At 38.3% G+C, this 72,089-nt stretch overlaps 1 protein-coding gene across 1 annotated transcript; it reads left to right on the plus strand.

Moving 5' to 3' along the window:
* Positions 1-24,865: 24,865 nt before the first annotated feature.
* On the plus strand, positions 24,866-59,305 carry RBBP8 (RB binding protein 8, endonuclease). The gene is made up of 18 exons (XM_009978641.2): positions 24,866-24,977; positions 29,588-29,630; positions 34,256-34,351; positions 36,338-36,450; positions 38,174-38,249; positions 41,088-41,257; positions 42,713-42,814; positions 43,916-44,013; positions 44,668-44,795; positions 45,735-46,620; positions 46,705-46,831; positions 47,920-48,020; positions 48,827-48,941; positions 49,852-50,022; positions 51,029-51,098; positions 52,077-52,173; positions 56,580-56,721; positions 59,208-59,305. The coding sequence occupies exons 1-18, from the start codon at positions 24,866-24,868 to the stop codon at positions 59,303-59,305; spliced, it is 2,745 nt and encodes a 914-aa protein (XP_009976943.2).
* Positions 59,306-72,089: the final 12,784 nt, after the last annotated feature.

Consider the following 72,089-nt stretch of genomic DNA (forward strand, 5'->3'; position numbering starts at 1 on the left):
TCTCAAATCCAATATTCTTCTTTACATTTTATAGGCAGCACTTTTTCTACTTTATTCGGTGAAAGCTCCTTAACAACACATTCCTTTTGCCTGTACTATTCTTTTTATGCTGAAAATAAGACCACGAATACAAAACATCTCTGTAGAAGCCCCTTAGAAGATCTGTATTTTTGTAGGGTAAGTGTATGCTTTAGTTGGTGGATCTGCCAATTACTTAAATATTGTTCTATTTTCTAGCCAGCTGCAAACGTATAGTATGTTTATGGTCTGAAAAATAACTCCAAAAATAGTAACACAGGGCTTGGTGTTTATGATCACTTAGTGACTTAATAACAAACATTCTTGGTTTAAGTTTTCTTTAAAAGCTGTTTTTCTAACCTCATGTAATACAAATTCAGCATAGGGTATAAAGGCCAAGCTATATTATCCCAGTATTTTACTGGTGACACCATAAATGAACAAAAGCAGAAGGTCACATCATGATGCCCCTATGCGGATTCAGTAATAGGACTTTGCACTCTAGTCTGCATGGGTATGGATACCACCATGACTTCTTCTAGACTGCGTTTCAAGCTTGGGTCCCAGCATATGCTTAAGCTCAAATTAGTTTCATGTCCAAATAATTTCAATGCTAACACCCAAAACGCAGGAGCTTCAAACAAGCAGAGATTTGGAGCCACACTATTCTTTAGCCCAGATTCAAGCATGTGCCAACCTACAGGCTACGTTAACTCATGTCAAACTATCTGCTTTTATCATCATGCAGCGAAATTACATGGTCAGTACAAGGCAGACAAGTCAGCCTAGGAGTCTTCTAAAAAGGCTGGTGTCTGCGGCAAGACACTATAGGATGTGTAGGCTGCTGAACTGTACTTTAGGGCCAGAACTGTAGACATGCAGATGAGAAAGTACATTTAGTTTCAGACAGCTTTCTGGCTTGTGCTCCACTAAGTAAGGGAGATGCAGCCTATCTGGCCCAGAATTTCCTGATTCTTCTTAGCACAAATGCAATCTCTGCCTCTTGTCTTTGGTTACACATAGCAAAAATGTACTTCAGGCAGAACACTGACATGTAAATCTTCCTGACTGTGGCACAGGGAGCAGATTTGTTAAATAAGTTCCATTTTTACCCAATGGCTAATTCCACCTCTGCATGACAGTCCCTATTCTAAGATCACACTTTTCATAAGACAGAAAAGACAGTCAGGGTGTCAGAAGGGCTTTCCAGCCTGCTTTTGTTCATTATTTCTTTGTAGCTCTTGAAGATGCTGAGCAAAATGGCAACACTTGTTCTAAGAAGGGAAAGTGCATCAACAGCAGACAGACAGTGTGAACTCCTCTTCCTACCAATCAGAACTTAACTATCTATGTTGCACCATCTTGCAGTTATATTGTTCAGACATTGTACTGCTACCAAGGGCTTGGGATTGTTTTCATCTAATTATCTTCAAGGCTTTCTGTATAGAGCGACTTCATATTGAGCAACTTCATGACCCACCCAGTTGGAAGAGGTGTATGAGTAAAATTGGCACTGCACTATACATTGGAAAAATGAAGGGAAAGGTTAGAGGTCAGACCACACGTACTCATACTGTACAGAGCTCTTGTTCATGTAGGTAAAGTCACTGATGTAGACTGGGCTTTAAATGGCTTGCTAAGAAGAAAATTCATCTCAGAAAAGTAAACAGAATTACAAAGTTCTTGACTCTCCAGCTTTGCTGAGACCTACAACCTCTTTCTCATGCCCTCCTCCAAACATAAAAGGCACTTCAACTTTCTTTGGCATGCAGAAATTCTCATCTGTATGAAACTCCAGTGACTTGTCTCACTGGCCTTTTAGGGCATAAATAGCTCTTCAAAGAAGACAAATGTCAGATTCATTAAAGACTTCACAACTCTACTCATGACTACCAGGCTGTTGCAATGTAATGACTCCAGGAGATAGGTCTACAGTCCTAGTGTTAAGGAATGCAATTTGAGCCTTTGCCGGCACAGACATGTCACTGATGCTACTAAAACAAAACTTGAGCTAAAATTTGTTTCAAGTCTTTACTTGCTTGCAATGGAAAGTTTGCTGGCAGCTGTTGTCATCATTAGCCTTGTGGCGATGTTTTTTTTCTGAAGTGTCTTGTGTCTTATTGAAGCTTAACGCTTGTTAAGTTGGGAGGGGACTTTGGGTGATCTGCCAACAGCAGACAATAAAGTGTTCTTTTCTCCTGTTGTAACAGAGTCGTAAGTTTTGGGTTATGGATAATGGCAGCTAAGCACAGTAAATTAAAACACACACAAAAAAGAGGAAAACATGAGGGCTTTTCTCTAAGTAGTCCATTTAGCCCATTACAGGCTCCCCTAGGGTTTTAAATGCAATTGTAAAAACATCCTAATATTTCACCATTAACTATTTTATTTTTCTAGTAGGCTGAGTGGGCATTTTTATAGCAACATCTCTCCCCAGGGACCCCAGCTTTATAAGCTTTGAGCGGGATTCCTACCACCCTACTTTGCCATGGCTCCCAGACCAAGCAGGGAAAGCTGTGATCTGGAGAACATCCCCTTCTCTCTGCTCGGCTCTCTGGGAAGGAGCCGAAATTCATCACCTGCTTCTACACTGTCCTCTGGTTTTGCCTACTCACTATGGATTGCTGAGATGGACGGTGGTCTAGCTATTAAAGATGATTCAGATACATCATCTTTATCCTGTAAACTGACACACAGCTGTATCTCAAAGCACACCAGGAAGCCCAGGAAAGAACCACTGAAGCAAATCGTGCAGCCCAAAGTAGGTTCAAGCACATTGGCTCCATGCAGTGAAGCCGGCACACATGGCTTAGGGAGCTCTGTCAGGGCCGTGCGACCCATTGCAGGACATCTGGTAATTCATTAGCACAAAACACTAGAACCACTTAAGTCTACCAGCTTCGGTACAGAGGCAAACATGTCCTGCGAGCAGATTGGGGGGTACTGTATCACCCCACAGAGTCACACAGCAGCTTCAGACTCTCAGGTTTAAGTGTAGGTTCATTATCATACGATAGGTCTGGTGTAGACTAATCAGATAAAGATAATTAAAAAACAACCAGGCATCTTCAGCAGAAAGAAAAAGACTAGAAGTCCAAGCAAGGAGTAGCATGTTTTGCCCTTTGATTGTGTTTTTCCTCATTTGTTCCAGTTGCCAGAGCCTTTGAAGTAACATGGAGCGAGCATGGCCAGGGACTGGCATTGTTTTAGCAGCATGAGGAAATAAAACTGTAAAAATTGTGTGATTTAACACGGAGCTCTGCGGGTAGGTCTTGGGATGGAGATATAGGTTCAGCGGGGGATTCAGCTCCTTACAGCGACTCCGGCTCCTCAGGGCGACCTTGGGGCTGCCACTTCATCGCTCTCTGTATTTCCTCGTCCTCCATATAACAGTCATGATGATGGCACACAGGCGCCTTACCCTGTGCTGCCTCATCTCCTGGAATGGGAGCTCCTCAGGCAGTGAGGTGCTGGCAGCTGCGTGCGTGCAGCCCGGCACCGTGGGCCACCGGCACGGCTCCTCGCGGCTCCGACAGCGGTCAGGTGTCACGGCCCCAGCAAACACGCAGCCAGGTTCGCTGCCCCTGCCGCGGCGCAGGTAGAAGGACAGCAGGTAGTAACCACTTTCTGCACACCTAATAGTTTAAAGGAGATAATTGCCATACATAACTTAAACCTTATGGGTAATTCAGGGAAGCAGAATTAGTTAACTGTCTTGGCACTTGGCCTTGATTCTCTTGCTCATGTATTATAAAACATATAAACATCATGGAAGCATTGTTCTGTTTGTCAGGCTGTGTAACAAACCAGGGAAGGTACTACAGAAGAGGAAGCCAACACCTGTCCTCAGGCATGCCCTGCCTTGAGCTATCATCTCCTCTGGTAGAGACCTGAGGCAACGGCATTCCTGCTATTAGCTGTCTTCCAGTTACAGGGAGACAAGAAGCAGAGAAGTAAAATTCTACTTGTGTATCTGCCTTTCCTCAGTGGCGAGTGCAAGTAACTCGCTCGATTTAACCCTGTAATCTCAGACCCAGTCAGCTCAGCCACCCCAAGGTCACTTACTTGGTAGTCTTTCCCCAGATTTCCTGCACTTGTATCTTTTCCAAGCTTTCTTTCATGGTGCTTGTATGTCTTTGTCTTTTCATCTTCCTGCATGATAAAACTAGATAACCTAGTACAAAAAAAAAAAAAGAAATGAAACAGAAATGACCATTTAGCATTTGTGAAAATAATCTCATTGGAATTTCTCTGAAAGGCTTATAGTCTGACTCTGCAGAGGCAAACTCCTCAGGCTACCAACAGAGTCCTTCCTCCTGTTCTGACCCAAACATTTCACATAAAAATGGGCAGTTTTATCTCTTTTTTTCTCCTACCATCAGGATTTTTTAAAAGTATTTCACACAGCAATTTGTATTTAGGTATCGAGGTGGCTCACTCCCCTGATGGAAGTGCAGAGATCCCAGCTGAGCTGAGTGATCCCTCAAAATAAAGGTAAGGTAGTGGCTGCTCAAAATTAAGCAACTGCCATGTTCTCAGGGGCAAAACTTTACAAAAAGACCAGCCCAGATGTCTGTCCCAAGATAGATATTATGTCCTTTTGCTTTTGAAGTGCCTCTAAAGCTCAGGTTGCTTTCCTCTGGTGCTAGAGCTCTGTAAGCAGCAGTAGCATATGGATTTCAAACATCAGTCACTGCTTAAAGACAATGAACAAAGGGCCATGCAAAAGGGAGGAAAGAACTCAGAGCCAAATTCTCTCAGGTCATATGCCATGTGAGATGACACTAGTTCAGGCTGTTCACTTGTCCAAACGAGGCCCTACTGCCATCTGCCCACATATTTCTATCTTTCCGGTGGTGTTGTCACAGCAAGTTCTTCATTCTTTTGACAAAAAACCACCTGAACTATTATATGTGTATTGATTTGGTTGGTTTGCTGCCTGTGTAACCCAGAGCATCATTAATCTGATACAGAGAGCACTGCTTGAAAGGCTTTGACTAAGTACAATATCAAGTGTCACCCTGGACTTTAGAGTACAAAAAGTACAGATAGCACAAACAAAAGGGCCATATTCACTCACTCTGGTTTAACTCTTCCAACCTTCCTAACAATTGCCATAAGGTGATTATTCTGGAGTTGAATCAGGGGAAAATCTGAACCAGAACAGAAACAGGAAAAAGTTGCTTGGATAAAGATATTTTCCTGATTTCTTAGGTATGCTGCTTGATTGATACCACTGAAAACTCTGATGATTGGAAACATTCATGTTACTTTTTTTCAGATGTTGGAATTGTCTGGTCTCTGAGGATTGCAATTTGTTTAGCAAAGGTGCTAATCACTTCCTCCACACAAATAAGATTAATTTCTCTTCAGAAAACGAGTATGTGGGTTGCTTCTGACCAGTACTGGTGAACTGCTTTATAAGCAGTTGGGTAACAGGTTGAGCTTTCACTTTCTTTCACAGCCCAGGAATGGGCCAAACGTGGTCTAGAAACTTCCAAAAAGGAGAGAGGGGGAAACTAAAGTGATTTTTCACTTTTTAAACCTATTTCAGTACCAGTTGAAATCAACCTCATTGTGCCATGAAATTCACTGAGACCAGAATGTGGTTTTTTTTTTTTTTTGTGCTATTCCTCTGGCCTAGCATTGCAAAAAAAGAAAAAAAAAAAAAATTATTTTCTGAAGAAAATACACCTGATATTGCTGGTGACCCAGGTAGAGCACCTATGGCAAAAAAACAACTTCTCTCTGTCACTGAATTATTGTTTCTTACTGACGTTAAGAAAACAATCTGGAGATTAGCCATCGATAAATGGTTTATATTTCCTCAAAGGTAAGTTTCCCGTTTTACGCTGCAATTCAGACAATCGAGCCTATGTCAGATTGTCAGTAACGCGTGACAATAGTTTCCTGTAACAAACAGGCCATATTCCTGTATGCGCATTCCACTTGCATTAATCCTTGTACTGCTTTGTGTTTAAAATATAAGAGGCTGACATGACTGAAAAAACAACAAAGATATCATCTGAGCAGTAAGTATATAAGTGTGCAGAATTCTTAGAAACCAGCATTGCTGACACTGGGCTGTCCCAGGGCTTCTCAGCATGTAGGGAAGATTGGATCTTGACACCCTAAAAAAGAAGATAAATTAACTCATATGTGTGGACAAAACTCATGAGCTGAGATCTTAACGCCCCGCTGCTGCTGCAGTGAAGAAAGTGGAAGTAGTAGATTGCTCCTGCAAGGAGATATAACCCCTCCCTCTCCTCTGCTCTCACCTCAAAATAGTCACCATTTATTTATTTCGTTGGCCGTTTACTGAGGAGCAGCTAGGTATCTGGCTGCACAGGGGAAGCACTCCCTGTCCCTTCCAGCACAGACATTTAGGCAGCAGGATCCTTGCCACTCCAGTTTATAAAACAGAGGAACCTGTTTCATCCCTTGGTTCTGTGTGCCCCCAGAGAATAAATAGAGACAATTCTTCAAAGAAGCCTAAAACACAAAACCTAAAGAGCAACAAACTAATGAAAGGAGAAAGCACAACAGGACAAATTCTTCCCTCACCTACACTGAGATTATCCATTTCAGGCTGGAAGATATTTTTATGCACCTCATTAGTGAAATATTTAGTACCATAATGTATAACGAGGAAGTCTGCTTAAACGGTAGCAGAGCCTAGACCAATACCTCAGATGTGGTTTAACACTTCACGCTTTTGTTTCAGTGCCTTTTAAAGCATAACTCAAATATGAGTCCCTGATATTTGTTCTTAGAACTAATTGTGTTCCTATATTTGCTTGAGTATGAGCCAGGAGTGAACTACAGACATGAGTGTCAGAAAAAATATATGACCAGAGGTACATGTACACTGTTTGTTCACTATTCCACATGTATTTTAAATTGCCTGGGGTGAGGGAAGGTGTTCCTTCAGATTTTCATTTAGCTCACACATTTTTATCTGCTGAATTTGAAGGGGGTTTGTTAGACGGTCTGTTAGATGCTGTCTTTTAGGTTCCTATTTGTCATCATTTTACAGAGCATGCTGTCTGGTCCTGACCATTTATGAGTCAGCCCAGTTATAAGAAAGTAGGTGGAAAATCTATGTTTAGGCCAGGTAAGGAGAGTAACTGTTACTCAGTTAATTTTGGCTAGAAATAGATTGTCAGGGGTTTTTTTTCCTTCTAAATGTGGTTTTGTTAATTCTGTGGAGTGCATCAGAGTTATTTTTCTCAGTGTTGGGCCAAAGAAAGAATGGCTTCACCAGCGTGTTCTGATTTTGCATTTCTAAATGCTTACATAAGAAGAAAACCACATTGCTATCTGCAAATAGAAACACTCAAGGCCTCCGCACTGTATAAGCAGATCCATTTTCATTACTCTAGATCAAATTCCAATTATTTTACTTTTTAAAAAGTATCTGTTAAAATATTGTTTCCTAAACAAGAAAATACTGGGAGAACTTGCACAAGGGATGGTAGGAAAGTCCCTTTTAGATACCTGAATTCCATAGCGCCCAATTCATTTACACACTTTCTCTGTACAAGCACCAGTTTTAGAGGAGATGCTCCAGGTCAGGCTTGCTGACATTTCTGCCCACTTTGTGTTAACCATGGAAAAATAGAAATGAATCTCGCACATGGGATATGAGCAAATTTCAATAGATTAACTTGGGTCTCAGCTGCACAAGGTAACCACTGCCAAGTGGACTAGGGAATGCCATCAAAGCTCACTAGTTAGTCCACTTTGAAAGTAGGATACACTTGCACTTAATACAAGTGCTAGTTCAGAAGGGACTAGGGCACAGTAGCTAGAGTGCTGTAATTTCATGCCTTAGCTTACTTCTCTCTAATCTTCCTATGTCAGACACATTGATTAAAGGTAAGATTTTAAACTGAGGCACTGAGTAAATCCAAAAAGTTGCCTGATCGCTGAAGTTCACATTCAAACTAGACTTCCTGGCTTAGCTTAGCCGATTAGGGATGGAAATTGATGTAAGTGGCTGCAGATGAGTTTGGTCTAGCCTAACTGAATCATCTAAAAAGCCCTTCTACACTGAAATCCTGTCGTATCTGTCTTCTCAGACAGCATGACTCAGAATCTTGATGAGCTATCAGCCGCATTCTAGTCTTGCCTCTGGTGAAGGCTCGGATAAAGGTGACCTGAGCCATCAGTCCTGACACAACTGCCTTCTGGCAGGAGCTTTTGGAAGTACCAGAAAACATACGCTTTCCTTAAGGGAAATTCCCACTTCCTTTGGAATTTTCAGAAGCTCATAACTACTTACGGAAACAACAATACTTACATTGTATTTCTTTTTTTTTGATCACTAGAGCATTGAAAATACTGCGGTGTTATGCACAGCACAGTAAGCACAGTGCTAAAAGAAATTTGACCAGCATCATGTAACGAAGAATCACTTCAAAGTTGAAATCTTTCCTGTGCAGGTGAAGAGTTTATGTTTTAGCTATTGAGCTTTCCTGAGGGAGGAAAATAAACCTAACACAAAAGACATTGTTAAACCATAATTACCTCTTCCGTGTTTGGTTTTTTTTTTTTTTTTTAGTTGATCCCATCTCTTCAGTGATAAACAAGTTGGGAAGGAGGAAAATGTATTGTGTCATTTCGAGAATTAGTCCAGTAATGCACTTACATTGTGGCTGTAAGTCCATTATACAGTTTCCTCATGAAATTAAGGCGTGGACAGCATTCATATCCATATTAAATAAGGTTTTAGTTACTGTGCATGTGCTAGTTTCCCAAAAGTTTGATCCCTTTCATATATTGAAAAGATCTAAGCATGCGCCCCCTCAGACACGCTACTACTGATGGCTTTGTTTTAAAATGAAACATAGGTTTTGATTAAAAAATAATCCTGTGGCGCCATCACTTTTGCCTGTCCTGCCAAGGTTTGCCAGTACTTCAGCTACCCTACTACAGGGTTTGTGGGCTGTGCTTTTATATTAATTAATATTATATTCATTTCACAATTTTGATTTAAAAGTTCCTTTTTCTTAAGTACAGAATTTTTAAACCATATTATTTCACTGATGCCCTCCACCAAGAAGACCCACAAATGCTTTCATTGGCACAACTGGGAGACAATGGTAAACTTGGCTTCTGGCTAAATCAAGAAGGGGAATGACAGCCTCTATGTCATTCATGAGAGTCAGGGCTCTAGCTGTGTGTCTCAGAGGAGGGGGGTCAGAAGCCCTGGAGAGAGCTGTGCTGGGAAAGGCACTATCACACCTTCTCCCACCTCCCACTGCTCTTCCCCTCCCTCTGCCAGAAGCCTCCTCCTGGGATTGCCCTGAAAGTAGTTAATCTATATTTTAAACAAGATAAAGAAGGAATACTGGAAGAGGCATAAAACCAAGCTCCTCTGTTCATTCCATTTCAATAATGCTGCCATACCAGTGTGATCTTTTTCCTTTTACAGTCCTGAGAGAGCTGAGAACAGGTTAAACAATGAAGATATGACTCTATTGTAGTTGCTGAATATAAACAGACCATAGATGACAGTTGAAGAAATGAGAGAGGGAGAGGGGATCAGATGAAAGAAGTAGGCCCAATTCATCTCCCTGTTAGTTCTATTAATTTTAACAGAAATTAATTTAGTTCAGTGTGATTAAGCCAAGACATAAATAACTGCTCAGATACTTAAGTGAGGACAGTGGATACCTGTTAGAGGTCACAAAATTGAATTTAATATAAGAAACAATGACAAATAAGACCAAAAAAAAAAAGGCTCTCAAAAGTCAGAGGTCCTTTTCTCTTCATACAAAAAGCAAATAAAACGACTATGAGAAAAGAACCAATTTCTTTTTATTTATGGATATCCATAAGAAACACAGAACATTGTTAAGGAATCAGACGTAAGAGCTACGTAAACACCAGTTTCCCTGGGGTTTCTATAGGTTACTCGATTGTTCTGAGAGTGACTGCTTTTGAAACAACAGCAGTTAACTTCAGATTCAGTATCCCTTCCCACAGTGCCTTGTAATTTCAGTATGTTGTAGCTTGCAAAGTGGATTAAAAAGCTATTTTGGAGATAGTCTGATAAACCAAGACTGATCTTATTCTATACATTCTAGATATACATCAGGAGCCCTTGACAAATTCCTGTCATTTAGCCTTAGAAGCACTGATGCTAAGGAAGCAAAAGAACTAAACAAAAAGAAGAGCATTTCATCAAAAATGTTCTTATGATTCCTCTTTTCTGACATGCAACATAGTACCTCAACCCATTTCAAGATGAAAGGACACATCTGACACATAACGTTACTTGGCAAGCAAGAGGCATGATGGAAAAACCCTGCAATGAAGCCAAGGACTCTGCCACTTAATGAGTTTATCTGAGCACAACACACTGTTAAGCAGTATGTTTTCCTGAGTATGACAAAGGGATGCTGCTAGACCTCCCCCATGGAATCAAATCCACCAGAGGTAGATGGTCACTGGATTACAGCTGGCTACAGATCTGCTGGACGATGCGGTGAACAGATAGAAGCATACTTAGGGTTCAAGTCACAGGCTGAAGTTCAATGCTGCAGGCTTGATGAGTCTGTGTCTTGATTTGCTGCTTTTATCACGCAAGGCTTGGAAAGGATTCTTGGGTTACAATAGAGCACGGTCCTGTATTCTGTGTACTGACTAGCACCACAGCGAAAACAGCTGCTCAAGTTTATCTTTCCCCCTTGCTTCAAAAAGCAAGTAGCTCCCTTAACAGCTCAAGCCAGAAATACATACTGGAACAGTAACATTTTCAAGAGATTGTTTGATTATTTTATCATACAAGAAAGGTAGCATAAGAGGATTAAAAATCTGGCTTCAGTAAAGACATTAGCAAAGCTTCTCCTACCTTCAGAAATTCAGAATTTTACCTGAAATATAATAATTGCAAAAGTCTGCTGTTCTTCTGAAAAGTTGGAACCTACATTTACTTCCATCTAGTATTTTCCCAATACTCTCCAGCTCTTTCTAAGTACAAGAAACATGAGAGACCAATGAAGCTTTAGGTATTGGAAGAGAATGCAACAAAAAACTGCTGAATGAAGTAACAGAATGTAAGAGTGGTTGAGTTTCTCTTGATGGTCTGAATTCTGAAGATGCTTAATAACGAAGTGGCATTTTAAGTTTCTAAGAAAAGATATTTTCTTACTAACATCAGGTTTCAAACCAAAAATACCTTTTCTCAGTAATACTCAAAGAACCAGAAAGCAACAAATACATATTCTTTTTTAAAAAATAGACCTCATGAATAATCTTGGAAAATTTTAGCAAGTCTTTCTTCAGTAACAGCTTGATATAAACTATTATTTCATTTAGCAATTTGAAACACAAAGAGAAACGTAATATGCTAAGAACATTTCAGCAAGCCTCCTGCAATAGAAAACTGTAGCTCCTTAATAAAACTATCTGGTGTACCAGTAAAACAGCAGATAACTGAGCAGTAGATAATTTACTTGGATTTTCCAAGGTCTTTGACAAAAGACTGCAGAACAGACTGTAAGTACAAGCTAAATCACCATGGGGTGGAAAAGCTGTTCTCATGTTTAAAACAACTGAAGACATAGAAGACAAAATGGAGAAATAAAATACCTAATTTCAGCATGGGAAAAGTAACCGTCCCTGATATCCCATGCTTCCACGTCTCCACATAGGAAGCCTGTTGCTTAATACAGTATCATTTGAAAAAGAAGACAAATAACAGAAAAATATTTATTATTCAGACCCCCAAATAATTACAGGAATGCCACTTGTCATTCCTGCTTTATAACTCTCTCTATAGAAAATACTCACTCTTCTGTAAAGATAAATCTCCACAAAAAAAGGCAAAGTATTCCTAAATGTCTGTAAGAGGAGAAGATGCAATGCTTCAAAATAATAATTCAAACATACAGACAATAGACAAGAAGACAATCCAATGACAAAAGATATTGATACTCTAGTCTGTGGCTGTCTTTTCTGAAAAAAGTAATAACCGATCACTCTCTCCATATAAGAGATTGCTGGAAAGGACTATTTGTAGGGAGGACTTCTTTGAATTGGGCAAAAATGGAGGTTCCAGACATTTGTGCAATCTCGTTCCAGAGTAATCATTCCAGTGTAATGGTCTGAGGTGCTTCAACTACTTTCTGTCTGTATTTCCTTTATTTCCCTCCTCCTTTCTGAAAGCGGAAGGGAATGTCGGGATTTCCTAGGAATTAAATCTTCTCTTGTATTTTCTCACAACACTCCTGTAGCATTACGGCCCATAGTGAGACCCCTCTACACTCAAAAGTTCACAAAACTGATCTCCCTTCTTGAATTACTGAACTGGACTAACTGTTAAAAACAGTCTTGAGAATTGTGGAGAAAGAGGCAGACTGACACCAACAAGAATTGTATTTCAAGGCTTTTTCCTCTCAGAGAAAAATAGCCAAGCTTTTATATTAGGCTTACTCTCGTAGTGAGAATAGTGATAGTTCTCTCGTAATTTTTGTTTCTATCTTGCCAGCGGCCAGCCCTGCTGTCTCAGCTGAGGTAAATGAGAAATTGTCATCATCAGCAAATTAGTTGCAACAAATTCTAAACTTGTTCTTGCTCAGAAAAGCATCAAAAAATGCTTTAGGTTGCATCCTTTGGCTCACTTGGAGGCATTTTTCTCTACTAGCCTCTAGGTCAGAAATTAACTGCTGCTACCTCCCTTCCCTACCCAAGGTAGGACTTGCCCTGGTTTTCAGTATGCCCTCTATGAACCAACAGTCTCCCTGTCCTCACACTGCTACACAACCAGTCAAGAGGAGAGAGATATTACCTAACTCTGATAGGGGTGTGGGGGCATGTGTGTTATCTGAATTTGTTTGTGAAAGTGCTCAGCAGCTTTTGATAGCTACGGGGAGGTATGTTGTAAACTCTCTGTAATGAATACTTGTAGACATGAATGTTTGTGCATACCTTCACCATAAGAACAAGTTGAAGCCTGCTCCATTTAGATTGTCTTACTTTTCAGAATTGCACCTCTCTGAGCCTCTTCTCCTGAAGAAGATTTTATGTGATCATTGTATAAATCGGAAGAGTTCACAGATAAGCATTATATGACTTTTCTTGACTGAAGCTGGAGATGACAAACAACTTATAATTTAATATCAATAGGAAAAGCATTTAATAATAGTTATGATTTCAAAGAGCATTCATCTGTAAGACTTCTTTATTGCAAATTGGTTTTGAAATAAGAGAGGATTCAGTACTTCAGATAATTTTACTGCCTTCTTTAGGAGGAAAAGCAATCTCTCTCATAGAGAATTCCAAGCAAGTATGATACGACAATATTTATTTCTGTGGTATACATATTTTTAGAACTGTCATGAGTTACAAGGCTGAGAACAACAGTCAAGTGATGTTTATCCAAGAATGTATTGATACATACTATGACTTTTTTGTCCTATACCTTAGCTTTTTTACTTATGAAAAATTTAATTTCTGTAACTTATGGAAGTAAATATAAAAGCCTAATTTAAGGTCTCTCCCTGCCAGCAACCCTATACGAGAAGCTCCTACTGATAAGAAGCCCCTGGGGAATCTGTAAGGTGTGTACACAGTGGTTTTGGTTTGGGGGAGCAAGAGGCTGGAGAGGAGAAAAGGTGTTCAAACTCTCCTTTAAGCTACCAAGTCAAAGGAAGAGATAGTAAAGATCCATTCTATCCCTATACTCTTCAGACTCCAGTAAACAGTTAAATGGCAAGCCCAATGTCTTTTAAAGGCCCACCATCAGATTCACTATAAGGCTCCAGGTTTAATGTGGAGAAATAGTATCAAGAAAGCTGGTATTTATTCTATCCATTTAAAAATGGTCAAAATATTCTTTCCTCAGCCCTGTTGTTGCCATGATGAGCTCAGGATGCAGGACGTAAAATTTCAAACAGTACCTTTTATGAGACTAGCTGACATAGCTGGAAGGAGCAGACTAGCTTTGAAGCACACCAGCCCTTCTTTAGCCTATTATGCAAGCAGAACCTTTTCCACACTGCATAGTCTAACAGCTATTTTGGGTTGTAATTTAACTGCGTTAATCAGCTACGCATTTTATCCAATTATGCGACACTCATAAAAACTAATTGTAGGCAGTGTTTCCAGACACAGTACATTCACATTGGACAGGGATTTACAGCTCAAGATGTAGTGCCCGTGGAAAGTCTCTGGAATCTTTAAAAACTTCAACTTTATATACGGCGCCAAGACTGTGGCATATCCAAGACCCAGTGTCTCCATCACATTTGGCACTGATGCTCAATTATTCAGAATAGCCCACTGAATCACCAAAACCACTTCCTGCAGCGGACTTTTTGTAAAACTCTTATCCAAGTACTGACCAAGCCCAGTCCTGCTTAACTGTACGAAATCATAGCCTAAGGTGGTGTGACTGCAAGCACAAACAGCATACATCTGTCATTTCAGCTCAGTTAGTAATCCAGCTGCCTTCTTCAGAATTAAGCCTTCCTTTCAAGGCTGTCATAAGACGTAGTCTTATAAGAAGGGTTACTTTCCTGTAGAAAAATAATCCGAGTAGAGTATATTCAAATATGAGCATTTTTTCTTTCACATATTCTGGTTAATGATGAAAAAACTGCCCATGTTGCACAACGCTGGTTGAATTTGGTGGTAAGTTCCCATTCTGACCACTAGTTGTCTAGTAACTATTACTAAAATGGCTAAGTAAGAAAAGAAGATCTAAAAAAGGATAAAGGATACCACTGTGGAATCATTTTATGAACAAACATAGGCCTCTACAGTTACTCAGAGCCTTTGACAACATTCAATAGAGCAAATTTTTTTAAGCCTCAGTGTTCAAATTTAGGTGCCTAAACAAAAAATAATGGAACCTACCTAAGCATAGGTTTAGCAGACTGATTGTATGTACTCGTGATCACATTTCCAGAAGTGTTAAACAGCTACAGCTCCTACCAATTTTAGTTGACACCTCTGACAATCACAGCAGGAGATCTGAAAATTATGGTCTATATTTGTATTTAAAAAAAAAAAAACAGTAAAAAGTTTACTCAGATGCAGGCTTCTGTTGGGGCATATCCTGATCTCTGCCTACAGCTTGAATAACTATGCAATATGCAGGACTGATGTGCAAGTATTCTTGCCCCTCAGCCATGAACAAGAAACAGCGCAGCTGCTGCTGCAGCCCATGTGCTATTTTAACACGGCAGCTGCTGTATCCTTCAGAGAAGGGTGTTGCCTCACAAGTAGTTCCTCATGGTTATGGAAGCATGTCCCATACACTCCATATTCCCTGACTTGTTTCACCTTGAAACATCCTGTGCAGTAATTCAGGGTGAGCTTGCATTGACCTAGAGCTCCACAGAAGTCATGAGGTGAATATTCCATGTGCAAGCTCCCAGTGTCCTGTCTTGTCCACATTTAACAAAGCTATGCTGAGTCCTATACATACAGTAGGTATACTTAAATACTTAGAGCAGGACTGGAAATAAATCTGAATTAGAGCCTAATGTAGCTTTTTTTTTTTTTTAAGCTGGTCACACACTAAAGATTTGGTATTATTTGATTATAATAAATTTGTACACTTAGTGTTATTAAAAAAAAGGTATTTTCTTTCCTGTTTCTCTTTGTGCTTATGCTGGGCAAGACCTCTAGCCCGGTGCATCTGCATACAAAGTGAAAGAAAATTTATAACAATAAGATCTTGCTACACTTAACAAGGTGTATCACTCCCCCACCCCTCAGTAAATTGTTTTGCTGGAGGCTACATCATTCTCTCTGAGTAGTATGCTGGGAGTTGACAGAGGCGTGAATAATTCACCGTGTATGAAGCCTCCCTGAGCTGAGCTGAGCTGCAGCATGTTGGGCCAGCCTTTGATGCAGACTGGTTGGGCAGGTTCCTGGGCGCCCCGGGAACCGGTCTGACGGGCCTGTTATGCCAACAAATTCTGGTATGATTCCATGCTCTCCAGAATGCAGAAACCTGCCCAGCCAGTTAAATGAAAGGCATATTAGGTTATCCATTGCACATTGTATATATCTTAGGTGCAGCAGATCTCCTCTCGGCATTCTCTAGTGTGGTCCACAGTGGCTTCCTCAGCTTACTTACACTTGAGGTTTATAGCTGGAGGGGAAGTCAATAGTAAATATTTATCACCCCGATCAAGAACAGAACTTTTCACAATTCAAACAGAAGGGTGAGTTTCAAAAGTCTTTCTTTAAAATTAATTTAAGATAACCTTAAGCAAAAATTTCTCTTGTGCTTGAAGTGGTATAACGGCTATCTCCTTACTGTGTCTGAGTACTGCCAGTCTCTATGGCGCTTGTTGACAGGATTTTTGTAAGTACAGCTTTTTGACCCTTCTGCGTGCAGCTGAACACCATCTGCTCTGTCTGCAAGAGTATTTACTGGAGAGACAGTTCAATGAACTAAGCACGGGAGTGAGAGATAGAAACTCCACTGCCAATGACTTCGTATTTTGAGCAGGTCACTTAAGTATTGCTTATTGGTCTTCTCTTTATACACTGCTTTTACAGTCCTTGTCTCGTAACAGCACTGGTGTGACAAGGTATAGTGCCATTACAGTAAGATGTGTGGTTACTAATTCTTGCCAGACTAACATTTTTAGTTGTTCAATTTTATGGAGTGAGTTAATTAAACCTAGACTTACATATTCGGAATCGGCTTCATGGTAAGATAGGAAACGTACTTGTCATTCTTACTGCTTGCTTTCTATACACTTATAAGAAATTTACCTGTTTAGAAAGAGTAACAGTGGTGGCAGTGGTAACAAAAAGCAGTCCTAATCTTAAAGAGCAGGCAGACCTGAAAGTTGTACCTGTATCTGCAACTGAATCCATTCACAGGTTCTGTGTCAAATAAGAAAAATTAAACAGTGTGAAAACAAAAGCTGCGGAATCTGGTAACTGATTAACTACTGGAGCACAGAAGTACTTGCTGAGCTGAATAGAAAGGAATGAAGACAGGTTTTGTCATGCCTGTTAGGACAAAATAACTCTTTAACTTAAGTAAATGTGAATCTTCTCGCCATCTGTGTAACTACATTTTTGAAAACCTTCACATAGCTTCTTTCATCTCCCTGGAAATCTTAATTTTGTCTATCTTTAAGTGAAACAATTACTGTTCTCTTTCATGATTTAAAAAAAAAATAAAATCAGAATCCCAAGTGGACATAAACCACTAGATACAAAAATACCTACACAGGATTATGTAAGACTTCATGATAGTCACACAACAGGAAGCTTCAATTATGGAGGTGTTTACTGCCAGCTATTTCCAGGTTGATGCAAAAATTAACATTATTATTCTTTTGTAGAGTGCCAATAAAAAGGCCTCCTGAGCAGCTTAAAAACTCAATGAATAGCAGATTGAAATTAACTTCTCATTAGCAGCATTGTATCTGTGTGTAAAAATTTTTCTTCAAAGTGTGGGAAAACGGAAAAAAGCAGAGGGAAAGTTTTATACTCTCACAGAAGTTAATAATATTCATCAGGAAAAAAACGTTTATTTTTTATAATCTCTGCTGATTTTGCTATCAAATACAGAAGGAAAACTTGCTAAGGAATAAACTATTTTCAAAAGAAAAAACTATAGATGGCTGAACGGTATGGTTTGCACAGGGACTCTCTATAGAGCCTATAAAATGCTACAAGAGAGCTTTGAGTTCTAAAGCTACAGGATTTTAACACAGCATATTTTTAAAATTCAAACCAAATAAATCAGTTTTTCAAAACACTGCTTGCCATCCTTTCTCTTTACAGTCTATGTGTTTTGCTTTATTCTGGTTTTCGTCAGCTGCTTTTTTTTAGGGGGCAGGAAGGGCAAGGGCTACTGTTTGGGGATTTTTTTTCTCAAAAGGTAAGTAAAATATTATTTTCCATATGTTGTTTCTGCTCATTTTCCTGTCCTGAATTCTTGTTGTTCACTACAGGAAAAGGTAGGTGGCATGATCTTGTACACAGACCTGTAAACTTTCACTTCAGCCTTCCAAGCCTGAAAGAGCCTCCTAAGGCTGAGATAAGTACGGGCAACTACTCAGAATATTCATGTTAACCTGAGAAACATCAGTAGGAGCGAAACATTTCCGCATGCAGCTAACACAAACAGGTGCTGCTGGTTTAGAGCCTGAGGACCAGGAACACTGCACTGGGGTCCTGCAACAGCATCCCTCAGGTTGCTTTTTTCCCCCCTCCATCAAGGCTCTCTAAAAGACCTGAGAGTTCCAGTTGAATAAATCCTGGCTGTGTCTGACTATAGATGAGGAGCAGCAAAAGCACTTCAAAGAAGAGGGTTTCTTAAAGGGAACAATGTTACTGGCATCAGGGAATTTGATCTTGGCTCGATTTCAAAAGTGGCTACGCAAGCAGCTTGAGAAGAATCAAATTCAACTAGTGGGGGTGATGGAGTGGCTCCTCCTTATTTTTCCAGAGAAAGCAACTACCTGTGCCAGACAGCCATGGTGTGCGAGAAATCACACCATTCAGGGACTGCCAGTTCCTACGCTCCCAGTTCAAATCCTGTTTAGGCAGCAGCTGAACTGTGCCACACGCTCTTATTTGCCGCATCTGAAGCTGGCCTCCTTTGATGTCCTTATTGGCAACCGCAACATCAAGTTCATGAAATGAACATCACTAGAGAGTTAAGCAATAGACTTATCCCTCGATGCAGATCGGCAAGTCAAGGAGGCTGTGAGCACACAGGCCGTGTATGCGTGGGTGCAATCTATTAAATCTCATGCGAATAAATGAGGACTTCACTATTTCATATACATATATATATGTATGTATATATACAGGAAGCGAGCAATATATTTACCATTGCGTTTAAAGCAATTAAAATATTTAAATTGGCAATACCCAGAGTAATTGAAAGCTGGTTTTAATCTTTACATCTAAATTCAAGGTAATAGAAGCAAAAACTGTAAGCTTTCTGCTAATCTCTTTCAACGCCATTCTGTATGCATACACAGTGAGCTAGGTCACCTTCTGCTACCTGAATGAGTAGAAACACTGATGCAGCCTCTGTACTACCCCCAAAAGGGGGCAGGTGTGTGAATTAAAGGCTATTTTTTATTTTATCCGTGCTGCAACATTGCAGTACTCCTACAATGGAAATTCAGTCACTAGTTGACTTGCTGGTAAATAGTCCAGTCATCAAGAAGGAAGGTATTACCATTAAAGTGCGATCGAAAAGCAACAGCTTCACATATTATTAGTAAGAGTAAACATTTCAGACCAGCCAGGTCTAAAATGGGCTAGGATTAAACTAGCTTCCCTTTCTGCAGAGTTGCTCCTGGATAAGTATTCTGTCACCTAGGTTAATGTGCCATACTAAGGGGTTATTTTGAAACCTGGACATGAGCCATGACACCACAGAAAGTTTCACATTTGTTCAAGTGTAACAATGGTGAAGCATTTTTCCCACAGTTTTATTGTCTAGGTGTGTGTATTTACTCTCACGAGATGAATGAGATGCAGTTCCGGTTAGACTAGTCACCTTAATACATTCAATGTAAGTGTATGTGAAATACCTGACTCTTCAGTAGTTTTCTAGTACATTTAATGAGCCAGGGATCTATTCATTAATTGGTGGCCAAATATCTGATTGTGGAATACATAAAATCAAATAGATCCGGAGGGAGATAAAGGCAAAGTTCAACTGCTAATCTTAATCCGTTATCACTTATTGTTAAGTAGGTAACAATAACATTGTAGAAGTCAATGGATTTATACTGCTGTAGAGTTCAACATGAAAGAATATGAGAATAAACTGCTCACACAGTTTATTGGGCAATGAAACAGATGACATAACTATTTTCCAGAGTGCTTCCTTTAAATAGAAAGAAAGGTCCAGTTTATGGTAAAATACCTGAACAATCAGCAAGAGGGCTATTTTATTGCTACTTATCAGATCTACGTACATATTTAAGACACCAGTCTCTCTTTAACTCTAAGGAAATTATTACTTTCCTTCATCACAAACTTTTAGATTATAGGAGTTTCAAAAGTAGAATAAAAAGCTGCCAGCAAGCATCATTGAAGAAGACTGGAGTGTCTATCACAACCTATTATAACTGTTTTCTTCCATAAGATGTAGCTAATTTTAGTCCAACCATACCTGTACTGATATGATAATGGATCAAACTTACAATGTAAGTAATCTGCTGCTGAGCTACTGAACATTAGATTCCTTTTATTTTAGTTGAAAAGTAAGTGTTTAAGCAATTGTGACGAATAAGCAGAAAAGTTAACGACAAGATTTTTCAAAATACTTCAAAATTCAAGGTACATATTTGATGGAAAACCAAGAGTATTTTCAACAAAGGTGAAGAACAGACTTAAAGCCTGCTTAATCGTGGTCGTCTTGGACTCCTGTCTGATAGTATTTCAAAATACTTCAGAAATGTTGAGATAGTATTTCAGATTGAGTTTTATTAAGCTGTAGCTCCATATTTATGATACTTTCTGGAGATCTGAGTTATGAAAGTAATGTAACAAGATTAAGATGGAACAGCTACTAACAATTAAGACATCAGTCTTAGCTAAATACTTGAACATCTAAGATTTTTCATACTCCTATTAATAATCCAGAGAGTATCTCTTTGCAGCACTGGCCCTTGCAAACTGATCACCATTGTGTCCTCTAATCATGCCACTAAGCTGCCTCTGCAAGTGTTCCTTCACATACCAAAATGGTGCAGTGGAACAGTGTGAAGTCAGAATAGTAATAGTGAAAAGCTCCGTTTCGGTTTTTTTTTCATTACTAAGAACTACTGCTAAAAATCAAGGTTTTTTTTCTCATGGCAGACAGCTGGGTTGGTCCCAATGGATGAAAGAACATTGACCTGAAATTTGGGGAAAAAAAAATATGTTGGTAAAAATCTCAACAGTGACACAAAAGTTCAGCTGCTTTATGCCATACCAATTAAATGAGCCTACTGGTTTTCATACTCACATAAAACATTAAAATACGCTCTAGGCTGTTCTGCTGAAATGACAAACTCATGGAATGTGTTAAGAAGTGGGGGGGGGGGGAGCACTGCAAATACACCTTCCGTGTGTAAACCCCACCAGTCAGGAGGCTACAAATCCTGCAGAGAAGGCAGATTTGGCAGCACAGCGTGAACACTACCAAGGCCGCTTCTGCCACAGTAGTACATCCCGAAGATCCTCTTTACATCTAAATCAGCAAGACTTTCTTTCAGGCAGTCTCCCCTTGCATGGGTGGCATTTATTTTAACGCAGGCTATGGCGCACACCCTTGCTTTTTCATAGTGTTTTGTGCCTGCTGCCATGCTTAACCGTGGCACCTGCCAAGGCCCGGCTCGTTTCCTTGGCTTTCCTCTGGCTGCTCTCTGTGGAAACCCCAAACGCCGGGCCAGACACAGGCTGAGGAGAAGAGGTGTGAGACAACGCCTGCCGGTTTGAAATAGCGGGGCCCTCAGCACCTCCCGCCCTGGGGCGCCCGTCCCCACGGCGGGCTGGGAGGGCGGCCCTCGGGGCAGCAGACCCTCACAGCGCTGCTCTCGCGAGAGCTGCGCGAACCCCGCCCCCCTCCGCAGGAAAGGCGTTCGGCCCCGGCTTTCCCTGTTCCCGCCGCGTCGCGCGGAGCTGCCGGGAGCCAACCAGGTAACGGCGCGCGCTCTTCTTACCGCCGCCGCCTGGTGACGGCCGCGAGCGTGCCGCTCCCGCTCTGCTCCGCTGCGGGGACAGGCTCTGTCACGGCTCCGCGCCGCGAGCGGCGCCGCCCCGCCGGCCCCGAGCCCCGCTGGGCACGTTGCAGACACCGGCCCTCCTTCCGCCGGGAGCCCCCGCGGCGGGGAGCGGGCCGCGCTTTCCCGTTCTCTCCGTTTCGGCGGCTCCGGCCGGCCGTGCTGCCGCTCGGGGGAGGGGGCGTGGGGGACATGCCCGACCCCTCCTTTGCCGTCCAGGCTCCTGGGTGTGACACAAGCCTGGCGGGAAGCTGAGGCGGCTGAGGCGCGGGCACTTGTTCCCGCCTGGCAAGCTCTCAGGCGCTGGTCATGGCAGGATTTCTCCCCGGCGTGTTCTTACGAGTGAGTTTTCTGTATAGTGTTTGCGCAAAGGGAAAGGGGGAAAAAATCACCACTGGGAGGTAGAGGAGAGTTGAGTTTGGCTTTTTGGTGAGGGCCGGGGTTCAGGAAGCTTTGTGCTCTCTAGAATCACAGAGAGGCAGGCAGTGTGTTCCTGTCAGAGAAATATAAATACAGATTAGCAGCTCCGGTGCTTTGTCGGTGCTGACTGCCCGTGCTGATGAAGGCGTGGGTAGGAAGGCGATCGCTTATGAAGCCTTGCGAAGTCTTACGGTGCCAGAGAGAGTTGGTAGTGGGGAAAAAAAAGAGGGAAATAGAAATGTTTAGGCCGTTCGGTGAAAGGGTTAGTTGGGAGGGCAAGAGCTTCTAGTTCTCTCCCTGCCTGCAAGTTGTACATCCAGCTCTGACGTTTTTTTCCCTAAGGACTGGAAAGTCCTTTCTTCGGACTAGAGAGTAAGCTAAGAAGCTGACATCACTGAACACCTTTTACACCTGTGCAACTGCCCAGACCTGTCAAAGGCTCTACTTCAACACTTCTTGGGGCCCTCTATTTGAAGACATCTTGAACACCTGTGGAAAGCAATGTATCATTTGGGGATCTTGAAGCAGGTGAATCTTGGGAAAACTCGTCACTCCTTTTTTCACTGTTTGTATTCAGTAGAGGTACTAATCGTTTGTAGAAAGTCTGAGCAAGTTTTGTGCATTTTTTTCTTATGGTCATCTTTGGGGGGGGGGAGGGGCGGGGCGGGAGAGAACCAAACCAAAAACACTGGGGACAGCCTTTACTAATTCTAGTGTCAGGTGCCCTTTTCTTGAAAATGATTCATGTGACATAGTCAGACTAAATCTAAGACAGTAAGTGAGAGCAAGTTTGTTGATTTCAGTGCTCTAGCGCTTGACAGAGAAAAAGATGGTTTCTGAGATATCTGTGCTTGAAGGTAGAAAAATAAGAGTTTAAAAGACATTCCTAATGTCGCTAGGCAATTGGTTTCACAAAGAAGTGCTTGCTGTAAGATGGCTTAAGGTGACTGCACACAAAGTGGAGTGATTCAGCTGCAAATACGCAAGCAGATTACTGCTCAACTTCTACTGAAGAATTGTAGGCATTGCTAATTTGAAAAGGTAATTTTATTTTTTATTAATGACTTCTCTTAATATAAGAACATTAGCTAACTTGAAACCAGGAACTGAAATAAACACTGAATTTTCTGTAGACAGACCACGTTAAAGCAAATGTGGAGGTACCTCATGGTTATTCAGGGTTCTGTCAGCTCCAAATACTGTAGCGTTTAAGTATCCTTATAGTATAAAAAACTTACAGTTCAATTGTTCCTGTGTTGTTGAGAATAATGCTTTTGTTCCATTTATTCCATTATTTTTTTTTCCCTTTTAAAGGCAGCCAAACTGAAAGAAAAGTGACTGGCTTAATACTGTGCACAGAGATATGAGAAAGGAGACCACAGCCGAGGCCTCCAGGCCCTACACTATGTCACTGACCACTGGACTAAACGTTTTATCATGGTGAATCTAGGGGACCAGCTAAACCAGTAGCGGCATTCACATAATCTAAGTTGCCTGAAGGCTTTCAAGACAGGAATTGTAGCTACTTGATGTGATTGTAGACCTTGTATCATCTGAACTACAGCTGTAACCTGTGCCTCAAAAATTTGATAGCCAATTGCTCCTTTTATTTGTCTTACAGACATTGTGGTTTGCTTACTCAGGCTCCTACTTTAGGAATAGTACAACATACCTTAGATTATTTTTTTATTATTGTAATTTCTATTACAGAGTAATAAAAATATATATGTCCACCTTATAATGACACAGTCCCTGTTCAAAAGTGTTTCTTTAAAATTGACCACTTAAAACCAGTGAAAACTTAGAATGTCCTGTTTTATGCACAGGGAACTGAAGGATAGAGAAATTATGTGAGTATTTCAATATTGGACACCCAGTGCCAATAGAATTGAATCTTTCCTTGGCTCAGACCCAGATCTGAGTACCATGCGTCCCCTGCAGTTTACCTGAGGGCCTCATCTGCACTGAGAAACCCTTCAAAACAAATAAGAATTAGGGGTAAGATTGTTCTGAGTTGTGTAGGCAGTCTGACTTTTAAGACAGAGCTGTCTGATAGTTCTCTTTAAATACTAATGTTTTGGAAATTTATAAATTTTAAGATTACTCTCCTATTTCTTTTTCATCAGGGAGTGGGACTCATTTCAGTGTAGAATCACTAAGGCTTCAAGGGGGTGTGAGCTTTTTTTTTGTGGAAGGGTGTCATTTGAATCTATGTTTATGTAAAGGATGTATATACACAAATACATCTCTGATAAAACTTTTGGCAAATGCTTTTGCTGACAGCCAGATTTCAGAAGCATGGTTTACTTTTGGAAAACAGGAATTATGCTTAACTGTAGCTTTACACAGGAAAAGAATAAAGACTCCTAAGCATCTTAGTCTAATTTTTAGTTGATAGCTGTTAAACAGGAGGGGAGGAATTCAGTTACTTTATAATTACTTGTAGCAGAACACTTAGCATCTTCCTCAATTTCAGGGTGACTGTCAGTATATAAGTACAACTCAAGGATAGGCAGTAAGCTTTGTATTTCATCCATAGCTGAAAGTTATACTCTGATAAACGTGGACGTTAAGTGTTGTCGATCTGTCATTACAGGCATACACCTGTCTTCAGAAACAGCTTCATAACCATGTAATTTAAAACTTAAAGTGTGAGAGCGAGCCAGTTCTGGAAATAAGTCAAAGGAGTGGGGAGTGAAAAAAGCGAGATGAATGCATCTGGAGGAAGCTGTGGGAGCCCTAGCTCTGCAGAACCTACAGGAGATTTCTTCAAGGAATTGTGGTCCAAACTGAAAGAATGTCATGATAAAGAAGTACAAGGTAAATTGTTAAAGTTTGGGTTCACAGGAGGCTGGCTGTTACCACAAGACAATGTTGAACCAGAGTACCACCACTCTGTCTGCATGGAACTAAATAGATTTTTTTAATGTCATCTGTTATGCGGAAAGTTGGACTGAATGATTATAAATGATCTTTATAGATTTACCACCGAAGCCTGGCTTAACAGGATTAGATATAAACTCTCAACAAGTATAGATGATTTGCTAGGTTGGTGAAAAAAAAGTAACACAATGTTACACGAGATCTGTGTTTGCTTAGGAAATGTTTAAATGTTACTTTACTTTTCATGGAATATGATTCCAAGTTTCCAAATCAAGTTATTCAGACCAGTTCCAGGTCTGTCCATTTAGGTCCAGTTATATTATCACTTCTTAATTTCAAAAACTGTGGAGGACTGTTTTATAATGTATAGGTGTTTCATACCTCCTACTGAAAGTCTTGACTCAACAATTTGCACCACTGGGCCTTGACACTTTGTGTTAGTAATTTAAAAACATCCAACCAAACAAAAAGACTTCTATCAGTTTGGTGACTGAAAGGAAAGATGTACCAAAAGTAACATTTTGTTACAATATAAAATTATATTTCCTGTTGTTATAGATACATTTTAAAAAGTATCCCCCCCAAAAGAACAGTCATTTATTTTTTATGACTTTTTCTTTTTTCTTCTTTTTTTTTAATTCTTGATGGTTCTTTTCAGAGTGGGTGTGATGTCAGCTGCAGATAAATGCGGAAGTACTGACAGCATGGGATCTGGCAATCTATGGCATGTCTGAACAACAAAAACTGAACAAACAAAAAGCTCTAATGTAGAGGGTAATGTTACGTGACCCCTTCTCTAGTTTCTTGGGATGTGCAGCACGTGATTTTAAAGTTTTGGTTTTCTTTATGCAAGTGAAGATACTCTTTAGAATGCATGCCGGGTGTGGCCAGATAATTTTGCCACTAGGCAGTCTTTTTAATGCCTAGCCCTTTGTCAGTATGTCCCGCACTGTGTTAGGTAAAATTAGGTCTTCCATGATAACATCAAAGACATGCCTGAAGGATAGTTAATTTTTTCTAAAGGTGGGGATCCTCTTATAGAAAATGGTACTGGAAGATATTTTAGAAACATCAAACACAGGCTTGCCTGGACTTTGCTTGTTTCTGAAGTCTATAAATAAGAATTAAAATTGACTCATGAGTTTCCAATCTAAATGTCAGCAAAAAATTATTTTAAAGATGGTGGATTAAGGGGAAGTTAGTAGTTGCAGAAAAAGCTTTTTGCATGTACAGTACAATGTACTGAACACTGTAATGGTGGAATTCTTATTATTTATTACAAATTCATGAAAATTAGGATTTTTAACACATGATCTTGAAATGGTCAGGAATATTATACAAGTTATAATATTTATGTATCTATAGAGTATAGACCAGAGTATACTTCAACCTCACACAGTTCAAAATCGATTTTACTGAATTTTTATATTACTATATTGTAAAGGGTGTATTTTCCCACCATGTTAGCTAAACAAACCCAGCTTCTTATTCTTTTAAACTGATCACTTGCAAAAAACCCCCAAATTTTGGCCCTCTTCAGACAAAATAGCTGTTCTTTTCTCTCAAATTCAGTACGTGACAATGAGTAGGACTCCTACAACCCAGTTTCCAAAGATATTGAGCATGGTCAATGGCAGTTAACTGTTTATGGAATTCAGAAGTGCTCAGCGGTTCAGAATAATGGTCATTAAAACTATATTTACTTTTATTTCCTACCTGTAGAATGTGTGGAATACTTGCATAGTGCTCACAAATTAGAAAGGAATTTAATAATGCTGTTCATAAAGTGACTAATTTCTGCAGGTGTTAATACTTGCATCTAGTTCAAAATAATTATATGGATACTTGCTGCATGTAAGTCTTATCAACATGATTCCTGATGGTGAATTCAACTCTAAAGCTCTATACTAAAAAGAAACATATTTCAACATAGAAATGTGAGGAGAGTACAAGAAATAGCCTATTTTTTTTTTCTAATTGTTCCTTACCTGTGAAAAGCAGAAGATATCAACAGGAGAAAAAACTGTAGTCCTAGATGCAGAGAAAATTATGAGGAAAGCAATCTCATTGATAGATTGCTATAGGAAAGGAAATGGCTAGAAGTTCCTCAAAAGTAAGCAATTATAGAAAACAAGGCTGGAAGGGATCTTAGGAGGCCATCTAGTCCATCTCTATACCCTTAAGGTAGGATTACGTCTGTGTCGTTGCTGACAGAAGCTTGTCCAACCTGTTCCAAGAAAATTTCAGCGATAACGGTGCTGCAGTCTTCCCAGGCACTGTCAGTTTGAAGAAAGTCATTTAATGTGTTTGAAAATTCGTCAGGAAAGAAATTGTCATAGCCATTAATTGAAATATTACTGGTACAAAGTCTAATCAAGTTGCAAGTTTCATAAGTGTTGAGTGTTTAATTAAACTGCCTAATGATAGCTTAAAGAAAGTCTCCATCACTTTAATAGGGACAGTGTGTCATTTACTAAAGCACTTAGGAGCTTTAGATAATGTAGATTTATATAGTCTGCAGCTTGTCTATTCCATAGAAATATTGTGTGAAAGATAAAATTGGATTGAGAATTTGTATAGTGTAGTTCCACAGAAGTTTATGTGCTCACTAGAGTGCTAAATAAGGAAATCTGAAAAAGCAAAGCTCTTTAAATGAGTATGCGTAAAACCTCCCAATGCTCAGGAAAAGCAAAAGGAAGAGATTATACTTGATGTGGTAATTCAATGCTCTTGGATAAATGTAACAAACTGATTTCCTGCCTTCTCATGGCAGTCATTTGAATTAAGAAAAAATGCAGCCTTTAAGCAACTAGTTTGGTTTCTCCTGAATTCAGGTGAGAGGGGAGATAGTGTTACCTGTAGCACGGTACTGGGCCTTTTGAGTGCTGCCTCCTCAGTTTGTGGCTCAGGTTGCCAATGTTACAATCCTAAATACTTGCTGAACAGACTACCTGTTCATACAGGAGATGCATTGTTGTGCAGCTTCATTCCTTCTGATGGGCGTGGAACATGCTTTATAGGGATTCTAACTGCAGATGCCTAATTGGCTTGATGAATAGCAACTACTTAAAAAAAATAAACCCTCTTTCTATGCTGATCTGCATGATAGAACATAACATTTCACAGGTGCTGAACACTTAGAGAGAAAAGAAGTCTTGCTATATTTCCTAAGAACTTTTTTTTTTCTTAAGTAGCCTCTTGTGCATTTTTCTCTCATTGTCTCACTGCCATCTTGTAGCAGCCTGTGGCATGTCTTCAGGGAGGCTCTGGCTGGCCTGACTGCTACATTGTAAGCAGCCTGAAGAGTGAACCTTCTCAAGCCAGTAGTTTTTCCCTTTGAGCTGTTCCCAGTTGAGTGTGGTTAGGGAATGGAAAGTAGTCTATTAGCTGCCTTAACCTACATTTTCTGTAGTGAGATGCAATATTGGGTATGTGTTTTGGTTTAAATTCAGAATTGTCAGAAGTTTTCTTAAAAGTGTTCTGGTTTCCTAAGTTTATGATGTTATCCTAAACAACTAATGCTTTCGCAAGAAAGCTTGTAAGATACCTGATGTTCAACCTGAAGCTGCTTGCAGCTTTTCACAGTTTGAAGAAAACACGGCGTTAGGGAAAAATTGTGTTACGTTACTTTCTGATGTCTTACGAAAATTTCTGTTGAATTTATATTTAAGAAAATGTTATATACCCTTGGAGTCTTATTATTTCTGACCATTTATTTAGAACAGGAACAGCCAGCTTTTGTGCGGGTAGTGTCACATGAATTTCCACAGCACTGCATCCTACGTGTTAAACTGTGCTGTACTTAAAGCACCTTTATCTTCCTGTTCCTGTGCACCCAAAACCTTGCGAGCAGACTGGCTGAACTGCTGTCTAGCCCCTGGGCTGTCAGCTGGCCACTCCTGTCAAGAGCATCAGTTGTATTTGCAAACGTTTTTACATAGAACATACGTCTAAGAGTGTGGGCCTTAGTGGGAGAAGGGCCATAGAAGAAATATCATTCCTCACCTCACCTTAAGAGGTTCCAAAGAAGCTTTGGCTGAGAGTGTCTGGTAGCATACCTCAAATAGCATATGTTGTCCTTCTGTGCTTAGAATCGTATTTTTGTAATGTGTCCTTTACAGAAATACATTGTAATGCATTTTTCAGTTCACTGTTTGGATGCTACATTTCAAGTGTAGTATTATGCATTTGTGTGTATGCAGAATATACTTTATGCTACATAGGTAGGTATAGTCAATGAAAATACATCGATAGCACTTGGTATTCATGTGTGGATTTTTTAGAAAGATGTTTTTATACCTGTTTAAGTAGGATTCTGCATGTTTGTTTAAGAACTCCCTATTTCCTATGGACTGTAATAGCAATATTTGTTTCCAAGATCCCATAGAACATACTCAAGAAGTCCAGAATGAACCATTTTCTCTCCAAATTAGTGACTTTTTTCTCTCTTTTTGAAGGTGTCATTGGCAAAAGGGGAGTTAGTTTATTGTTTCACTCATTTTTTTGAATCAGCATTGTGTAACATGTATTTTCTTTCCACTTTTCAGGCCTACAGCTGAAAATATCTAAGTTGAAAAAGGAAAGATGCTTGTAAGTACTCATCCTAATGATATAATTTATTAAAGGAGAGTGTGAGTACCATTAACGAGCTGTAATTCTTGTAAGATCAGTTGAGTTTTCATGGATTCTTCCTTCAGATGTGTACAAAACTCTGCTCACTTTAATAATTCAGCTGAAGTAATCTAAAGAAATGCATAACTCTTTATAGAATGTCTAAGCTGAATGCTAGGTTTGCCTTCCTTGAACAAAAGACTTATAGGGTTTTCTTATCTACGGTGTTTCTAGGATGCCTATCGAGATGTTGACGTTTCTGATACGAAGGATAATTAGGGAGATGTTTTTAAAATTGAGGTCAAATTTGTAAAAGAGAAGTTAGTAACAAGCCAACATTTTAGATTTTTTTTTTTTTTTCACTACGTGTTTGCCTTTAATGTCAGGTGTTGTGCCTTAACTCAGCTTCCAGTCTTTCAGTAAAGATTCTGGTAATAACCATGCTAATTTTCAGTCAATTCTTATATTTTAAGACATACAGAACTTCTTTTGCAGTCATTGTTTGCTACTAATTTTTAGTTCTGTCATTAGAAGCAATTTGGAGGGGAAAATAACTGAATTACAAGATTTACATGTACAGTAGAATCACAATATGTATTTACAGCATTAAATCAGCTTTTATTTTCCTTCTGCTGACGAAAGCCATATTTAATTAAATGATAAGAGATATGCTAATGTGATTATTCAAATTTTGACTTCAGGTTTAATTACATTAATATTGCATATGACCTGTATTATGAGTTGCGCTTTATAAAGTGCTGTGGTAGGAGAAGTAGAAATAAATTGCATCATCTTCTTCCACTGTGGAAAACAATATAATTATATTAGATATGTTAAAGAAATTAAGCTCTTCTTGAAATAAGCAAAAATACTCCATATTTGCATTCCCAGCATTGCCATCTGAAGTCGAAGATAATACAATCTTAGTTTTAAAGTCTAGCCACAGTGCTCTCAAGCATAGTTTGTGCTTTTTCGGAATTAACGTTTCTAGCCAATTTTCTTCCTCAGTAATACCTATTAGGTTTTTCAGTTGTCTCTTTTTTTAGTTACATTTTCAAATTGTATAAGAGGAAATAACCCTCCCCTAGTCTAGAAAAATTAGGTCATCATGTGCTTTTTTTTTTTGTACAATAGTAACTCATGCAACTCTCTAGCGTTTTTGATAGCTATTGTCTAAGCTCCCTCATGTGCTTATATTTCTGGTTGGGAAGGAAACAAAAGTGGCTTTCCATAGGAGTAAATTCCCTCTAGTGGTATCCATTTTTCCTTTTCCTGTAACATGAAGTATGTAAATGCATCTTAAAATGATACTGGCTTTTCTAGTATAATGTCATTGTATACAGTACCTACTTATCTTGCTGGCTACTTTTATTATAACTCTTCTTCTGTAATTATAACTCTCGCTTCCAGGAACGTTGTTTTTGCTTCTTTTCACTAGGCTTTTGGAAGAAGTTGCCTTCAGCTGTGTAATGCTGCTCCCTTCCCTAGATATCTTTTTTGGTTTTGTTTACCCTTTGTAGTGCTCAAACCTCCTCTGAGCTTGTGTTTTGTTTATTTCAGTTAAATATCTCCCATCCTGCTGGCATTTGATAATCCACGGTAGCGCTTTGAGCCTGTGCTCAGTGTTGTGTTTTCTCACACTTCAGCTGCATTCATATAGGTCTCATTTGTGAAGGCTATAGATAATTGCCTATGGTTTTGACTTTTGTCTGCATGGTGTCACTTGGATGCTTGCTGAGCTGGTGTGATTCACCAAACCTACAGTGGGGTTTACAATCCCAAGAGTACTTATGTGGCTACTCCCTGTTCCCCCACATATGCACCTGCTCCTCAGGACTGAGATTTGTCAGCTTTTATACAGCTTCTTGTTCAGTCTCCAGCACTAGTAGAACATAGTGTGTAGTATTTGCAGCTGCTGCTTAATTGTGCATCAGTCACAAATTATTTTTTTTTAAAAGTGGCAATATTATTTGATCTGTCGGTGAATTTTTAGTCAATTGGAAATATGAATTCATACAAGATTTATCAAGATATTGAATTCAGGGTGTATCATGGAATGTTATCGGATCTTTCATTAAAATCCAAACAGCATATGTGTTGTTTACATTTGAAATATATGCTTGCTGAACATTAAGATTGATATTGCAGTATCACATAGGATATTTTTATGTTTGTAGATTAGAGAGGTGGTGGATGCTCCATCCCTGGAGACGTTCAAGGCCCGGTTGGATGAGGCCCTGAGCAACCTGATCTAGTTGGAGATATCCCTGTTCCTTGCAGGGGGGTTGGACTAGATGACCTTTGAAGGTCCCTTCCAGCCCTAACGATTCTATGATTCTATGATTCTAAATTATATTATGTTATTAGATGACTGTCAATTAGCAGATATTTGGTGCTATGTTTTACACTTAAAGGGTACACTTACTTTCCTGGAAAAAAATCAATTTAACATCTTATTTCTTATGTATAATTCATAAATGAAGTAGTTCTTTCATTTTTAATGTAAAAGGATGAAATTATCTCTTGCTGTTATTGTTAACTTAACCTGGTGTGTCGTGAGTTGCTTCCACATTCTAAAAATCTTAAATTGATCAGTTAATTTTCTATATGATTAACATTATTAGTGATGTGACCGAACACATACCAAATGGTTTATTATTGTTTGTTGGAATCTTTCTACAATTATCACATTGTAGATACAGTACTTTTACATAGGAGGTCTTGTTCTTCTTGGTGCATCCGAATACCTGAGGTTTAGTATTTTGGACTTGGTAATCAGCTGACAATGAGTGCCTTATTTTGTACCCCACTTCAGCATTGGAGCTAATGACTTGTAAGTGCTAGGTCAGAGACTGTTCATTATGCAGAGTGCCTTCAAAGTCAAAAATGTCTGTCATGTTTATCAGGTGCACTGGATTTTTTTATTTTTAAAAAAAGTGCCTAGTTCCTTCTGTCATTTTTACTGTCTTAATGTGACATTTTACAGGGTTTAAGTGGAAGGCATGCAGTATTAGTGTATGTTAATATTTTTTTTAATAACTTAATGCAATAGAATGACTTCAAGGTAACTTGAGAAAGATTTTAAAATTTGATATTTTAGACCTTCTGTAAGTTGCTGAAAACTAAGCTGAAAAAAAAGATTATTTTTTTTTTAATGCCATAAACATCTGAAAAATACAGACTGCTTTTGTCAGACTTCAAATTTTGCCATGGCCTGGCTGTGCTTGGTTAATGAACTGAGGTAACAGAACTTTAGCACTTTGTCCTCCCCAAGAGAAAGTGCAAGTTTTAAATGGTCCCTCATGCTGTTTGCATATGACTGTTTTATATATTGTATATGCAGCTGAAAAGGATAATATTGGTCTGGATAGTAGTACAGAAAAACAAAATATTTGTTCTTAAATTTCACAATTAATAAAATATGTCTGTGATTGTATACTGTGGAAGTCTCTGGCTGTCCATTCACTTTATGACCCATGATTGTTAATTTCTTGTATTACTCTAATTATAGAAATATGAAAATGTATTTAACTAACGTATCTTAGAGGAATAGCGCCAATTTAAAAGTATGTCTGTGTAAAAGAGTTGTATTAACAAGTTAGTAAATATGTTTTCATTTCCTGTTGTGTGTGTGCTTTGCAGCTTTTTGTGAGCCAATTTCATGGCTTCCTCAAATAATCCATCCCAGGCACGGTGAAAACAAACACCCGCTTTCATGGAATACAAAAAGGATTCCATGGTAAAAAGAAGAGCTGGGAATGAATTTTCAGAAGTCAGTCATTGTCATGTAACATGGATTCAGCTGCTAAGCTTTTACTGAAAACTAATTTCCTTGTAGAAAAAAAAAAAGTGTGCTTGTGGCTCATGCCTTGTTTGCATCTTGAAGAGGTGTTGGGAAAAAGTGAAGGGGAATTAAAATTGGGAAGTTAATATTACCGCTTTTCCTTAGCTCTTTTGAGGAGGAAATGTTCTTTGTTAATTAATTAGTCCTAGCTTTTACAGAAGATATTTTCCTCAAGATCTTCTGTTTATGAGGTTTCTGGGAAGAGAGTTCCCTTCCTCATGTTCTTCTGCAGACTCTGAGAATTGCTTCTTGAGGAACTAAATCTCTAATGGATCTAAAGACTTGTCAGAGCTTTACAAACCTAATGTGGTTTGCAACACTGCAAGATGCACTCACTGCTAAGACAAGACCAAAATGACCTGATTGTGAAAACCCCCAATTAGCTTCCCAACAGCTCAGAAATGCAGTAAAATAAGAGAAGTGCTTAAGCTTACGTTCCCTGAAATTGTTGCTAGAATACTGTTGGCTTTTATGCCATGACTGTCATCAACTTCAGTTTTTGTCCTGAGGAAAAATCAGATTTATCAGCAGAAGCTCAACTGTAGTGAATTAGAAACTACCTGCTCCTTTCCTCAGATATTTCTAAATTACCATTCATCATTTCTTCATTTATTATTCATTTATCTTCAACTTAATATTTGTGCTGATGATAATCACATTTCCCAAGAATGTGAAAGAAACATGCCAGAGAGAATTCTCTGTTGAAGAACTAATAGCTGTAATTTAAAGCTAGAACTAACTTTTTCTCTATTTGATTTAGGGATGCAGAGAGGCTTGAAGAGTTTTATACCAAGAACCAGCAGCTCAGAGAACAGCAAAAGGCACTTCATGACACTATCAAGGTTTTAGAAGACAGGTGAAGTAGTACCTTTTAGCTTTTGGCTTTGTTGCGTTTTGCTCTTACAGGGTAGCTCTGGATACTTTGCAAGTTGTGGGTTTTTTTGTTGTTGTGTTTTTTTTTTTTGTAAACTTGTCCTTTTCTAATACAATCCAAATAGTGTGTATTAAAGAAAAGTGTAGGATTTAGAGTCTGACTGAATTAAATTTTTGTTATTTCTTTACTTTTGAAGTGCTTAGCTTGCTTAATTCAGTTAATATAGAAGTTAAAAAGATCAGCTTGGGAGACAGGGAGCCATTTTAAAGCACATGGTTTTCCATCCATTTTTGTAGAGGTAAGTTTGATATCAATCAAGATGCAATACAAATACAAAACCCAAGGACAAACTATATAATATACCTTGAAATAACTCACTATGCAATCTTTCAGATTTGGAGGGGTCTTTTTTACCAGTTGTCTCCTTTTACCTAAATTTAATCACAGGTTCTGTCTTTTGCCTTCTTTTGGACTTAGACATTCTGATCACCTTTTGACCCATTCTGCCTTTCTCTTAGTTGTTCCTGTTTAATCTGGTATAGCAAAACCAGTAGATGTGAAATTAGAGTGTGTTTTTCCATCTTTTAAAAATGATACTTGTTTTGGAAAGCATATGTTAAATTTGCTGCTAATAGGATTTCAGAAGCTTTCTGGGAACAGGACATGATTACATAGTAAATTATTTTCCCACATTCCTGTGTTACCCCAAATTTTAGAGCTATGATACTCAAATTTTGCATTCAACTCTGTTTCTCTCTGCAAGACATTAGGGATAAACTTGTAACCATGCAGGGAATAAACTTCCATACCACATAGGTAGAGAGACATTTGCAGAGTGGATGGACTTTTCTAATCCCTTAGCAGACGAAGTACTTGCATTGTGGAAAATAAAAAGAGTGTTTAAAGTGGTTTAATATAAGGAGATGGTAATACTGTGTTTATTACGTAGTTAGCCAGATGAGCTGGTATGAAGAGACATTTCAGTATTTTACTCTTTCCATAATTCCACAATATTGAAATACCCATAAACCAAGATGGCTTTTGCTTCTAATACTCAACTGTGAACTTGGAAACGTGGGTGTTTTGGGTGTTTTGGTTGTTTGTTTTTTGTTTGGTTTTTTTTTTGCTACTTCATGTGCTAGCAGCAGCAACACGGAACTCCTAACCAATCGGTCCTGTATTTAGCAGGCAAAATAGTGTGGTTTTCCCTTTGGTGCTGTTAGCTTTTTGTTGTGTACCAGAAATAAATACACTTCAGTTATCACCTGTGAAATGCACATACGTTTCATAGCATGAATGAATGTGTCTAGTAAGACGGAGTGATCATAACAAGTGATTTTTTGATAGTGGATGTGCTTTAAACAGCTGATCTAAATCATTAGAGACAATGGAGGCAATGCCTCCCATGGACTTTTGGATCCACTTCTAAGTATTGGTGTCTATAGGAATAAACCATTTCATATTTGCTTGGTATTTGTTACAGAGCAAATATTGTTTCTATTTGTCTTTTTTATTTTATTACTATGCTTAATGACAGTGATGTATCCTTCTTAGATTTAGTAGTAATCACATGTACTGAAATGATTTGCCTCTTTGTATTTGCTTGAATGAACTTATAATGAATGGTAATTTGTTTATATCCGTCAGTATCCTTAGTAGAACACCTCACAAAGGCTTTCAGTGGCAAGGTGTAGCATGCTCCACTTCAATAAAGTAATCCATGTTGATTTAGAAGTATCTAGTACCTACAGTCATTTATGCAAATGTTAGTACATGTAGTAGTAGATTGTTCGGAAATCACAAAACGTTGCTATGTCAACATATAAAACCACAGTACTTAGTGGTGTTCTGCATAGTTGTCAAATTTTCTGTTTTTTCTTGTTCGAAAGGCCAGTTAAGTGTGGGCATCTGCTTCATGTATTGCAATATTTTCTTAAGACGGACTTTTTTCTCTTAATTGTATTGTAGATTAAGAGCAGGATTATGTGATCGCTGTGCTGTAACCGAAGAACATATGAGAAAGAAGCAGCAAGAGTTTGAAAATATCCGGCAGCAGAATCTTAAACTTATCACTGAGCTTAGTGAGTTATATCTACGAGTCTGAAGACAAAACATACTGTTTTGTAAACTAGTTCTTCATTAATTCCTGTAACAATATAATTTATATGTGGTGTGTTCAGTAACCCCAAGTTCAGCCGGGGGATTCTTCATTCTACAGTCTGAAAATACGTGACATACCAGTTACTAGTCATTTGACCCACCTTCTGAGATTAAAGTGCTGATACCGAAAGTGAACTGACGTGGAAAATCTTACAGTGTGAAGTAGCTACTGTAGATAAAACGTGACTGCTTTTGTTTATTCCTATAGCTAAAGCATATAATGATGGCTTGCCAGTTTTCCTAAGGAAACTCTGACTTCCGAAGTAAATGGTGATCACAAAGTAACAAGTTCAAACAGAAGTTCCCTGCGTCCAGCTTGTGTCCTGTAGTTGGTCTTGGAGTTTAACTGCAGTAACCCATAACCTTCACATAACCCTCAGAAGCCACGAAAGAATTGCTTCATGCCAGGCAGCTTGCAGACAGCTCATTTTGAAATCAGGAAGTTGTACAAATGAGACAGGAAAAAATAAACTGTTCTGGGTGACATGAAGGCATAGTGTAACAAATGGCTTCATAAAGAGAGTTCGGAAGGACTGATTGCATAAAGTGCTAAAAAATACAGACAGGATTTTAAAATGTTAATGGTATCTTCACCTTTAATTATTTTGTGTCATTTGGTTGTCTTGCTTGATGAAGAACAGGCAGATGTTCAGTGAGATTTAACATGTGAAACACCAGACAAAAAGTAGCTTTTCAGTGCTTAAATTACAGAAATATTAGATTATGTACTAGTATTAATACTAATATTAATATTGGGTATTTATATAAAATATTCTGAATTTTTGAGTTTAATGGTTAACAACAAACAAGGTACAACCAATCTTTAAATAAATCTCTGAGCCTTAAAAATCAAAGTGAGACCTATTTGGTACAAATCATCTTGAACACTCACAGAACAGTAGTCTTCCATGGATTTGGGTTGAGATCTATATGACAATTCATGTATTTCCTGCAACCAGCAAAAAAGGTCAGTCAAGAGGAATCCAGAGCTAAAGTATACAAGAAAAAAATAAGAATAAGAAAATAAAAAGCGAAATGAATGGGAAAGTGGGGAGCTATCACTACGTTGATTAGTTTGAGAGCATGGAAAAAGGCTGAAGGTGAGGCAGTAAGCTTGTGTGAAATACAAGCCGAATGAATTGGAATTTAAGAAAAGTAAATGAATTTCTTACTACTCTTTTAAATACCAAAATACTTAAGTGACTTTTTAAGAAATTGGGATTTTTTTTTCTATTATCTCCAATTAGCTGGTCACTTCAGTGGCTAAAACTAAATTCTAGTTACTTTATACATCATAGGCTATCTTCAACATAAGCAATTTTGTCCATGGAGCTGAGTCAGCAATTTGGTCATCTTTACAACACAGTCTCACTTGTGTGTACATGGACGAAAGTAGTTATTGAATGTGTGGAACTAATATTATGATCCAGTAATTGTGACACCTTTGCCTTCTCTAAATATCATTTTACAACCTTTTTAATGACTAGCTTGAAAATTCAGTTTGGTAAGCCATAGAGGGTGTGTAGTATTATGTTTTAGAATTGCGTCTGTTTCCTTAAAGGACCTGACAAAACTAGATATGATATGATGTTCACATGTGCATTTATGTGTTTTCTTTTCTTTTTCTTTCCCTATAAATCACAGTGAATGAAAAAAACAACTTACAGGATGAAAATAAAAAGATAACTGAACAGCTCCAGCAATTACAGAAGGAGTTGGAGTAAGTTTTGAGGTTTTTTGGATATTCCTCTCCCTTGCCTCATTCCTCAGTAGTAATGTCTGGGAATATAAATATAAGCTTTTAAGTCTTTGAAACTTGAGTTTCTCTTTTTTAATAGATTGGGCAAAGCCACTATAACAACATAAAACTAGCATCTTTTGTGTTGTGGAGAATTTTTGGTTTTGTGGCGTTTTTTTAAACTGTGTGCATCTTAGTTGAGAGAGAGATAAATTTTTCATGTAAATTGTTTGACTCCATGATTGTTCAAGATTATTCTGGTCACAGTGCATAGCAAAGCCTCATTCGTTTATTCCTCTGTTGACTCTTTCCCAATTCTTTCCTCCTAGTTGAAGACTTTAGAAAAGTAGCTTGTCAGCTAGTCAAAAAGTCCTAGAATCTTGCAATAAATTTTTAAAATAATCTTACGATAATTTTACAATTGAAAAATTTCAAAAGAAAACCATAAAAATAATAAGCTACAAATTGACTGTCAAATTGTAATTCGATATGATAGCAAGAATGTGCTGTATAATGTTATGGTTATTATGCAGATACAGTGCACTGTGCAAGGCAGAGGTAGTATTCCTTTCCTGTATAGCTGTGGTCTGACATCATCTGAAACTTTTCTGAAAATCTCAGTTTTACTGTCTGTGAACAAGCTGCATATGTGCATGACGGGGAACAGGGCAGAATGTGTGGTCTTGACACGTAAGGCTTTTTCTGTGTGTAGTTTTTTCTTTGTCAGAGAGTAACGCTGATAGAGGAGTAAAAACAACTTATAGTTCCGTTCAAAATGACTGTGATCCTATTCCTTTGTATTTCTTGTTTGTCTCCCATTGTTTGCACCTTAATCATCCTTTCTTCCTCTGTATGCATCTTCTTGGAGTAATGTATTTCATGACCTTGGGAGTACTCCTTTTCAATACCAAGTAGTAACAAATTTCTATGTTTCCCACTATATAATTGCTTTTCAACAATGGTTGTCCTGTGCAGCTTGGCAGCAGTTAGGAGGTGACATTAAAAAAATTGACACCAGACAGATCCATCCAAATTTATTAGTTTGATCCCCAGCTTCCAGTAAAAATCTCTGGCCACTGTAGGAATGTTGAGAATGAGCAATGTAATACTAACTGTTAAACCAAGGTTTAATATTTTAGGAAAAAATCTAACAATCCTTTATAAAAATGAAATCAATGAAATTTTAGAAGAATTGTATTATCTGATCCTTTATCAGATTAGAATTTCATTATTCATAGATGGAAACAGCAAGGAAGTTTCTGCAGAAATCTTTCTGGGGTCTCAGATAAGTGTTTCCATGATTCAGAAATTATTTATTGCATATTTACGATGTATAGTATGTATGGCAACTTCTGCATTTGATAGTTTTTTTGTGGTGGTATGTAGGAACTGCCTCTTGGTTTGCATGAAAGTAAGGTACAGAAAATTACATTTATAACAGGCTAATTTGTCCTACAAGGCCACATGTCCCAGTAAATTTAAAGAGAACTCTAACAGCTAACTTAAATTTGCAGAGTAACTGGATGAATGTTTTGGTTTACTGTTTGTTTTGATTTGTTTCTTAAGATAATGTTAGTAGATGATAAAGTTTTCCAGTTGTGGTGTTTTCATTGTAAACATACTAGAAAAGAGAAATGACAAAATCACACAATAGGATTCGTCAAGACTTCAGAGCATCAATGCATCAATGTTTGTCATTAAATTTAAAAGTTGGTAAAAAGTCTAACTGCAAAAATGCTCGTTGTCTCAAGCCAGGCAGCCTTCTGCAGTTTTCCATCATGTTATTAGCTTATTTTATGTAAGATCTTGTAGTTCATTTCAATGCAAGCAGAAATATATCCATGCTTCCTCTTCTTCCCTTGGATCAAAACCTTACATCCTTCTCTTTATAGTTAGGAAATTATCTTTTGGCCCGTGTTTTCTCTTGAGAGTCATAAGGAAAAGTGCTACTGCAGAAAGATGAGCAAGCAGGCCGAGTTACGTTTCCTCGTGTTTTAATTTGACTGTCTCTTCCGAAATTTCTCACTACCACCACCATATGACAAGTAGCAGTGCCCTTATTAAGTACTAAACAAACTGTATGTAAGTTAACTGAAATTTACACTCCGTTTATTGTTATTTCCTTGCTATGTCTAAGTAGAGTTTTTGGAGAGAAAGGACAGTTATTTTTTACTAATTTGTATAGACTCACTCTGCAACATGCTGTTAGAGCTGACAGTGTGAGAGAAAATAAAGTTCATCACTCACGTTGTGTTTCACATGACTTGTTTTACATGGTTTGCATTGCTTTTTACACCTTTGTGAGGTGAGTAGAATCCAATTGTCTGAAGAGGGGTTGCTCTGAATAGAGTGCTGGTTGTTACTATTTGAAATTGTCCAAAAGCTTTTATTTTGTGTTTAAGACAGTGTTCCTGGGGTATGCAGGGGCTTCTACACAGGGAGAGAAACACTAGTCCATCTGTTTCAGCATTCTTTCATTCAAGGAGCACGTGCTTCAGAGGACAAGTTAGAAACTCTACAGTTCCTAGCTTCTTCCAGATAAAAAGTCTTCCATAGCACAGTAGTTACATGTTGACTTTGAATGTGAAGAGCTAGGGTTGTACGCCATTCTTAGGCTTGATGGAGCAATTGTGACTTTGTCGTAAGATGTATCTAGTAATTGGGTTTTAGTATTACCTTTTTACACTGTCGTGTTATTGAGATGGCTGTGTTTTCTGAAGTGTTGCTTCCTTGAACCATATGATGGTCCTGCTTGCAAAAATTAAAGCTCTTCATCTTGCTGGCTTGGGGTTTTGTTTGACCACCTACTTTGATCTCCAGGGAGCAAAAGCAACAAGCAGTGGAATTAGAAGAAGGAGTCATTCCAGATTCTCCAGTTCTGACTTCTTCATTTTCTGTGGTTAATCGTATGAGAAGAAAAAAAGAGAATAGGCACATCAGATACACAGAACACACACGCTCAGATTTGGAACTTGCGGAAAGCAACAGTGGTAAGAGTATTGTGGGTTGCTTTTTTAATTAATTTTATTTTTTTTAAGGGCTAAAGAAGAAGTGGATTAATAAATCTGATTGGAAAGAGTGAAAACTAAACAAAAAAAAGTCTTGTGATTTTTTTTTTTTGTTTGGCTTTTTTCCATTTATGCTACAATATAGGAGTAGGGAAAAATGTCTTTAGCAGTAACTTATATCAGGGATATGCTCAAAGCTTCTCTCAACTTCCTACTTTTCTTCATCCACATACACATGCAAATATAAGTTTTCCAACCCATAATGTCTTCTGTAACTCCAAACGAACTAGAAAACTGTTACAGAGTTTAACTTGTGCGTACAGCTGTGTCACCACCTAGTGGAGAGTCAAATAAATGTTTTGCCACATTCAGCAATTATTCTGCCATTAAAGTAATATTACTGAAACTAATAGATACCTAATTCTAGCAGCTACATTATCTTTCTTTTTCTAGTACTGATTCAGTGTGTACATTTGTTTTGTGTCTAAGTCCAGAAGTATTGTGCACAGTTAATTTCCAGTCTTCATTCCATAACGTTACAGAAACAGCGCTGATGTATTTTAACTATAAGAAATTTTTTTTGTGAAATAAGGGACTTTGGACTTGTATTTTAATGATACACAGGAAGTATGATAAACAATCCAGGTGCTCTTAATGTGTTAATTTATCTTGTGGAATAAAAAAAAGGCATTTTAAATAATATATTATTAAATCTAAATATAATTCTTGACTAAAAGCTTCTTTACGAGACTAAAAATAGCACAACTGTGGAGTGAAGAGGGTGGGTCAATTATTCACACCCTTTTTTTTTGCGTATGTAATTTTAGTGCTGTGAATAGTTTCTCCTTTCTAAACATACCTACTTCTCTACATTTCTGAATAAAAAATTGACCTACTAAATTAAACCAAAGTTAAAATGTGTGAGAAATGCTGAAAATACCTACATAATTAATGGCCATGAAAAGCTCTTGGTGTCCAGATAGAAAGGACTATGTGGCACAAAGTTGGTCATGATGCAGATCTCAAGTTTTTCACCTTCTCATTGCTTTAGCTGATGCAGAAAACTATTCCCTTGTGTGGTTTACTCTTTAGTAGTTTTTTTGCCATATTAACAGGCCAAATATAGATTGAATACATACTTTATATGTGGTCAGTATAGAAAGTGATGTAATTATGTGTCAGTATTGTTTTATGGTTGGCTGGCTGGGCTCATATTTGCGAGAGAAAAGATGAATATGAAATATTTGTGACTAATTTGTCATAGTGATACCTCAGAATAAAAGTGATCAGATGTGTTTAGATTACTGGATCTACTGGCATGTCAAAATTCATGTTCAACTGTTTTTAAGATCAGGATCATGATCTGTATCTGCACAAAATTATCACAACAGGACAGCTAATTTCACTGTGTGAAAATGTTTCTACATCCTCTCCTAGAGTTAGGAAAAATTCCACTGTATTCCACACAAATGAACAGTCACCACGGAGAAGAGATACTAGTAGCAGACACCTGTGATCCACAACTGTCCCCTATACCAAGTAAGTGTATTAATAGATTTAGTTTGAATTCCATTTAAAATTAAGGCAAAAATATTGTAAAACTGAGGATTCATTAACAACCGAGGGTTCATCTCTTTAAACAAAGGAGCCAGAAAAAGGATATTTTGTTTAATCACAGAATTGCTGCTGAAATGCCTGCCTTGCATGCCTGTCTGTGTGCCATTAGATACATGATCTAGTGGCGTAGTATCAGGGCTTAGAGTCAAGAAATAAAAAGGAGCTCAGTGCAGCTCTTACTGCAGATATCTTATATTTTAGGCAACTTACCCAATGGTCTTAAATCTGATTTTCCAACTGTACAGGAGATTAAAATATTCTGGGAGTTGCATTTACTGTCTGACATGAGTATGTAACATTGAGAAGTGCTTCTGTTAATTATTCCCTTTTTTGCAATTGTGAATTGGTACAAGTCTTTAAGTACTTCTCCATAAACAGTTCTTTGACAAGAACTTTCTGCATCCCTGATATTTTTTACTGTGAAGTATTTGACTAAATGGCTGTGAGAATCATCATTTTGGAATTATTTGTGCAGGTTAGGATTGTGGTGGTTGTAGTTCTTGTGCTTTCCCATCATATTACTGTGCCCCAGTTTAATAAGCTGAATAATGTTAAACACCTGAACGAAGGGAAACTCATCTGTTTGTCTTCCTAATAAAAACACAGGAAGAATAATTATAAGTGTCACCTAGGAAATCTGCAGCAAAAGCATTTTACTATAAATATACATTATCACTGTTCTACATGCTTTTCTCAGACTCCTCAGGCCCTGGAATGGGAGTTTGAAAAGCAACTTTTACATTGACTTGTCTTTGTATTTTAATTTTGGGTAGTTGTATTCAAATTGGAAGCATATTTCTCTATGATGATACATCAGTTAGCTCTTGTCAGAAATTCTTTTGCCCCTCTTCTCTGTGTACAACTTCCAGATATGCTTTTTATCTGACAGAGGTCAAACTATTTCCATAATTACCAATTTTACGTTGTAATCTTTTTAGTTCTGTATTTGTACCATCTGTGTGAGTGGAGTAAAATATTACGATGTATGTGTAGCTTACTGTGAGCTTCTTTCTACCCATAAAGATAAAACAAGGATGGGAGGCTATCCTGTTCCGAAGCCATCTTTTAACTTGGCTGCAGTTGTGGCAGAAACAATTGGACTTGCTGCTCAAGAGGAATCTGTAAGTAGTCTTCCCAAATTTCTCATATAATCAGCTTTTTGTGCCAGTTGTTTTTGAAAACAGTATTTTTCTCTTTTGTATTAAATTTCTGCAAAAGTATTCCGAGTTCCAGTAAGCTCACTTTGGTTTGCTTTTGCTTACTCGTTACAGAATTGCTCTAGCAAGAGGAGATAACTGTGCTGACCTGTTCGGGGGTTGGGGAGGAGGGTAGGGGTGTGGTTCCTGCTGTGTATGTGACTTTCAGATTTGACTAAGACAGCGGATGAAGCCCTTGGGTCTGCCAAACTCTTTGTGCAGTAATCAAGTCTAAGACACTAAAATTTAAAGATTATTTGGTGATGAGATTGCTTAGTGACTCAGGTGAGATTATTTGATGGTTTTGGTTGGTAACTACAGTGAAAATTATAGTGTGCAGACTTTTTTTTTTGTGCATATGCTTTTGAATTATGAAATTTTTTAATTTCTATAGGTTTCTTTAAAGTTGCTGGTCAAAATTTCATCCCACTTTTAACTTTTATTATTTTTCGGAGTTTTGAATGGTTCAATTTGAATGGGTCTTCAGAGTATTTATGTGCAAACCTAGGATATTTCTAATTTTTTAATTCTAATATCTTCTCACATTTCCTTTCTTTGTTTTTCTTCACCATTTGCAAGGAGTCCCAGAGTGTACTGAGTCCTCCCCACACTAATAGTGTTATGAACCAGGCCTCAGAGAGCATGCAGTCTGAAGACTCAAGAAAACATCCAGCTTCTCAATCAAGAAACGGTGACAACAATTTAGGGTGTGTTTCCACTTGGTTATAATGATATTGTTTTAAACAGGATTATATGAAGTTCTGGTTTTACTAGAATTTAAAACCTTACAGCAGTTTGCTTTAAAAGTGCAAACATGGAAATGAATATTTTCATACTATACAGGCCTCTTTCAAGTAAATAACATTAGAAGCAAAGGAACTGATACAATGCAAAACTGTGGACTTTTGCTTCGTTCTCAAACTTCTGACTTGGGCATTCTATGTACACAGTCCCTTCCTCACTGACTTTTTGTTATTGTGAGGCCTATAAACCTGGGGGTAAGGAGCCTGGAGCTGGGGAAAGAAAATGATCATAAAACTTCTCTGCTGACTAGATGTCATTCTGGTTGACCATTGCCCTTCCCACTCTCCTCAGAATGTTGTGGTCTAGACTAAATATTTTTTTAGCCTATTTGTTATCTTAAATGTATGTTTTGTTGATGACAAGTAAAAAACATAGTACCTGAAAGAAACTTGCCCATTTTTCCTCCATTTGCAGAAGTTTTGAGAATCTTTTATTGTGGTTATGAAATCTATCCAAGACCCTAGACACACTCCTGTTGCAACCATTCTCACTTTCTTCCGTTTCACTGCATTGGCAAGTAGGGAGTCCTTTGGTAGAAGAGGTTCCTAGGTAGGCTTAATTCTGTCCTTGGTTCTCAGTTGAATGCAAAACAGAATTTCACACCATACTAAAATGAAGCACGAGGTCTGTGTTTTGTTTGCCTTTTACAGCTCTAAGTGCAACAGTACTTACTCCTAGACCAAAAATTTCCCTTTTCCTTTCCATTTTCAGCTAATACCAGCAGCTCTGACAGCTTTAAAGCAGATCACTGATAGGAAACTTAGAATTTTTATATATCCCTTTCTGTCCTCCCAGCCTGCTTATGTACACCAGAAAAATATCTCATCTCTCATTGTATTCAGTCTTTCAGATCCATCTCAGAACACTCCACCACATGTTGATTGGGATTCTCAGGTAGCTTCTCCTGTTTTTGGAGCTTCTAGCAGTATGAAGAACAGCTCAAGTACAAGTCATGCTCCTTGTATTTTAGATTCAGGACTGAAGCCTAATTTCAAAACCAATCTCTTCAACAATCCTTCCAGTTACAGATCTCATAAAAGTAGATCAAAATCTGAAGATGTTGCTTTTGTTGCACCACTGAATCTTGGAAGTGAAGTCAACTCAGTTATCAGCCAGGCCTCCATCAATAGGCAAATGGTTGTGAAAAAGAATACTAATGAGACTGTAACCTGTGATGGAGACACTTGTGCAGCTAAAAATGAGGTGATCAAGAGCGATTTCCTTCTCGTACACCAGAGGCAGGTAGAAAGCAGGTGTGCTAAGAGAAAGAAAGCTGAAGATGAGCGTGCAATTGGCTGTGAAAAAACATCCTTCAACAAAGAGAACTCTATGCCCTTTCGATCAGACGTTCAGCATATTAATGGGGAACATACAGTTGATAAGCCCTTGGATCTTTCCGATCGCTTCTCTGGAGCTTGTTGTCAAGAAAAAAAACAAGGAAGTGAGGAGACCTGTAAAAATAGACTGAAACAAGTGACTCTGCATGACATTTTTTCACAGCTAGGGAAGCCCATTCCTGAAGGTTCATCATCCATCCAAAATGCCAACAATGAGAGCTGTTTGTTTGGCAGAGATTTACAAGAGGAATCCTATGTACAAGAGTCAGTGCTGGGAAAAACATTCCCAGATAAGAAAAAACAGATCCAAATGAAAGAAGTAGTTCCTCCTTTCAAAACTGCATCACTGCCAAGTTCTGCAGAGACAGAACAACTTTTTGATGATGTGATGGTATGCTTTTCTGACTTTTTTGCTTCTCCTTTGAAATCTTATATTTAAGTTTTGGGAAATAGTAAAATTGCAATATGTTGTTAGGTTGCCAGTGGCCATGTACCAAATAGAAAGAAAACAAGGACAGGACATGGAGAGTCTGAACCAGCATCTGTACTTCAACCAAACCCTTGTAGACTATCAAAAAATAAAGCACTGCAAAATGAACAAGGTAAATTGATGAAAATGTTCCTTTTTTGACTCCCCTGGCCCCACAGGCTGTGCTATGGTTGAATAAAATTTTTTATATTTTCTTTTCTCCCACTTTAATCACTTTCTCAGTTCTGCTTCTAACTTAGTCTCATTCTATTCAGGGCTTCTCAAGATCACCCCCACATTTTCCAGCTGTATCTCCCTGGCATTCTTTTGCCACTATATAATAAATGTCATTGGCATTCAGCTGTAAACTCAACAGGCTAGGAATCTTGTTCTTTCTTGTTTATTTAGCATTGTTGTTTACTGCAGCGTGTGAATAACAGACACTGAAATAAAATCTCAGGAAGTTTGAGTTTAAACTATCTTACATCAAATGCTTGAAAACTGTACTTAAGTGTAAGTCATTTTCTTAATATTTTTAATGATTCCTGATGATCTGTTAAAGAAATTTGTACCTTTATTGGTAATGAACAGATGCTGCCAAGTACTCTTCCTAGAAGTTGTATCTTCTTTCCTGTGAAGTAGTCCAAGTTTGAAAACTTATTTTTCAAACTGGGAGTGTAGAGTCCCTGCTTCTGTACTCCTTAGCTGAGCTGTTACACTGCATACTTTATTTAGGAATACTTGCATTATCAATTTTAAAAAAAAATCTGTCAGTAGTTGGTGTGGCCACGTAGCTTGGAATCTAAACCTCTACCTCACAGATAAATCAAGAGCTGTCTCTGGAACAATGACTAGACACTTTTGTACTCTTTCATACTCTTAAGATCTGACTTTCGTATTCTTATCTAATGTTTTCTATCCAGTATTAATACCACTTGATTTATGCAGTACAGAGATACCTGCAAGAGTATTTTATGTATTACGTACCTCATACCATCACAAAGGAGTGGTGTGCTCCGTGAATATGACAAAAAACTTAAAAGATGTGTTTCTAATTCTTCAAACAAAATATGATTTACACCAAATGAACATGTTTGAGAAAAATCAATCCCTAAACTCAAAAATGCATTGATAAAAGGAAAGCTGTCTTAAAATTTACACACTGTAGGATAAATTGGATTCTGATTACTTGAATTTTTTTCTTATGTTCTCTGCATCCAGACCTGAAAGACAAACCATCTTTAGAAAACCTTCAGTGGAGCATAGACCCAGGAGCTGACCTTTCACAGTACAAAATGGATGTTACTGTGATTGATACAAAGGTATACTTACGTAAAAAGTCTGCATGTTCTATACTTAAAAAAGCCTACAAAGGTAGTATCATGAACTTTATTCATAATATTCTCCCAACTATATTTGACACTTTTTTCTAACAAAAATCTAAACTCAACTCATTTAATATTTGTTTGCACTCCTAAAATGTTTGTTTATGCGTAGTACGCTACAGTTATCCTAAAATATTTCCACTGTCTAGTTGTATTTGATAAACTCAGCCAGGTGGCTTCTCAGTAGGAAACTGGTGTGTTTGGATGTGGTTTTGGCTTTCTTTTAAGACAAAAAGATAAATGCTCTAAATTTCATATTTTTTAATGTGAAAATATTCATTGTGGTATCTCTGTGTTAAATAACAGAAAATGTGCAGATAATGACTGTTATCATTGAGTTGGGTGCAGGTTGGATATTAGGATCTCTGAGAATTTTCCTGAAGTCTATTTGTTTTGTCTTGCTTGAAGGCTATCTTAAACTATAATAGTTTGACCAGTTTTTAATTTCTGTATGTTTCACTGTTACTTTTTATCTTTGTAGAATTTAATATGAAAACTTTTAAGGAATTTCTTGCCCATCAAGTAATGTAATCCACCAGTTGCAAGTTTTGTATTTGAATTTCGGAATATGTTATTCTCTTACCTAGATTTTGTCTTTATCGTGCAGACATTACTGCAGAAAAAAAATCACAGAACGTGTCCAAAAAGATGCCACTAACTGTTGTGAAAGTGTTTCTGATATACAGCAGTGACACTGACTACACCAGTTGCTTCTGAGTGTCATGTTTGTTTTTTTTATTTAGGGTGGTTCTCAGTCAAGAGGCGGAGGGGAAGTTGTTGATATGGATTATACATATGTTAGTGAAAGAGTGTTATCAGAAATGAAAAATCAAGAGCAAAACCCGGAAAGCATTTCAAGTAAGACTTTTTTTTTTTCCTTTTCATTTACTTTTTTTTTTTTTTGAGGAGCAGGAGAAAGTAAAGGATGGGTTTTTTTCCCCTGTACGAATAGATAGTAGAAAATGGTTTGCAATAAAAAAAGCACTGATGTGTTTTTATAGGTTACAAAGATCAGTCTGCTTCCTAGTAGAATCAATGGTTGTTGCTGAGGGTTTTTTTTAGCTTAGGAAAATGATTGGATTTGTGCCGATAGAGCCAGTAGCTATGCTTTTACAGTGCTTAAAGAGTTAAGTACTTAACAATATAATAGTTCTGCTCTCACCTGCAACAATCACTCTTACAACAAACAGCTTTGAAAGTTTGCTGTATAATCATATCAGACTTTCCATGGGATGACTAATTTCATTTTTAATGACACATAAATAGAACTAGTGTATTTAAAATAAATCTATATGTGTTTATATCACATTTAATGTATGGTATGTGGTGAATTGTGGCTGCAGGGCAGTGACTTTTAATGATGTATTTTGGTTTTTTTTAAGCTGTTGCAACTTGATCACATTTCCGTAGTTTATCTCCTAACCACAAAAGGTATTTCCTTCTGCTTGGATAACTCCGTAATTACAGGAAAAACAAAATTCATGTATCCAGTATTAAGATTAAAGGTACATCAAAGAGATTTAGCAGTTAGTCAAACTTTAGAAATAGAATCAAGGTATCTTTATGAAAAACAAATGAGCATTGGCCACATTTGAAAGATTGACAGAGAAGTTGCAGAAAGAATAAATGTTTAGCTGATGTAGAGTTAATCGGCACTGGAGCAGGAAGTTAACGTTAGTTCTTTTGATACATGTTCAATCAAAATGCACTTTCTTGACTTAAATTGTTGAGAGGCTGATTCGGACATTCATTTTCCTTTTTATAATAGGAGGAGAAAAAAAAATTAATGATACCTTAACAGAGATGTTCGATCGAACAACCCGTGAAGAATATGAATCCTGCCTACCAGAAGATAGTCCTTCTGCATGTGATGAAAAACAAACTCTTCATGATGAAGAGCAGGATAAGGGAATAACAGCAGCAAGCGAGAAACTAAAGAGTGGGATATAATTTGTTTCGTCTTTAGGCTGGTTAAACTAGAAAAGTTGATTTCAAATCAGACTTTGTTATCTAGGAACAAATATGCTAAATAAACCTTCAGTTCATTTTTCATAAATTCAGGGGAAAATTTATTCATTGTAAGGACATAACATAAACCAATCTGAAAATTATTTTAGTAATTCATTTATATAGACATGATACAAATATGGGATGTGTAATGAAAGTTGGCATAGGAGCTGTACAGCAAAGTGACTCTAACAGGAAACACAGTTTTTGTCTGCAGATTACTTGCTTCCTTTCTTCTCCCTATCCTAGATTCTATAGAAGATTTTGCAGCATTTTGTATTTTAAGCAACCTTTCCTTTACTATTCTACTTATCTTTTTTTACTTGTCTCCCTGCTATTTTCCTTCTGCTCCAGAAATGCTTTTTGATTACTGATTCAACCGATTCTGTATTCTTTTTAGTATCTGCTTGAATCTGTTGTCTCAGACTGAATGTACATGACATTTTTGTATTTCTTAATAGCTGGCTAATAATTTTACAGGCATCTGGGTCATTTTGCAGGGAGCTGGGTCTCTTTAGCTTGGAGAAGAGGAGACTGAGGGGGGACCTCATTAATGTTTATAAATATGTAAAGGGTGACTGTCATGAGGATGGAGCCAGGCTCTTCTCAGTGGCATCCAATGATAGGACAAGGGGAAATGGATATAAGCTGGAACATAGGAGGTTCCGCTTAAACATGAGGAAGAACTTCACAGTAAGGGCAACAGAACACTGGAACAGGCTGCCCAGAGAGGTTGTGGAGTTTCCTTCTCTGGAGATGTTCAAAACCTGCCTGGGTGCGTTTTTGTGTGATCTGATCTAGGTGGTCCTGCTCCAGCAGGGGGATTGGACTAGATGATCCTTTGGGGTCCCTTCCAATCCCTAACATTCTGTGATTTTCCAGGCAGTCTGTTAACCTTATATGACATATAATTTTTTGTTTTGCATGTATATTTACAGAACATGAGGATAAACAAGATAAAGCCAAGCAGAAAGCTTTTGTGGAGCCATATTTCAAAAGTGATGAAAGGTAATTTAGTTTGTTCTGTATAGACATTTTAAGACTCTTTACATCCTCCCTATAGGGAACTTGTTCTTCCCTAAAACAAATGTGTTTGTGTGTAACATACTAGTGGCTGACGATGCACGGGTAAAAGATCTACTAAATTAGATAAAAGCCTTACATAAAAGCTGGATAGGGGGGGAAAAAATACATTGAGATGCCTGTCTGTCATGTTTCCTGAAGAGAAGGGATTGCCTCTTCTGCTTTTTATAGTTTTATCAAAAGCAGTATTTTGTATTCCATGTTGTTTCTTTATAGGCATGTGGTCATGCATGAGTTTGAGCAGAGTCTATGGGTTGCTTGTACATATAAAAACCTTTCCTTCTCTGGCATTGCTGTCCCTTCCTCTAGGCAATAAATGAATAACGTTTAACAACTGTACCTCTTAGTGCTTCCTCTGTTGCCTTTCTGTATAATCGTCATTGGTAGTCTAAATCTTTCATAATGATACCAAGCCCTTCAGTTAAATAGCTGTTAGGGTTTTTTAATTCAGCATTTTTCTTTGTCGAGGAAAACTTGTTTAGTGTTCTGAGAGCAGATGAGTTGAAAAGAACCTGTTCTGTTCTTGAACCTCAACATACATTCCTCTTGCAGAGATGGGTGCAAGCACAACTGTGTCTTGGACAAAATAAATAGTCTACAGGATATCTGTGTTTGGGTAATTTCAATCTATTAATTACTTCCACACTATGAAAAGCCAGAATAATGAGACACATATCTCTGGTTATGTAAAAGTTCATCTTACATTTAAAAAATCCTGTAACTGTTTTAGTTACAAAAATAGTCCTGTTCAGTTATGAAATGCAGTATGATTGGGTTTTACAGGCATTTTCTGGTATTTTTGTTTTTTCTAGACTCTTCTTCATTGTATTCTAAAAACTGGACGTTTCAAGACATGTAGAAGAAATAAATGTACTATAGTGTGAAAACATTTTTGTTTTTCAGAAAGAATACTGTGTTAGATTTTCCTCATATTGAGGTTATTAGAAAAAAAGAAGAAAGAAGGAAATTACTTGGCCATACTTGTAAGGAATGTGAAATAGTAAGTAGTGCTTTAAAATTTAGTCAGTCTTCCATTCTCCTAACTCTGCTAGTATCTAAGTGCTAAAGTGCTGTTGAAATTATGAATCTGGTTGCATCATCATCAGTACCTACAGTAGCAGAGAAATGTTTAACAAAGCTGTTTTACCAAGTTTGGGGTTGATTGGTCTGTTTTTAACTGTAGTAACTGCATACAACTTACAAGGTCTTAATTTTTTTTGAGTGTGTGTATCTATGTGATAGAAACTTCCCACATCACGGTTCCAGTAAGATTTTTGTTAATAAAAAAAAACATTAGCTAGTCAGAGAATGATTACAAGTTTCTAAAGTCGAGCTCAAAAGCTCTACTGAAATTTACAGGTACCGGAATAAGTAAGTTCTATGTCCTGTTGTACCTATACATAGATATATCTTGATTTGTTGGGGGTTTTTCTTGTTTTCTGGGGTACCTACATTTTCATGTAACTGCACCAGCATAGGGGCCAATGCGTATATATGTGCAAATGCATGCAAAAAATGTTTACATTAGCAGGCTTAAAAGTATGAAATTTTAGGTTTCATGTCGTGTTTTTTTTCCTCCCTTTCAAATTACTAAATCACTTTCAGATACTTGGTATTGAGATAAAATATTGAAGAAATTACGTGTGTAATAAGGACATATTTCATGTGGTCGTTAATAAACTTTCAGGCTGGAGGTAATTAGTCAGTGATCTAATACATTATAACTCATCAGAAGTGTGGATTGATGACTGAATAATGATGGATTCTCTGGAATCTTCTAACTTAATTTCCACATCTATATAGAACCAACATTTTTCATCTATTCTTCTGCTGTTCACTTTATAGTCAAGTTACATTTACTTAGCTGAAGAAATTTATTAGAGTATATTTTTAACAAAAACACATCCCAGAAAAATAGCTTTGCTAAAACTCATTAAATACAAATAATTAAGTTTTACAGTCAACTATAAATACCATTTTCAAAAATATGTTTCTTTTAAAAAGTTTGAAAGAAAACAAAATGTTGAAAAAACCAAAACAAAACAAAAAACCCCAAAACTTTCAGTCTATTTCTTGTCCCAAGAGCCCTGTGTTAAATGTTTTAATTTCCTGTCTCTGTAAGCTACAGATCTTCTCTCAGCAAATCTAGTTTCTGGCAAGTTAGAGTGGTGACTATGTATGGAAACATTTACAGCTTCAATTTTACAATATTAGGTTTCTACATTGAACTTCAGAGAAGTTTGTTTGTTGTGGGTTTTGAGGTGTTTTTTTTTTTAGTCTTTCTTTTTTTTAAGCCATTCAAGATTAATGTCTTGGAATGCATGGAATGCTTGGCTGTGTTATTGCACCATAATGAACTAGTTTTGAATGAAAATACCTATGGAAGAAGTGAGTATTAGACAAAGCATAAACGATGCTTTAAAAAAGTCTTGGCTTACTTGTTAGTCACATGGGTTTGAAAAGTCTCCAAAGTCTAAGGAAATATTTAGGGAGTGGTAGAAATCAGTAAATTGTTTCTAGCCATGTGCTACAAGCGGTGTGAGTGGGGAGAGTTACCTGTCATTCTGAGATGTGAGGGACTGAACTTCTGCACATGCTGTAGCAGACTGATACCAAAGTCCTTTGTAAGTCCTTAAGGCTTTGTGGAAGCATCTCATTCGCTTTGCAGTGTAGAACCTTTGATAAGAGGTCTTGTTTTGGTTTGTTATGACTTAGAGATGCCATCAGAGAAAAATTGTATGCAGGAGTTAGTGGTAGCTTGTATAAGTAACATTTGTTAGTGGTGTTATTAAGTCTAACTACACGTTAGATAAGTAGGAGAATCAGTCAGGTGGGTTTATATACATTTAGGTTAAAGAAATTGCTCTGTAAGTAAGTTTGTGCTAAACTAATGAGAGGAACATTTTAAGGGTTTGTTCTCTTTTTGAGACTGCAAATTGTTGAGTTCTGTAAACAATTCTTTTACAGTGAAGACACTGCAGGATGAGATTTTGCGTATCTTTTCACACACAGAAAAGCCTAGCTCAAATGTTTCATGGGGGTTGAAAATGCTGTGGGTAGTGAAATCCATCCAGAAAGCAGCTGAGAGTTCTTTTTGCTGTTTAGCAGGCATATATGTAACTTTCTTATTCTTTGTTAACCCTAATAGATTACCAAACAAGCTAATTTTTTTTTTTAAAAAAGTTCTAATTTCTTTGGAATACATATTATTGATTGGATTTTTTATTTTCTGTTCCTACAAAACTGTATTTTTCAGTGTTCGATCTATAGATTTTCTTCACCAATCAAATGTTTTAATTTAAGAAAAAAATGCAGCACACTGCAAACTTTAAGTAGCTAATCTCTAAAATTCCAGGGTATTTAAAGGACAAACATAAGGTGCACTGCTAATTATCCCTAAATAAGACTCGGCTACTAATCTCTTTGGTTTCCACAGATACTGTATAATTCTTATAATTTTGTTGACTTAACACCATGTTGTTTCTTAACTTCTGGCAGTTAAAATTGATGTGTACTAGATGATAATTACCTGCTCCTCCTCTTTCGTCAGTCTGTAGATCTTTAACTGAGCAACACAGATGTTTTCCCAGCTGGGTCTCTGAAGTCCAGCTGCATAAGTGACCCTACTCTGTCTGACTCAATCCTCAAACCACTGATATCTGATATTGATACGTTTAAGGGAACATCGTATAAGACAGTGGCAAACACTTTCAAACTAAGTGTCTCCAATTTCAGTGACTGAAGAGGGTTCTGCTGTCAAGATTGTGAGAGCATCCTGGGCTTATACACAGTTCATTTTGGAGAATCTTATACTAGGGGCTCATAACCATTCCTGAGTATTATCTATGGAACTGGCAGTTGATTTTTATCCTGCGTACCAGGATTTTGTAGTAGACAGACCAGTAATCTGAAATTTTGGGTACAACCTACTAACAACCTGAATCTATGTTCTTGACCAGGAGACCCACATGTTACTAGATCAGATTCTTGTACTAATAAGGGCTTTGAGAGCAGAATATGTTCTGGTGTCACACTTGGTAGAAGGCAAGAAATCTGAATTGATTTTGGGAGGGAAGAAAATGTACCTCAGTTTCAGGAAGAGTTATAGTTCCCACAGGCTACAGAATCACAAAATGAAACGAGTCTACTTTTCCTAGTTCCTGCAGTTTTGTCACTGACATTTTCAGAGCTGTGATTACTCTTTTCTATATAATCATCAACGATTATATCTCATGATTTTTTGGGAGGAAGTTTTTTATGCCTGTTTTATACTTGGACTGCCATTTAGTAGGCAAAAAGGAATATATTAGTGCACTTTACGACTCCAAGTAAGTAGATTTTCTGAAATCTTGCCAGTAGATGGGGACAGGAGGTAATCTCTGTTGACGGAGGTATTCTGTTCCTTTCGTGATTTCCCCAGTCTAGATCACTTTCCAGCTAATTAAATGAGGTTTAAAACTCTAGCTTGCCTTTTTGAATTGTAACATTATTATTTCAGTAGAATTGCTTTACCACTTCTATGAGGGTCAAGTTTCTTGTGCAATCCAGACTGTGACTGTTAGCTTTTCACTTGAATCAAACAGTGCATTCACTTTGAAAATATTTTGGCACTCTGTAATATCTAAGTGCCAGATTGCTATTTTTAGGAGCTGCCAACTAGAATCATGAAATAAAACAGTAGAAAACTGCAGGAAAAATCCCTATGCTACTCATGGGAACACACAGCAAAAAAGATTGGAGAGTTTTCTCGTTGCAGGCCCCAGTACAGCTGACAGGGATGAAAGAGTAGCTAGCCAATTTACTACATACTCTAGAGAATGCCCAGCTGGCAAGTGGTGACTGGAGTCCCAGTGTCAGTCAGCTGGTTAAACTAGCTCTTTATTTACTCCTAATTTGAGGCTAATAAAGTAGGAAGCCTTTTGACTTAAATGTGCTGTTACTACTGTAAATTTAGACACTGGAAATAATTCTGCAGCATGGATTTTGTAGTGTATTTTTCACTTTTTGGTTGTATTTGTAAATGTGAGTTGAAACTTAGTTTATTAGAAAATTCCGATCTATTTCAGCACCTGTACTACTTCACTTTGTAAAATCAGTCATTAAAACTGTTGACATAAGTAATTGTACACATGCCTAAACCTTGTACCTGTGGTGTGTTAAAAGACAGGAAGCTAACAAATTTGCCACCCTAAGGTTATATTTAATCTGTAAACTTGGTAAGCTTTTAGGATAATGGCCAGGTGTTTGTCATTTGGATAACAAATGTCTACTCTTGGCTATCCTTAACATTATTTTTAGGTAACCGTGTTAATAAACAGTGATTGATGATGTCGTTGTGTAAAGCAGTTGCTTTGTATGTGTGAATTAGTTAACTTGGATTTTTCTTTTCCCCCCCCTAACATTCAGTATTATGCAGACATTCCAGAAGAAGAGAGAGAAAAGAAACTAGCTTCCTGTTCAAGACACAGATTTCGCTACATTCCTCCAAATACTCCTGAAAATTTCTGGGAGGTTGGATTTCCTTCCACCCAAACTTGTGTGGAAAGAGGTTTGTGCAAAAAATGCTTGCAAAGCACTTTTAAAAGATGATTATTTTTTTCTGAAATGTTCCCCTGACATTATCTCTAGTTCATAAAGCAGCTTTCTCACCCAGTCGTGTTGAGATCTGTTCACTTATCAGCAGCCATTATTTTGAATAAGTATTGTCTTTTTTTAGCAGCTCTTGTACTACTAAGAGGAGGAGAATATTAGGAAACTTTCTTAAACCCTAGACAGAGAAGGCAGAAATAATTGGGATTCTCATAGAATTTAATTAAAACCCTACATTTTTTTTAACGAAAGCAAGAATTGGGTCAATGTTTTCAGAGGCAAAGGCTGTGAGAGATTGTACTTACTGAGGAGAGATGTTGATGTCCTTTGTCTGTATCTCTAGAGCTCTATAATACCACATGATAATGGAAGTGTTGAAGGTAGAGTGTGCTTAAATAGTTTTTAATACATATGCCCTGCTTTTTAGTGACACTCAAAGGCTGTTATGTTGTGTTTTGGGGTTTTTTTTTGACTCCTCTTTGTATAGAAGGTTGTTGTTTTCTAAATAATTCTTCTAAATCCTAGAGCTTGGTATAAACATGAGTTTTTACTAGTGATGTTAAAACATGGTGAGTTTGTAATGTACTATATGTGCATTTCTTCAGAAGTGGTGAAACTTTGAGTTAAGAAGCCCTATATGAACTTTAAGTTACTTATATCTTTATTTGTGTGTATGTTATTAGCTGTGAAGCACTAATCTTCACTTATTTTTATCTGTTCTCGTAATAGTTTCAGGTCAGGCATAAGAAAATGTAGCTGGAGATGTGTATGTGTTCCCGTGTGATAGTGTTGCAGTATCATCCTTAACAGGGAGCCTTGATTTTTAGGGACTTACATAACTTCCATAGTGCAAATCATATTGCTTAATCAAGATATACTGAGTTGAGTTTATTTAAATTTGAAGTTGTGTTTCCAAGAAATGTGTTTATTTCAGTCACAGTGTTCAGAACTTCGAACCTCCGCGCACTGTGGGCGACAAATGTCAAATTTGCTCTTGAACCTCTAGTCAAGTTCCCCCTTCTTAAATATCCACTGCAAAGAGCTAAGCTAGTCAGAGAATTTGCAGGCCATTAAGCTTTCTTGGGCTTGGTTAGGCTTCAGGAAAATGGTTTCACATAAGGAAAAGTGAATCCCTCAGTTCAGCTAGCCAGCACCTCCGGATCGCTGCTGAATCACCACTTCCTTTGTGAGTTGTCTCTTTCCTCTCTTGTGTATCCAGTTAGATGGGGTTGGGCTGAGGCCAGTCCGTTCCTCCTTTACCTTAAGTAATGAGAGATTCTCACCACTCCAGAACTACCTTTGGTTCTTAATCTTTCAAGATGAACAAATCATCTAGGCATGTCCATTTATAACTTCAAGTGATTGAGAGATCCTGTTAAGGAGATTGTCTGTTACTACCAATTCGGAATCTACTTGCAGCCTTGTTAAAAATTAGCTTCTTGGCTGTCTCCTTGTTCCGCTAGAGTAAGAGCAGTTCAGTTCTTAATGGTCCTCAACAGCATATCAGAGGCAACTTTCAATTAGATCTTTCTTGGTAAAAAGCCATATTATACAAAAGTGCAGCAAGAACACCAAAACACACTAGAGAGAGTTTCCTTAATGAGCAATTGCAGCTGTCACTCTGAAGTAGTGGGATACAGAGGATGTATTTTCTACTTCTTGTTGGTATCTTGAACCAATTGTGGTTTGTGTTGGGTTTTTTTAAATAACTGAGTTGTATAGTCAGTATTTTCCAACTATGAAATAGGAATCTACTACTTTGACTTCAGTGGATGTTAATGCTGATAAACAGTAAGGGTTTGACAAAAGCCAGGTGCTAGAACTGATTTGCATAAAATGTCCGCTTACTATCAGTTTTAGCTAAGCTGAGCATGTTACAGAAATTTTCTATATGCTTCTCTTATCAAAGAGCTTTCAAGGTGTGTTTGATCCATAGGTTCATGCTTGGCTTTTTCCAGATGGACAAGCCTTTAACAAATAAGAATGCCCTTTAACAGAGGGATGTACCGTTATGAACACAAAGCACGTGTGCATGAAGTTTCCCCTGTATGACTAGGAAATAAGTTTTTAAAAGTATTTTTTATTAGTCAAATGAATTTGTAGTACTTACGTGCTTCGTTACTCTTATGTAAAATCTTGTGTAGAAAAGACGATGGAAAATGCAATTTTATTTTGAATAGATGAACAATTCATAGTTTCTATTCTCTTAAGTATTATCTGTCTGTTGCATTACTATGCAGTCAACTATGAGAAAGCAGCTGAGTGTTTTCATTAATGATATTGCACCCTGAGATCTCCAACTTTTTGTCAAGTGAGAACTAGTTGACACAAAAGGGGGAAAAAAAAAACCAAATTATTTTTTGAGGGTAAACAAAAAATGAAACTAAAATTATGCACGTTTTTATATTGTATTTCTTACCTCAGATTTCTTCTTATTCTTTTAAGGATATATTAAAGAGGATCTTGCTCCCTGTCAACGTCCAAAAAGACGTCAGCCTTATGCTGTGATGTTTTCTCCAAAAGCTAAAGAGCAGAAGACATAAAGGGTGGGGAAGTAAGGCACGCCAACTTGAAGAGTATCTTTTCTCTCCTTAGATATTTATAGTTAATATAAACTTGAAATAAAGAACTGTGTTTTCCACAATGATAGATAAATTGTTTCACTAAATATGTAAATTTTATAAAATTAATTTGAAAATCTGATGTACCAGGAAACAAAACTATTTAATGTATGTTTGTTTCATATTGTGTTAATACATTTTGTATTAATTCTTGCACCTGTCAGACAATGAATCTCCCATTTTTTTTCTTTGAAGTCAACAGCTAAAATTCCAGCAAATCCTGCCTAAACTTTGTGTCAGTGAGTAACTGCTTTGAAGTCACTGAAATCAGTTGTTTTGCAAGGTCTAAATGCCTGTCAATGGGAACAGAAATGCAGATTTTGTAGGGTGCTTTTATTTTGCACTGGATTTTTTTATATAGTCTTTCTCTTTTGGCAATAATGGTTATATCTACTTGTAATAAAGCTGTATTAAATATGAAACATATCTACTGTTAATAGTTTGGAGGTATGGAAACCATGTAGTCTAACTGTTTGCTTAAATTTTGGTATTAATTGTATAGCACCACGTTTTCCTCCGTGTTTAAACTACGATATCCAATATTTCTTTTTTTCCCTTTAATTTGCATCTGTTTATATACCCATCTCACTTATTGATAAAGAGATAAGCATTGTTATTTCTAAATTTGGATGACAACTATGCACAGAGTTCTCCTAGGTGAAGACCATTGCTGTCCACTAGATTATGAAGGATTCTCCGGATATACTTTAAATTATTTTTTTGTAGCAGGAGATGTAGTTTCATACTTGCGCTTGGAGAGTAAGAGCATAGAGTATCAGACAGGCAGGGTAATGCTTTTACATAGGCAGGCAGGCCAAAGATCACTCTAATATATTTAAGAGTAAAGTAGCATTCTAGAATAGAATAAAATGTTGAAGCAGCGTACAATCAGAGTGAAGTTCAACCAGTGAGAATTCTTTTTAAAAAGATGTCATAAAGCAACTATTTAAATGCATTAAACCAAAAGAAAAGAATATAAAGTACAGATATTTATTTTTTTAAAGTATCTGTACTTTCTATTATTGTATTTTTTAGATATTTATGTGTGTGTGAATTAAAGAAGTAGATATACAAAAATTTGGTGGATAGGACCATTTAATTCCAGTCGTACTTATATAGGAGTTGGTGGTATGTTCTGCTGGTGGTGAGGTTATGGCATATTCCTGAAAGAAAACTTAAAACTTATCAATTTAACTGTAACACTAAGTAACACACAATCCTCTTAGGTTGAAATCACAGGCCTTGCCGAAAAATAGAAGAAAGTGTATCACTTGACACTGTCCCCATCCTACCTGCTTAATTGATTGATTTGCTTTAGCATTTCACAGGGAGATATCCTAAGGAATAGCAAAGGCATAAAGCCAAATAACAATGAAAATTTTCCATCATTCCCATATATCCTAACATGTGCTGACAATATATGTTTACACACTGTAAAGGTTTCATTTACATTGACAGAGCAGGTATTCAGAGAATCCATGCCAAGGGAAGTCTTGTTTCCTGAAAATTTAGAAAACTTTGAGAAAATTAACAGGTGCTGCCAAAAAGGTGGTATCTTGAAAATTGTTTGAAGACAACTATTACGTGCTCTGTATAAGTATTTATCCAGCAAAAAAAGGTTTTTGACAAAAGAGTAAGGTAGGAGGGTGCGTTTAACTAGGGAGAACCTTTACAAAGTAGAAGTTATGTCCACATAAAGAAAAGGGGAGGCATGTTGTAACTCATCAAATGTGAAATTTGCTAGGAAGCAGGCTGTATGAAAAAATTTCTTAAAGAATTAATTATAAATCCTGTTTTTAAGAACTACCAGAAAGAGCAGACTTCACAGTAAATTGGTAGAGTAAATGATCAAATGATAACAGGAACATTTAAAGGTAAATTGACAAGAAAAATGGGGATTTTTGTGCCCATGTTCATTCTGGAAGTGCCCAAGAACCTTTCTTTGCAGGGTGGGTGGGCGGAGCTGTTTTAAACTGAAATGTCAGAAAAGGTCAATGAAATGAGTGTCAGCAAGCCGCCAGGACTGGAGGCTGCTCCTGTGGATTCCAGAGTGAGAGAAGAAATTGCTAACCCCCCTCACTGTAGCATGGGACTTGTCACTTCAAGCAGTTTTGATGGTCACGGAGTACAAAGTGACGATTCTGCCATTGGATTTTGCAGAAGGAGATCAGTGGAGCTGCCGCCTGATGAGTTTTATCAAGTATTGGAAACAGTGAGCTAATTGATAAGAGTATAATGAGCAAGATTTTCAGACCTATGGATAAATATAATGTGAAAAGTCAACACCTTTTAAAGGCAAGTCATTCTGATGGTCTTGTAGACTCTTCAAAGGTGTCCAAGTGTGATTCATCTGACAGCTCATAGAACCAACCTGTCATGGTATGAAAGGAAAAGTTCTCTCTTAGATTGTGCCTGTTTAAAGGTACATAAATGACCACAGCAGGAGGAAATTACAGCGGAGTTCTGCTAGGAGCTCTTTTGTTCAGCCTGTTTGTAAGTGTTTTGAGAAAGGGTGAAGGGCAAAGTAGAAAGTTGGTTAAATTATTCACTGTGCAAGTAGAACTGGAGCAAAGAAAGGGAGAGGAGAGTTTGCAAAGCGGAAGGTAAGATTTAATCTGAAAAGGAGACACAGAAGAAGGGACGTGACAGATGTCAATAAAGTCATGAAGTGTGGAAGCAGTAAATAGGTGCTCACTGAGGGGCAGCGGGTTTAGTTAGAAGCAGAAAGGAACCCTTAGTGCCTGTGAGAATATTACTACTCCACTAGAGGACAGTAAGGAATTGCTTTTACGCTTAAAACAATATAAGAAGTACTCTTTAGTTAGCCAATTTTTGAAGACTTAAGTTACCTTTAAAATTTTAGATCTCTTGCCTACCTCTCCTAATGCCAGAAAAAATATTTCACTCGTGAGAACCAGACTTCATCTTGACAAGCAAGAGATCAATTTAAAAAAAAATCTAGAAAGAAGTGTAGAAATAGACTATGATTTCACTTCCAAATAGTAAGAGAAATACCTAAAGAAATAGCAGAAGTCTGAGCAACTTTTTGTATACCAAAAAAAAGACTGAAACTTATAATAAATTCAGTTAGAGATTTCTATTTCCAGTAATTTTCAATTGCAATTTCTAATTATGTCTTACCTGTATTTTTAGCCAACTCTTGCGATAATATATATTTTTTTACCCAAAGGAAATGGAAGGAAAAAGGGAGCCAGTCAAACCCAGCAAGGAAAGTCTGCTAAAACAATGACTTTGAAGATTTTTACATTCATAGTTAGCATTGGCCATTTTTGTCCTCTAGGGTGTGGCAGCACGTTGCAATCGTGGTCAGCTGCGCTGTCAGAGGAGTATCTGATGATCTTAGAGCTGTTGTTTTCCACATCTGCAAGCAGTGAAGAAGAAAAGGAATTTTGGATAAAAATCATCAGCTGGCGTAGGTTTGTGTCTTTGGAGGAGATGGGGACAGTTGACTAAAACCAATGTTTATGAGCCAAGTATTCATATACTTTCTCATGTGAAGCCAATACTCACAAGTTGAGAGGAGGGGGGAAATTTCTTCAAGTTTATCCAAGTGTGAGCATCCAAAGGGGAATCTTTGAATATCAGTGCCTGTTGAGTCATATCTCCACCATCTGACACTCCTGTCAGGACAGCCACAGCTGTCTTCTAGTTTCCTCTCCTTGTCTATGACACTGTCTTAGGATTCAGCTGTGTGCACATGCTGCCTCTTCTCGTTTTATGAAATAAGGGAAAACAGCGTAATTGATGCTAGGACTCGTGCATCTTTTTTAACAGATATGTAGATACCAGATATGTACCACATTAGCCATGACTGGGAGAACCTGAAGACGTTCACATAGTAACAACCTCCGAAGAGACAGTAGTACCTAAAAACTCATCCATTTGACGTTATCAAAAATTACCTCTGCTGGAATGGGTTAAAGTGGTTTCTGTAAGTCAGCTTTTCTTCACTCAGATCCAAGGTAACATTCAGAGGTTCCAGCAAAGTTTCTTCTGGCCTACTGCAGTACAGAGCATCGCCCCTGTATTCCTAGTGATTCTTAGCATTTTTTCAAGTCATGATGTTTAGACACTGGCATGGGCCCAACGATTGTATAGCCTTTAAGTCGGTGGCCTAGTGTCATTCCCAAAAACATAAAGAAGGCAAGATGTTGGCTTTAGCACATCCAGAGCACTATCTGTCCAGTCTGCAAACAGATCTCAACCTGAGAAGCAAACCTTTCATCATAAACCGTTTCTTGGGCTGCTTAGAGCACAAAGTCGGACAGATTGTTGTTAAAATGTCCACGAGCAAGCTGCATTTCATGCACTGCCTGCGACGACAACTTGGTCATTAGTTGCTTCCAATTAGTTGTGCTTTTGAACTTTGCTTTTCTCACGTAGAAGAGATGAATGGCTTGTCCCTAATGAAGCAGGAGGAAAACAATGTCTGTCTGCTGATTAATGGAAGCTCCTGTTGAATAAAACCAATACAAGAGAATAAAATTATAGACAAGGGAAGAGCAGAGAAGGGAGGGAAAGAGAGTGTGAGGTGCTAGTCGTTACTACATCAGTGGAGTCTTCTTTTTAGAAATAATCAACACTAAAATCAGCCTGACCCTGTCAGCCCTGATTCTCAAAGAAAGTTCGTCGCTGTATTCAAATAAATCCATTGCGGAGAATTTGGAAGAACAAACTGACGATACCTTTCTCTTGCGTATCTTAGTGCAGAGAGACTGCTCGATCTGAACAGATCTGGTCTTTGCTTTGTTCCTGCACAGAGTGAGCATAAAATTCCCAGGAGCGTTCTCTGTGTACAAGTATGAGCAACTAATTACCAAGGGATGGAGTGAGACAGTGCAGAAATAAGCCCAACGTTTCACTCAATGGAAGATGGACTAAGGCTGCTTCATGCCCATGTAGAACAGTTTCATTGGTTAAAAATGTAAAGCATTTTCCTCAGAATTCCTCTTGCTTCTTTCATCTGTACTTTGTGGGCAGTCTTGGAGGACAATATGTGTTCTTGTATGCCAGCACATGCAGAAATTATGTGCTGTAGATGATATAAACAGCATTGTCTTCTGTGAGTTATTTTACAGGTTAAAGTGACGGATCAGCACAGGTTGCGTTGCTGTGTCCTAGAACAAGGATGTGCTATAAAAATACACAATGCATTTTGGTATCAAGTTTGAAATGATGAGTGCTGTAAATACAGATAAATCTCTTCTCCCCTTGATGGTCATATTAATAGAAGATTTTTCCTGGGTTACAGTTGTCTTCTGTCTCCCACTCTGTTTAATCTGCTTCTTCACTTTATAATACTTTTAACATACACATGTGACTGGACGTTTGGCATCCTGGGCACAGTGCTTGAGGAGCAAGCATCATCACAGCAGAGCCACATGGACTCCTAGGTGTCTGGGAGGAGGTATTGCTTCATGTTCATTGTGAAGAGAGGCACTGGGAGTCTCCAGTCAAGGACAGTGATGTCTACCTCCCACACTTGGCAATGATGGGAGATAAGCCTGCTCAGCAGGAACTTTGAGAAGGATGTTTGAAGACAGCTTGTCCTTGGGTGGTTTTTGTCTGCATTCCAGCTGCAGCCATGAACAAGGCTAATCGGAATCTCACTTATCAAGGCTCCTTTTTAACATCTTTGTTAGGAAAATTAGTTGGAGCTTAAGGTTGACATGGGACAAAAGTTTTTCATTACAGAAGGGAAAGCTGATTTAAGCTAAAAGCATGTATTTATGGGGAAGATATGTTCAAAATAGAGTATGTCACCAGATCAGAAAAGTTACATTTGGTACATGCTTTTTACACCAAAGTGGCTACGCTTGGAACTAGTCAATGCATAAGCAAAGTTTTAAATCCAGTCTGGTGATGCACAGGAGATATTCAGACAAGAAAAGTGAGGAAAATAACCCTAGAAATAATAGTAGAAAGATTCCCCTGTCTACCTATATTCCACTCATTTCTTCTCCCAAGATACCACTTTCATGTGATGATGACACATATTAATACATTTTGATTACTGTACCAGAATAAATATAATTTTAACCACGATTTGGAAATACAGAAGATCTCCCCTTTTTGTCCTTCTTATTTCTAAGTAGTTTATGTAGAACATCCTTGATGTCCTTGCCTAGGACTTTAAACTTCAGAATAGAGATCAGTTAGGTCTTTAATTTTTTTTTTATGTTTGATATTTACCAACTTTAATAACTGTTTTGAATTAATTGATTTTCACTTACTTAATACCTTACTTGACATTGCTTATACTTAGTCAACAGTTTCATGTGGAGAAGACTTTAAAAAAAAATAACAGTGATAGAAAAGGCAAGTGTGCCTTTTCTGTGCACAGCAGACTGAGCTCCAATGACAGCAGAAATAGGAGACTCTGCTGTGGATCAAACACATGTGAAACAAGAAACAGAGGAGACAAAATTCAGATCCAGTCATCAGCTCAAATCCCTGTGGTGATAAAAGCCACCCAATTCCCTCACAGTCAAAATTACCAACTCGATGAGTCTTTTTAGTACAGTTTTAAATAAAGTGAGAATAAAGTAAAGCTACATAAGAAAGAAAGAACGATTTGGGGGCCTTTGGGAATCTGTTACGTGTGCTTTACTTGTGCCCTTGGGTAAATCAGTTGTGGGAAAAGATAAAGAGATTAAATACAGTCTTTGAAATGACATTCCTAATGACTCACCATTTCAGAGAGCTTGGGAATTTAAGCTGCAATTGCAAAGAAGCATAAAATGAAAAAAATGCTAACATTATCTTGGATAATGCGTATCAGATAATGAGTTTATATTATTTTAATGTTGAACAGATGTCCTAGAAGAGGCAATTATTTTAATTCAAATTTTCTTTTACTAAGCCAGTTTGCAAAAATACAGGTACTCTATCACACAAGTGTAAGGATGAATACAATTAGAACCAAGACATTGATCCTTGCAAATCAGAAAAGCTGATTTCCTATTTCTATTCTATGGAAACATCCAGTATCTCAAATTGCAGTAGCATCCACTTTGGAACAAAAAGCCAAAATTTTCCACAAAATGACATCTACAAGAATTGCTTTTGAAAAATTAAACTTCTTGAAGTATTTCACTCTGTCCTAATGTAATTCAGCTTATATCATTACTGTCAAAATAGTAGAAGCAGGCAAGAAACTCGAACTCATCATGACAACCCTCTCTGAAATCACTGTGCTCTTTGTATGCATTTCTAAAGTGTTTTGCTTGCTGAGTATCAATTGAATACTTTTCAGTTTGCTAGCCTGCCAAATACTCTCTATTAATTGCTAATAAATTGTTAAATGCTTGGGAAATCATTCAGACAAACCAATGGAACTTTTGAAAGTTAGTCCTAATAATTTGACACTTAAGCGAGGAAAAAAGGAAATATAAAAAGTTATAGAGAATGTGTTTTTAGCCATACTTCCCTCCACTTCTCTCTTGGTCTCTAATAGCTGAACGCATGAAATTACCAGGAAGATGACTCTGTTCTTCTCAAGCCTGTGTTGAAAGCTTTAACTGTTTCAAGGGGAGGAGGGGCGGGTGTCAAAAAGCCCTTTTTATTCCTCAACCTCTGAGTATCGGCACAGAGTATTTTCTTGGTGACTCTTGAAAGGTATTATGCATTCCTGAGAAAGGAATTGCATATATGTCTCTGCTGCATCTTCTGCCTTAGTTAATGGAGAGCACTGAGCCAGGGGAGTCTTGGGTTAATGGTGCTTACTGGTGAGCCACTCCACAACTGCACTCATCAAGACTTCATTAAGGCTCTTCTCCATGCTAAGAATAAGGAAAGGAGGCTTTTGTGAAACTTTTGGTCAAAAAACTGACCACACAGTTCTAACATAGCATTATGGAAACTAAGATTTCATAAGTCATTAAATATGATCAATACCTTTTTAAAAAGACAGGTATGTGCTGTGGAGACTGATGGTCTCCAGGCTGTGCCAGCTGTTTAAAGTTACTGCATATATGATCTCCTCACAGAGAGGGGTTTGTTTTTAGAGGCATTTATGTTCCTTAAAGCAAATTTGAACTAGCACCGAAACAAGTTTTTTTAAAAATATATTTCCCTTTGTGATGAAAACTATTTCCAGTTCAGTACATATAAAAATGGATCTTGTGGGCTTTCTCAGAAGAAAACTTCTGCAGAATCTGTTTATCCTAGGACCAAACTAGGAAGGACATGGGAATACGAACACTAAGACTTAAGGCATTTATTACCAAGAGACTACAAATGATTATTCCAAATGAGTATGTAAACTTGACATGACCTACTCTAGAGGCTCTCACGCATGTCCCCATAACCTGTGACAGCTCTGTTTACACCGGGCAAAGACACTCACGAGCTGTCGTAAGCACTGAGTCATTCTCCTGGAGGGAACTGCCTTCAATGTAGTTATGAGACTTGCAAGAGTCCCCCCAAAAAAAACCCACTTCTTTTTTCCGCCACTCTAGTTTGCTACCTAGAGGTAGCACACTGCTTGAATCTGCACAACTTTTCCAAGTCTTAGATGTATGTACCTTTCCAGAACAAAACTGATGCTTGCCTGCCAAGGGACATCGTCTGCGTTCCTTGTGGTAAAATATTTTCCTCAGCAATTTCCTATCTTTCTGGATTCAGGCTTTTGGTTCAGGCTTACTTAAAACGCTTTCAAAAGGGACTCTTGTTTCAAAGGGCCACAGACTCAAGATGCTCTGAAACCCGATGGAGTTCAGCAATTAGAAAGCAAGGCACTCTAAATCACGTCCCATCGCAAAAAGCTTGGCTGTAGGTTGGGGCACTGGCAGAGGACAACCCAAGTGGAGAGAGTTTTGTGTGAAAATATTCTGTTTCCCCAGAGTTTGAGAAGCATGTTAACGCAAGGATGGCCCAGACCTTTTCATCAGATCCTGGACTGTCCTACAGCCACTTTGAAACTTACCAATCTGAATTAAGCCCCTACTCTGGTGGCTTTCCTTGAGCCTTCATACAACTGGAGGCTGTTCAGTCAAATATTTCAAATTGGCTTCTTATATTTTGAATCTTAGTTGCCTCTTTTTCTGTATTTTTTACCACTCAGGCAGAGGAAACTGCATCTTTTTTAATCTATTTATGCTATATACTAACCAAGAATAAATTATGCAAGTGGAAAAATACTGCGAACAGAGCATAGAAAAATAAAATAATGTGATTATGTCTGTGGCTGCTGTCCCTGCAGACCTCATAGAGATTATCTGCTGCTCTGCACATCTCTCATTCTTTTGAAAGGTAAAAAAAAAGCTACAACATAAAAGACCTGATGTTCCTTGGCCATGGTTGATGCCAGAGGGGACAATTTTCCAGGGAGGATTTCTGAACTGCACACTCACTAGACCTTTCAATTTTTTAAGGCTTTGGGATAGTAGAAACTCATTTATTGCTCAGAAATGGCCTGCATGTAACTTTATATCAAGGAGATTTGATGAATTTTCAACACATGAAATTCCAGGATTTTCCTGGCCTGCTGACAGCCCTTCTGAGCTCCTTCTCTTTTGCTACTTACACATGTGCATTTATGTATTTTGGTTGTGTTTTCAGACCATTTCACGTCCCCATTTTTACCGCTGCAATGCTTTTGAGGATCGTGATCTCACCGCCAAGCCCACAGTTGTTGCATTGCTAAAGCTCTAGCCCCTATAATCAAATGATTGTGTCATTTTCTACTTTTATTTAAGAAAAGCCTTTAAAGTAACCTGGGAGGGCAAGAAGTCTTCCATATGTCAGACCTAGTGTTGTTAAGCTATGTGACAAAAGGCTCGCCCCCCACACAGAGGAGAGCAGAGGCAGGACAGCAGGTGGGGAGACCCCAATAACCTCACTGGGGACACGAGTCCCTGCCTGCCCCTTGCAGGGCTATCCCAGGAGAGCCTCAGCCCCATGGGCCAGGGGAGACATCCATCAGGGTGAGACAATGGGAGAGGTTCTCCCAAGCACCTCACAGGCTGAAGGGGGGAATGGCACATTGTGAGGCACAGGGGAACAGCATCATGGGATTGCATGAACTTATAGGATGTTATGGGGAGGAACCAAAAGTGGCGAAAGGGAGGGATCACGGTGATATGGGGAAGAACGAGTGGGGGAAAATTAGGGGATAAAAGAGGCCAGTGCATGTCAACAGCGTCTGGCCAGTAGACTTGTCTGGCCATACCTGGCATCTCATCACTGCCGTCTGTCCTGTCTATTCATTAAACTCAATTTCTATTTTCCTGGGTAGGGAAGTCCCTACTCTTGCTTGCAGGCAAGTGGGGTAAGTGGCTTGGAAGCCAGGTATGACAGTAGAGATCAGCCAAGGCCAGATGCGTGTGTGTCCCTGCCCATGAGACAGCTGGAGGAGTTGGCTACTTGCAGGACCAAGGGGGTCCAGGCCAGTGGGGTCTGGGGTCCACTGAGAGACCCGCCTGTGTATGTGTGTGTGTGTCTGTGCAAAGGGAGACGTGAGCATCCAGGGCCAGATGCCAGGTAGACTGATTGTCCATGGCTGGTTACTGGAGGGGTCCATAGCCTCTGCATGTGTGTGTTTACGCAAGGAGGTCTATGCACCTCCAACTAGAGTGGGGCTGGGGGTCTCGGGGCTCGTATGGCCCCCAGGTGCCAGCAGCTACTGGATAGTTGGGTGTATGAGGACAGCTGCTGTCCACATGGTGTGTATGTATGTGTTTCCCACCAAGGGACTTCCATCCTGATCAGACACAGAGAGGGACAGGACTGAAGCTGCTTGTGCTGCTTGTGGGAGTGTGTATACAGGTTTTGTGCGCGTGCCTGTTGGGAATTTGTGCTCAGCCTGGCTACAGCCTGGACCTGGGGCATGGAGCTGACATAGCCTCGCCTGTTTGGCTGCTGGATGCAGCAAACCCCAATGAATAAAGCTCCATGAATGTCAAAACAGAGTCCCCACATCCAGGGATTTGCAAAAATAAGAGGAAGAAACTACGGAGGGAGAAACTTCAAGATGCACCTACCTAGTGCAGAGGCTGCAGCTTCTCCCATTGGATTTCACTAGCGCAGGGCCGTGCCTCCAGGATGGCTGCACCTCCAGGATGGCTGTGCCTGTGGATTTCCTTCTCTCATGCTGTGAGAGATTACGCGGCTTTGGGCATGAGATCATCAGCTACATGACCTGGGGCTGCAGGTCCCTTCCGCTATCCAGTTACCAGGAATTTTCCAGCAAGCGAGACCCCATAAGGAGGTGTCAGTGATAAAAGCCAACCTGAGAAGAACCCTCTCAGCGTCAGCGCTGAGCACGCTAATAAATCATTTAGCCCAGCACCTTCTAAATAACAGCCCCAAAGCAGCAATATTTACATCAGTTTCTCCAGCTCGTGCACAGATGGTCTCCCACCACTTATGCTGTGAGAGGAGAGCTCTCAGCATGAGCAAGAAGTGCCCTGAATGGGGGAACGGCTCAGGTTATTCACGGGGGCAGTTTGTATGCTGAGCTGCAGGTACTAAACAGTGCAAAATAAAGCAGAGAGTATTTCTTACGAGCCTGGGAATTCTGACCTGTCTCTAAACAAGCGTCTGTTTGCTCTGAGTGTCAAAACCATAAACAAGCACAGGAAAAACCTTCTTGCAAAAGCAGAGCAATGGAAAGCTTTCAAACCCTTTAAAATTCCCAAGATCCTTTAAAATGCCCAAGATCTTTTAAAATTCCCTTTAAAATTCCTGAGATGTGGTATCAAGCAGAAACGTTGCCTCAGCACGTGCCAGGATGACCAGCTGGGTTGGCTGTGATGCTGCTTGGAACAACCGACCCACTGCCTGACCGAGCAGAGAGGGCAAACTTCACAGGTGATGCCTTGTGTCCTCCCACCAGGAAAACACAGTGGAAGCAGGTCAGCCTTATTCACTTCTCTGTCTTTTGGTGATGCAAAGTGAGACGGTTTCACTTTGCAAGCGTTGCTAAGTGTGAATAGCTGGTCCACACTCTCACCTCCCCCTGTGAAGTGGCTTTTTACAGTAACGTTTTTTAAACTGTACATTGATTTGAGGCAGTCCTGTCACACGAGATGCACGCACAGCTGGAACTGTGACACACTGCTGTGCTGAAGGCTTCAGTTGCAGCCCTAGATTGAAAAAAAAGGGCAAAAAAAAAGATCTTTCCTGATTTCTAATGCTTTCCATGAAAGAGGCAATGGCAAAAAAAGATAAATAAAAATGAGGCAATAAACGTGTCAGTTCCAGCAGGCTGCTTTGGAGCTGTCCTTGGGGTTTACCTGGTGATGTTTGCAAGCCAGGCAGCCAACATCATTGGGCCTCCTCTTTTTCTCTGTATTGTCATCTCCCATTTCCTTCTGTCCAAGCTGTGTTCCTGCAGATGCTTCAATAGGCAAAAAGCTCACTCGATCAGAGTCCTGCCTGTGGGCTGGTCATCACACCATACTGACATCCACCACCCCTGTGCAGGTGTGACCATTGCTACCACAAAGCAGAAACATCCTCTGTCTCAAGAGAGCTGTGCCAGCAGGACTATGGGGCACATCTCAACGTGATGGTCTCTCAGCAGAGACCACTTTTCAGCCCCCACTGACATTTTCAGCTCCCAGATGGATGTGAGTTAGGATTTAATTCCACTCAACAGCCTCAGCATAAGAAAAAAGATTAAAACTTGGAGGAACATGCTAATTTAAAAGTCGTAACGCAGGAACAGTGGATAATACACCAG

The sequence above is a fragment of the Tauraco erythrolophus genome, chromosome 3 (assembly GCF_009769465.1).
Source record: "Tauraco erythrolophus isolate bTauEry1 chromosome 3, bTauEry1.pri, whole genome shotgun sequence".
Classification (NCBI taxonomy): Eukaryota; Metazoa; Chordata; class Aves; order Musophagiformes; family Musophagidae; genus Tauraco; species Tauraco erythrolophus.

Bases quoted from the DNA above. Each gene is read 5' to 3' on its own strand.
- RBBP8 (XM_009978641.2), top strand. From the start codon at position 24,866: ATGAATGCATCTGGAGGAAGCTGTGGGAGCCCTAGCTCTGCAGAACCT. The intron at 38,250-41,087 runs GTAAGTTTTGAG...TTTGATCTCCAG, and splicing joins CAATTACAGAAGGAGTTGGA to GGAGCAAAAGCAACAAGCAG. The intron at 51,099-52,076 runs GTAATTTAGTTT...TTTGTTTTTCAG, and splicing joins TATTTCAAAAGTGATGAAAG to AAAGAATACTGTGTTAGATT.